Source organism: Pseudopipra pipra, chromosome 4 (assembly GCF_036250125.1).
Source record: "Pseudopipra pipra isolate bDixPip1 chromosome 4, bDixPip1.hap1, whole genome shotgun sequence".
Lineage (NCBI taxonomy): Eukaryota > Metazoa > Chordata > Aves > Passeriformes > Pipridae > Pseudopipra > Pseudopipra pipra.
Window position 1 is genome coordinate 39419383 of NC_087552.1, and position 72089 is coordinate 39491471.

Consider the following 72089-nt stretch of genomic DNA (forward strand, 5'->3'; position numbering starts at 1 on the left):
AGCCTTGACTGTTGCTGACTTTTGACTTATTGCTGTTTCATGCTACACATTCAATACCTCTCTCAGCGATTCCAGGATCAGTGTGATTCTGTGTGGAAATTCAGAGAGTATATAGAATGTGCATTACAAAGACAAAGGATAAGATCTTTCACTGTGAATTGTTAAATAAAGACAATTCTACTTAGTTATCAGGGTTGAAACTTTTCTGGCTGCTCTGCATGCTCCTGCTCAGACCTAATTTCACCTACCTCTCTATTCTCCCCCTCACTCTGCAGAGACCCCTCCAGTTTTCCTGAGCTGAGGCAGCTCTGCCACATAGCAATTCTCATCATCATTTATTTTTCTCCTGAAGACCTTTTATCTCCACCATTCTTCTCTCTTCAGTGCATCATTGTATACCTATATTACTTTTTTTGTGAAGTTTCTTTAAGAAAATAGTTAACTACCTTCTGAAATTGTTTTTTAAAAAATTAAATCCGTGAGAAACAGTGATAAAAAGGCCACAGCAGACACCCTATCAAGTTAGTTTTTAATCCTACATCAGCTTGACAACAGGTGAGATTTACAGCGTATTACTTTGATTCTTTTAGGCCACACTAGCATTACTTCATTGAAATCTCTTTTTAGATAACTCCTAGTCTCTCAGAGGTGGTGGGGGGTGAGTTGTATATATACTAGCTCAGCTAGTACACCATGGTGAGGGCTATTCAGAGTTGGAATAATGCTACAGTTCTAGCCACAGGTGTTAGAATTGAAATTCAGTATGCAAAAGTCAAAGAAAGGTGTGCTTGTACTTTATTCCTGACCAGGACAGAGAAGCCAGCCATTACACACCTTAATAACTCCTTAGTCAGTTAATAACAGTATTCATTCCCAAACCTTTTATCAAAATACAGCCATTTTCAAGGTAACCTGAATAACATTTTTGGAAACATAGACTGTTTAAAAAAGAAAATCACCTTCATGATAGTTGAGCTTCCAGTGCTGTATGATTCAGGTAACAGAATTGAAAAAGGCATCATCAGCTACTCTGGAATATTAAATCTTCTTTATTTAAAAGTGCAAAAAAATCTGTAAGACTTCATGAAGTGACTAAAAGGTTGCACATCTTACAGACAGACAGTACAAACCAGAAAAAGTAGATACAATTTTGGTAATGGTATACTTTTCAGTTTGCAGCAGTGTGGAAATGCATTTTAATTATAAGGATCTCTTGCTGCCTAAGAGGCTATTACAGAGCTAACATCTTGGATGAAATGTGAAATGCCCTTAAGCTTCAGGTTCTTATGAATATCAAGACCATAAAGACTTTTCCATTTCCACTAACAAACATAAGCCGCATTGAAAATATTTGAAACATGATACAAAACCAAACAAAAAGAACTGCCACTGAAATCCATTCCTTACCACCTCTATTAAATATTTAAAATTTTATAAAACATTCAGAAAAATCACTGCATTCACACAAAAATCCCTTTCTGAAATTCATCTTTTACTTGCATGCCTTGAGGGGTTTCTTTAAGAGGATACTTATACCTAAGGACCTTGTACTTTTCTAAATTCTGCAAAACACAACAGCATTCTTTCTACAAAGGTGTGGGTCACTCAGCAATCAGTTTACAGACTAGAGAAACAGGACATCCTTCCCTTATTCTTCTCTGTACTACTTAATGGAACAATGCTGATTCCAAGAAAGGTATATAAAATACCTACACATATGTTTTGTATTACATTTAGATTTCAAAGGTTTCAAATGTCAAGTGCTGTACAAGTTACTATATAAAATTCCTCCAAAGTGCTTTTGATTTAATCATTGCATGCACTCTTCCTGTCTTTAAAAGTCAGTTTCTGACCTAATAAAATCTTTTTAGCTAGGCACAGGACTGAGTGTTGAATTTGAATTTGTCAGTGTCATTCAGTTTATTTAAAAATTTCTTTTGGTTTCATTAAACTGAAGTATTTCTGTTGATTTTCCCAGCATACTGCCTGGGTGTAGGGACCAACATGTCCCAGAAGTGCTCTAGCACCACTACCCCAGTAGTTTCACCCACTACCAAACTACATTTTTGACTAAGGCTGGAGTAATTTAGTGGCTACAGTAGTGCATGCTTCTTCCACTCACCATCTTATTCTCCTTCAGAGGCTACTTCTTCATAACTAACTTTCTTATTTAGAAACTTCTTGGTCTGAGCAGGAGGTTAGCTGATGGGCATCTGTCTATTCCACATAATCCCTGCTCAACCCCATAAAGTGTCAGGGGGGCTTAATTTCTTCTCCTTAAGAAATCAGGACAGAAAACAGTTTTTTTCTGCTTGGTAGAAAGATTTCTTGCAAAAGTTCACTTAGAATTAGAAAATAGTAAATCTTGATTGTTCTTAACTTTTATGACCCCTCTTTTCCATTATTAGTCATCAAAATTACAGTCCAATATGGAGGTAGAGACACAATTTTGCATATAGATGGAGCACAAGAAACTTGCAATCCTTTTTTTTTTCTGAATCCCACCTATTTTTTCCTAATGCAAGTATTAATAATCCCAACAATATTCCAAATAAAAATTATGTACATTTAATTATTTAAATGACAAGACAACTCAAGAAATGCCTCCTTGAAATGTTAAATATTAATGATCATACATCAGGGTGGATATTATGGAGGAAACTGTTGCAAGCATGTGGGGTTAATTGTCTAAAAATAGTCATTAAATGTTTCCGGATGAATGTAAAAAGCAATGCTTTTCCAAGCCCCTAATTTTGACCTGAAACCGAAATGCTCCTTCTCTAAAGGTGTAATGTGAACCTACGTTGTGGAATTATTTGAACCACCTGAAGAGCAAAAAAGGCAAATATCCCCATCCGACCATTCCCTTGACATCTAGACCTCCTTTCAGCAGAGCCGATATGTGTGACAACAAGCCTATGAGAGAGAAAACACAGTCACACAGACTAGTTTAGATGTACAGAGGAAGCCCCATATATAGGGTAGCAGCAATCTGTTACTTTGTTACTCTGCCTTCTAGCATAACTTCAGGTCTCTTGTATACAGAATAATATCTATCCCATTTTTCTGGAACATTTGGGAATTTGAAAGAAACCTGGAAGAGTCTAATTATACATTGTACATTTTGTAATTTTTAGTAGGCCTTTTATGCTATAAGGTTTCATGCACTTTCATCCCAAAATGAAAATATATTTATTGACATTAATATTAATCAATGTCTAACCCCAAGGTCTTCTCAAACAACCATTTCAATCAACCACAAAAAGTCATACACAGTATAGCATGTATACAGGCATGAAATCTACCACCCAAGCAAGATTTCATTTCCTTGTAATCTTTCTGCCTTAAGAAGAAAGATGGAAAACATGTATCTTCCCACACAGAAAATAATTGTTTCCTACCTGCAAATACTACACCAATGGCACTGTACCATAAGCACTTTAAAATTATTGATCAAATTTTTCCATATTAAAGGGCATTGAATATAAAGATATGTCTCACAATTTCCCATTAGTAACTGAGGTTTTATTTCTACTCTCAGCAGCCAATTCCCACACAGCTGTTATTCCCCCATTTGTTCTTTACATTTTTACAACCCTTTCACTGCAGATTAGTTTCAGTGAAGGTCACACAGTGTCTGGCACCCAGAGGAGAAAATGTTATTCACAGAAAATTCTTCTGATATCAGATGTGGAACTTGTAGAAATGAAAATTTTGGTATAGGTATATTGAAAACTGCCACGGTCCGAGGGGGGATGGGGCCGTGACACAGCATGGATGGGTCCGGAGTCAGGGTAGAGGTACAAATGGAATACTTTATTGAGGTGTGCCCGGGGTTCTATGAGTTCAAGCGGAGAAAGGGCTAGAATATGGGGTGGAGCATGAGACAGACAAACGGGGTACAAATCGGCGTAGGGACACAGGCAAACCGGGAGGAACGTGGGAGGAACTGAGGAAGGAAAGGGGAAATGGCAAATGTCTCCTCTCTGTAGCTTCTTCAGCCTATCAGAGAGGGGAGCGGGGAGGCAGGGAGCAGGCAAAACTCGTGGCAAGCCCGGGCATGCCCAGGCTGTGCACTGTGTAGTGTGGATACAATGCAATACACATATCTGAAACCCCATAATAACGGTAAAGTCCATATAATAACTGTAAAGTCCATAAAATAAAGTCCTGTCAATTGCTGTATATCTTCCTCCATGCCTGGAACTGTTCCCACTCTGCTTCCTGCTCCTTCACAGAAAACAGCCTATATTCTTGGGAAAAAAAAAAAAAAGAAAATGCAGAAACTTTGCAGATGTATGTAGAGATATAGCTCTCTCAGAGGACCTTAAAGGCTCTTCCAAAGTATTGCTTCATTTACCTAAAACACTTCCTACTTAAAGTATTGCCTACAAGTCTGCAGAATTAAACAAATTTATCTCCAGAAATAACAGGAACCAAAAAAACAAGTTTCATCCTGATACAACAAGAGAAAAACAGCCCTAATATTTCAGCAAGATGATAAAGTAGGTAGAAGAAGAAAATGTTTCTCATGTATCAAAAGTTAGAAAAAAGATGCCTTCTCATAAAGAAGAAATTCCAAATGAGAAATTCTGGGCAGACACAATTGAAAGAGAGATGTAAGCTATTAAAGAAAAACAAATGTGATCTACGTTACTAAAGTAAAGTAACAAGCTTTGAGGTACTAAACAAAGAATGCTATCTACGTAGAAAATATCTCCTCTTTTCACGGTTATGCTCAGTGATTAATTTGACCCTTTAAAAGAAGCAATGAACAACAAAAACATAATTTGAAAAAATGCCATGTTAACAACTGGGTTTCCTGGCCAGAAGCACAAAGGCAAAGCCCTCTAAGCCTTTAAAATGCTGCATACTTTGGATACCTTGTGATTTAAATTTAAATGATTTAAAAAAAAAATAATTAAAAAGGTGAAACAAGTTAAAAGTTTTTGTTAAATAGCCAATATTATGGTCAAAATTGCCCACACCAGAGTGATTGCTATAGCCACACTTTTCTGATAGTACCCTACATTTAAATATACCAGCTTTCTTCAGAGTAACTCTTTAACAAATACGCTTCATGAGACAGAATACTCTAGAAAGAATTAAAGAGACATAGTCATTGAGAGATATGATAGTCATTTAGTTACTCTGTACAGGAGACTAAAAAAACATGGAACCAATTTCTGATTTAATTGGACAAAGCCAGAATCTAATGCCTAACACACCTTTCCACTAGCTATCTATTTATATCTTACGATGAGTCTAGATTCTAAAGGTGTAAGAAGACATATTGCTTACCACTGCTTTTATTATGTACACTATTTATTTAATAAAAAAATCAATTAATAAATAGTAGTTTGAACTGTCAACGGACCCATTTAGAAACTAATGCTCCTTTGATTTTTAAAGGTTTTCAAAATGTTGATTCTATGGCACAATTTGAGAGGCAGAATTATGTATTGATTTTGGTAATGGTTCAGTCCATTTCAATGAGTATAGTTGCTTTTTATTAGCTTCATCATACCAAAGAAACTGCACACCATTACACATTCCGGTATTGGACATTAGTATTCACTTGCTTTCCTCATCTAGTAAGATCTCCCATTGTCAGATTATAAAGAAACTTCACTGTCCCTGAAAAAAAATTTCAAGGAGGTAAAGAAATACTTCCTTTTGTATGGCTTTCTTGCTTGATTATCTACACCAAACAGTTTTGTTTAATTTCCATTAATTGTTTAGAATGTGTAAGACAGAGTCCAAAGGGAAAATTACTCATAACACTATAAATTGCAAAGGGCTTCTCCTAGACTTCTTATTTTTTAGAACTAGAAAAATAGTATATTTATTTATTGTATAACTTGGCATTTTCAATGGTTACCACATTTGTAGAAACAGATAAAATGTGCAAACCACAAAACAACTAAAAAGTAAGATCATAACATGGGTAGACACAAGGAGTTATCACTTCAAAATGTAAACAATACAGAGAAAAATTAAGGATGAAGCATAAAATCTTGGAAAAGAAATTCTCCCCTTTGTATTTTGCAAGCTTAAATAAGGACCTGGTTTAATAAATACAGCATGCTTGAAAACAGGAAGATGGCAACAAAAAGAGTCTTCAATGAGATATCCACAACATTTAAATCATATTTCTGCTAAGGTCAGAAGTCAAGCAACAAGTACTGTTACTTTCTGATGTCAAAGGCTTTTTTGCCATTTATTACAAACCCTATTATTAAGTGATAACTGGGTTTATTAATGTAACTCTAAGACAAGATCATGGAAAGTAAAAAAAACCAAAACAACAAAACACTTTATATTTTCCTCTTTTACAGCTATGGATGTTTCAGAAATGATTTTTCAGAAGTGTTTGAGTCATTGTACCCCAGTAAATATTGTTTGTACCTGGCCACAGGTCTCAGGCCATCTCTGACTTTAAACTTGTCTTGGCCTTCCTGGAGTTGTAATTTGGCCTACAGCAGTTAAAACAAACTGGTGACCTTAGCTTCTCTTTAGCTTCATAGAGGTGTGTGGCAAGACGCCTACAGTTATATCTGTGGTTTGCAGGAGATGGCTGGTAATAGCAATTAGCTGGCAATAGCAATGTGTAGAATGAACTGCCCCCATGGTATCACGGATCATAATGCAGGTGAGGATAGATACACAATTACAGGAGGAGCCTTAAAGGTACAGTCTTAGAAGGCTACTGGAAACACAGGGCTATAAATTCACCAAGGCCAATCCTCTGGTTATCCAAAAAATGTGGCTCTGGGAGATGAGCAAGAGCAATGTTTGGGACAACAAAGAGGACAAAGGATAGTATGTAACACATACGATGTATAGTAAGTATGGATAAACCATGGAGCTGTGAATCAGGGAAGAAAGACTAAGGCATGGAGTGTGTTAGCAATGAGGAGAAACAACTTCAAGTGTGTTCTCACATGTGGATGAGAAAAGCACCAACATCATACTTCCGGCAAAGCACTTGATTTGCTGCTGTCTTGTCCACTACCAGCCCAAAGTCATCAATTCCTGGACTTGGGGGAGCAGTGGAAGTAAGTACAAAAAAAAGAGGTGTATATTCAGGATTTTCTGTTTATTAATTTTAACTGTACTTCCTTAAAGCTCTAAGTCCTAGTAACACTGCAACTGGACTAATAATAATGTTTTGATTAAGCTGCTAGAGATTTCAACTAGACTAATAATGAATTCTTGACTTACATGATGTGCTACTCTCCTTGCGCAAAAGAGAAATTTGAGTGCAGCAAATGGTTGGGAGACTGTCATCAGGGAATGCTATCAGTGTGTACAAACATACAGTGGAGATGTTTGTAAACATGATGTAAAGAATATGTAAAGAGATATAAAGAATATGGAGATGACTCTTCTCAGCGGTTCTCAGGGATAAGACAAGAGGCAATGGGCATGAATTGCAATTCCAGGAAATTCCCTTCAAATACCAGAAAAAACTCAGGGTCTGTGTCAAGGAGATTGTACATCCACAGGTGGTTGTAATTTGGGGGTTTTTTACACATACACTCAAACATAACAGAAAAACAGATAAGAAGAACAATACTTTATACCCCCCCCAAAAAATCAATCTAAAGAGATATTAAATATAGAGAGTAATTGAAAAATTCTAATATGAAAGTATTATACATTTGCATTTTGCCAATCTAATTTCTCATTACCTGTGCTTTTGCTCTCTTCTTCCAGTTATAGGAAGACTAGTAAGTAGAAAAAAGTCTACCCTAGAAACAGTGAGAGTTCACTCAATGAAGGAACTGCATTGATATGACACGCTGCTCTCTGACAACATTACTGTATTGCAGAATGTATTTTTGAGTAATGTCTTAATTTAATATGCTTGCATAAACATTCCTGTTACAGCATAGAGAGGAATTGCTGGGAGTTTTGCCAACTTGTGTCTGAACACAGTGTAAAGACTCTCCTTCTCTGGATATAACCAGTGGCGGCAATTAAAGGAGATATGATAGCTCCTTTGCAGATTACTTAACTCAAATTTTTAAACAGAAGAAAAAACCCCAAACCAGAACATGTTGCTTTTTGCTTTGTTTTTAAACTAAGCAACTAGGGCAAGTTCTAGCCTCTTTAACTCGGACCTTTAACCAAGGCCTGTACAAATTTCAGTAAGTTTAGTGAGTAGAAATGCTGTCAGGCTGTTTTCTGGAAAACATAGCAACATGATGCGCTGCTGTATAAGTAAATTAATGTGCTTATAAAACTTGAACGATTAACTTGTGGACACACAAGAAAATGAAGCAGACATACACCTGTGTCAGCTAAGATCTAGTTGACGTTCTTTTTCAAACATGTCTATAGAGCAGACTTTTTTTTTTCCGTGTTTTTATCCCTGAAGGTTAGATTAGACCTTTAGAAGGAATCTGACACATTTCATTAAAAAGCAAAAGGAAACCACTGGAGTGATTTTAAGTGGACAAAGTAATCCAAAAGAAAGGAAGAACTGACTAAACTAGTTGACAAAGTTTCTGGACTGCAAGCTGCAACAACTAAACCTGGATCAATCACAAGAGGTTAATTCTAATCTTCAAAAAAGGAAGCCTTTGTTTTTACATGCCAATCTTTATTAAATGAGAATAGATTTTAGTTTAATTTTCACAACTCTTGCATGCAGAGTTGCAGAGAGGAACTCAGAACCAAGCCAAAAGCCAGGGAGTATATTTATTTTAAGACAGTATTTTTGCTGGAGTAGTTAACCTAAATGTAGAGCTGCCTTTAATCTGGATACTACTATAAGAAATATCTAGGATTTCCTAACTCACAGATTTCACTTCAAAAAACTGTTTCTGCTTTCACCTGCATTTCAGAGCCAAAGACATTATGGACAGTCAGTTTCAGTGGGATGAAAGTTTTAGCCAATTCAAGGAAAGTTTTACATATATATATATACATATATATATATATATTATGTATGTATGTATGTTATCTCTATAGCTATTATTAACATGATTATTTGAATTTCTCTGTCCATTCCATTAATTCGCCCCCACCACAGACAGCTATTTTGCATTCAGATGCATCCGTGAGTAGAAAATACATCATCATTTGTTATCTTACATTATTGCAGTTTATAAGAGGCAAAACACAGAAAAGGAAAAAAGTGGAAAATACAGGCTCAGTTAAAGGCTAGGAGATAGAAGTCTTTCTAATAGTGTAGGGTACTTTTACAAGTATGATATCTTTCTTAAAATTATAAACACGTCTGTGTTCTTCACTCTCTGTAGGTCTTTAATTTAAGTGAAATAAAAGAACCAGTCACTTACTTACACTGTAAAATGTCGTAGGCTTAGTGCACCACACTGTTCTTAATAATCCATCTACAAAGTGTCTGAGTCCTCACATTCACCCTTTCATATATGCTTACCCTCCCTACATTATATATAAATATATTTTTGACAGCAGAAAGTCACAGCTGTTAGGAGGAATGAAATAGCTTGCAAAAAAGTCTCAAACACAATGTTTTTAATCTCTTCAAGATTTAAACAGACTAAACTTCATTTGGCCAGTAAAGAGGTCAGACCTTTCTACAGGCCCTCTTCCATTACAAACTCTCTCTCCTCTTTTAGAATTATCCTTTAAAGACTTACACAAGTGTAAATAGTTAATTCCATATCTTATATCATAGATATAGCCAGTGTCTGGAAGTGTCACAGACATGGCTATAGTCCTGCACATGTACAACAGATCAAATGTCGTATACCCCAAATCTAGCTATGCAAGCAATTTAAAAAAGAGCCCATTGGAGCTGGGGTATTGTAGCAGCTGGCTGAAATTCTGTCCTCCTCAGGCTACAGAAAAGTCTCTTATAGGAATGGGCAAAAGTTGTGGTTATGACTCAGTTTCTCTTGCAAATACAGGATATTTATTTATATTTGGAAAAATAAATTATTTTTATAAAATAATTTATAATATACTGTTGCAAAGAAGTTTCTTTTAAAATGAGCTGAAAGAACTGGTAAGGTGACTTCTGTTTATTTCCTTATAAGATAAAAAAAGAACACTTACTGCCAAAGAAAAGTTGCAGATTGGCAGGTGCAGCATCTTCCTGGAGACACAAAGAAAACAACTTGTAAAAAAAGACCAAAATCCATTCTCCTTGTATATCAGGCACTCCTAGATAGCTAGTGATCTTATTACAGGAGCCTCCTATGAAAGATTGAGAACAGTCAGGGTTTTTTTAGTTTCCCAGAGCTTTGTAAACAACGGATCTTTGTTTCTGTGCTGAGCCACAGAAATCCTAATTATTTTGTCTCTAGCTTTTAGACTAAGCAAACAATGAAAGTTTGAGTTTAAAAAGGGAATTTCAGGGCACACAGGCTCACCCAGAAAAAAATAAATTAAAATAAAGATAAGGATCAAAATCACATTTTAATGACTAGCAGTTTAAACTTTTCCAAAGGCAGCTTCATCTGAGAACAACCAAGAAATTTATACTCCAACAGGTAATAAAACAATCCCTTACTTCTATAATAAGCAACTTTGAACATAGCTGAAGATTCATAGCAAAGTATTCACTGCTTGCTTTTCAAGCAAATCCATAGTTAGATTATCATTTCTCTTAGAGGTAAAACCAGTGAATATTAATGTAATTACAGCACTGTTACTGAAGTGTTTTTAGTATTACATACACATACGCAACCACACAAATAGGTTAAACCATTTGGGGTACAATCTTCTAACTTCATGCATGGCAACATTGTTCCCCTTTCTGAGACTGAAACAGAGATAACGGAACCATGAGACAAAATTATGTGGAGAACACAGAAAAAGAGACTGAGTTATTATATATTTTGCTCCTTAAATTTCTGTGTGTGGCAAATATTACAGAGATTCATGAAAAATAGTGAAAAGGGGTATCACAGTGAAATAGTGTCCCATTTCACAAGACATCTTAGTGAGACATTTTATTAAGCGTCATCATTAACTTGTTGTACCTCAGTAAGACAACTCTGTGATGACCCTCACCAACCTGTAATGCCGAGCATCTGATATTAGATCTTCAGTAAAAAACATTTTCATTCCCTTTTAGAATATTGCCTGTTATGTGTCAGCACCACCGCTGGATTTCTACCAGACAAAGTAAGAAGTCCGACTGTATTAAAAGAAACATAATGTATTATAGACAACTGTTTATTTTCAAAAATGAAGGATTTAATTACTCACAGGAAAGTGAGAAATGGAAATCCAAATATTAAAAAAGTATTTATAATAATTTCTATTAATTTGCATGTTTAGCAGTCTCAAAGCAACACAGGAACTTCATGGGAATGAGATATTGAGAAGTATGAGATCAGAAAGGAAAGCAGTCATTGATACTTGCATGGCAAAATCAGAGTACTTGTATTTTTAATATCCAGATGTGAGCATTCTCACTGATAGATCTAGTTCCCTCTACTTCAAAATAACCACAGAACAGCCTATTTCATTGTATGTGATGAGAAATTCTTACTGAAGAACAATGCTGCTTTAGAGTCATTATTGCCTAAAGATACCAAACTTAGTAATTTAATAAAAAAGCCATGATTCTGTGGCTAGACACAATATTTACATGTTAATTCCAAGCTACTGATTTGCAAAGAGGAGCAATAATTAATGTCTGTGTATATATTGGTGTATGCGTGTTTGCAAAAAAATTCTTATTTTCTGAGATATTTAATCAAAAACACAAAACATAGAATGTGTGCATACATATATATATATCATCATATATATATACAGTGTTATAGTTTAGGTAAGCCCTGCTTCCTGTAAAAATGTCTGAGGTTATTTAAAATAGGAATATTGTTTGAAGTCTATCCCGAAGACAGGAGAATGGATTCTCAAGTGCTTGGTAAAGAATGCATCTGATGCTAAGCTTCATTTAAAAGTCTAAAACTGGAAGTAAGGAGATTTATGATATCAGGAAACATAAATGAAAGTGTCTATATGTGATACAGCCTATTAAGAGATAAGAAAAAAATGTCAGTCAATAGACTGGGCACAAGATGGTTTCATGTATTTTTACAAGCCCCTTCATAGCAGTCACACTGTGAAAATTCACTCATATTCCAACCAGACACAAATGTTATTTGCTCCAGCTAAGCACAATTTTCAATGAAATATTACTGAACAGTCATTGCAAACAAGATGTCTTTGGAGATGTTTAGAGGCTGCTAAAGTGAATTTCCTGTTAGACCAGGTACTGTGGAGAACTACAGTGTTAATAGAATGACACTAGTATTAAAGCATGAATTTATTATCCTAATATAGAAATACAATGAGAGTGGGAAAATGCATCAGCCTTCATTTCACTTTGTAGCAACAAATGTGATATAATTTATTGTGCAGTATCAACAGTAATAAAATAGGTAATATCTTATGACTGTCTTTCAAGCTCTTCTCTTTTTTTCTTATTTTCTGCTTCAGGCTACTTTTCATCTCTGTTTTTCCAAATGTATTCTGACATTACATTGACAAACTATCATTCTGTGCATTCAATTTTCTCTATCTTATAAGTAGTTTATCCAGTCTTTTGAACTCATAGGGCTGACCACCTTCTAATTTCGTAAGTAATAATGTCAGAGCTATGAATGTATATTTATATAATCTAATCACAGACAATGCAAAAAAAAAAAAATCTAGATATTCAGTTTCCATCTTCTAGTCCTTTTAGTAAGCACATTTTTATTCCACTGCTTCATGGTCTATTTTAAAAGACAGAGTCATGTGTTAGACTTTTGGTGTATCTATCAGTAAGTAAATTCTGACTGAACACTGGAATGATGGTGTTTTGCACAGATTTTGTCTGGCTTATTTTGTATTTGTTGTAATTTAACAGGATGCAAGTAAACTATTTGACTGGGATCCAGCAGTTTCTGTTGGCATCCTCCTGCACTGCTTTTAGCTTGGACTTCTTGAATTGTGGAGAGAAATCAGAGTTCCATGGAGACCTTTTAAGCTTAATGGTGCTGGTTATTCCTTTAGTGCAAGTAGCAAAACGTTACAGTATACCTTAATTTTTTCTCTACCACCAGTAGAGTAAATTTTTACTCTACCGCCAGTCTCTACCACCCTTTCATTTAGTATTGTGCTTTCAAGACAGAAGGGACTGGGGCAGATCTAAACAACTCCCATCTAAGGCCTTGTACAGAAGATGTTCTCTTGTTCTCTGCAACATCACATTTTTATCCCATAAATTGGTCACTGGTGCATTCCAAAACTGAACTGTCATGATTTCTGTTGTGTGGGTTGGTTATCACGCATTATAGACTGTAGAACTTATACTTCATCAGTGGAAAATGTATAACCATTGCACTTCTTAGCAAGGTGCATGAGATATAATGCATCTTTCCTTTTATATTTGTGTTACTATGTACTGTACAAACAGAATCACAGTTCAAGGGTGACCTTTTATTTCATCTTCTTATTGGTAATTATATTTTTTCAGTACAATAAACTAATTATAATAGTAAGAAACAACACAATAAAACAATAAAAATAAAATATTGTTATGATACATCTGTTTTATTATGTAAACAAACAAAATAGCAAACCAAAGAAATATTTATCGAAAGTTATGAACGATTACTCCATTTCTCAATTCAGAAAAATCCTAAATTTTAACCTTCTCAAATACTTCCCCTTTCATCCCTTTGAGGACTGCAAAGAATCCATGTGTCTGACACAACTTGTTGTTATGGATAAAACATCAAATATTTTTGCACCCCGCAGATGTTGTTTTGCTGCTTTCATAGGCAAGTCACTGAACAAATTCTGTTTGTGTTTTCAAATGCTCAACACTTGCCAGATGTTGTATTGATCTCTACAGATTTTAAAATATTTTTTTGTGAAAACAGAAAAGAGACAGATCTAATAACACCAACTTTGGTATCACAGAAAACACAACACTGCCTTGAATTGGTTAAGAAATACAGGTATCACTAAATATGATAGTATTTAAAATCCTTATAGACAAAGAACTTGAAAAATATCAATTTTCAGTGTTGTAATATGACTATAATTCCTGGAAGAAACTTAAATTGGGAATTTTATTTCCGACTAACAAAACTGGCACCACAAAACTGAGATAGGTCACTCCAATGGTATATTATTGAAGGAAAATATTAGCAGACAATATTTCTTGCTCCTTCTTCTCTACAAGCTTGAGATGAGACATTAGTCCTTTTTTAAATTTTATTTTTTCCATCTTTTTCACATATACAACCCTAGTAAATAAACTTCCTCTGTAAAATACACTAATTCACTCCCTTGCAAAAAGATTCCTGTTGATCCATCATTCACTTGCAAAAACAGGTTCAATCTGTCAGCTGACAAAAAATGGAGAGTAAGAAAATAGGCAGGAGTATAGCTCAATATATTTAAACTTTTTTTTTACTTAGAAAAACCCATGCTCAGTTCCTGTTTATAGTCATTTAAAGGTATAATAACAACACAAACAAAATTTTGATGCCCACTGCCAAAAGAAAATATTGGAAAGAGGAAATCTATGGATTTGGTGTAATCCTGCACTGGCAAATTTTATGAAATAAACCATTAAACAGCATCACCAGCTGTCCCATTGGACTTCAGAAGTTTCACTTATGAAATGGAAATGAAGATTCATAAAAACAAACAAACAAACAAAACCAAAAAGAAACAAAAACAACTTATAATGGTCAGAAAAGGAAAGCTCCTATCAGTAATGCTCATAAGATTAATTTAGCACAATGGTATATTTTAAGAGAAATTATTGTCAGTATCTCAGTTGTCTTAATGCTTTATTTAATATTGTTGAACAAATCTTTCATACCTATCTCAAACTTTTAGAATATCCCAGGTTTACCACAATCCAGCACAGTTCAAGTGGATGACTGGAGACCCAAGTAGGCAGCTGCATAGAACATGCTGTGATAGTTGCTAATGTGCATACTTAAATTACCAGCTGTGGACGGCAATAACAAAATTATTATATTTAGAGAAGCAATTTCATTTGTGAAATCACTACTTATTCTCAATATACAGTTCAAACAAACTGCTTTGATGTAAAAAGACTATAAAATGAAACAAACAAAAATCCAAGCAAATCACAAACACAAGAAAGAAACTAAATGCAGGAGTGAACAAACAAGAGAACCAAATATTGAGAATAACAGCTTATAAGCAACTGAATATTTGCTTTTGTCAATGTAATTTTCTTCTCTTCTACCATCACGCACTTCTATTAGGTAAATACCTAAATTACTCGTGTAATTAATGATTTAGGCTGCCCTGTTCTGTTTGCATTAAACAAATATTTTTGAGATGCTCTACTGGGCAGTGCACTTTGCAAATGTGAAAAATAACAAGCTATACAATTTTCTAGTGATAATAAGGCAAAAAAAGATTTTAACTCCTAGGTAAAGGACCACAGATAAAAACTGCTAAAATGAACAATGGCAAAAAATAACAATTAGAGTTTACTAAAATACCTTCTGGAACAGCCCAGATTCCAATTACCATGCATTTTTTACATACAAGCTTTCAATGATATAAGTTAAAGCCCACTGGCACAACGAAACTGATACTATTTTTAAAAAAATGTATTTTCAACCAAAATGCTGTGAGGTACTGTTTCAACTCCTTTAATCATCACAACAGCATTCTAGGGTCATCCAAAAATAGTTGGCTCTTCTAAAAACTTTTTATTTTTGTTGATATTGTGAGTCATATATGGTTACTTAAAACAAGGCTTTAAAGTGTTTTAGTACTTCTCAAAGTACCAAAAAATCAATAAAGGGTTTAAAGGTCCCCAAATGCATTTCAGTCATATATTAGGTAGTGGGGCAGATTTTCAATTTCAAGTCTGCTTTAATATCTGTTAAATGACCTTCCAAACCCTTTTTTGTTTGTTTCTTATTTAGATAGTGATACTTAGCAAGTATTCTGTTGTTAACTAGTGAATATTTAGCAATAGATATTCAAAGTAAAACTCAGAAAAATTTTCTGACTTTAATAAACAATAAGTTCTATGCAGGTTGGAAGTTATTGCTGTATCTTACTCTATGATTGATGTAATGAAATAAGTCTGGTATCATTTAAGAGCTAAAAAATCTATTTCACAATGGAAAAAAAAATTTGGCATACAGATCATGGAAGTCTTCATGTGAAAATACATAGGAATTTAATGTAAAAAATAAAGTTTATATGACCATTTGTCAGAATGACATAACCTAAAGAAGAGGCGAATTGTAATCTTGCTAATGTATAACTAGGTCCTGTGTTAGCAGAGCATCTCTTACAATCCCATTCATCACCACAAACCAGACACCACCTTTAGGATAGAAACTCAAGGATCTTCGTGTCTCTTCTAAACTGAAATCTTACTCTCTGCCTCTAAGACCTCCTCACAGAGGTTTAGTCATCAGCTAAATGTGAATATGAGTAAGCAGTAATTCCTAATCTTTTTCCAGCCACTATTTGCAATGTCACTCTTCGACACCTTGGCTAATCTTTTGGCGATCAGCGCTGACTGAGGCCTTTTTTGTACAGTACCTCTAGCGCATGGCTCTCCTCGTCCACCTACCCAACCTGCACTCTCAGCCAGGCTTCGTGTCAGACCTCAAAAACTGCGGCACCCAATTTTCTGGTACTGACAAACACTGAATTAATACTCTCCTATCTTTTCAGATTGCTTTAGTATACCTAATTTTCTAGTTGGCTTGGCCCTGTTTGTTTACATCCCTTCAGTAACTTGCATAATTTTTTTTACACTGAACATAGGTTATGCGTCTTTACTCTGAAAGGACAGACCCTTCAGGACCTTTTGGAATGACTTCATAACACTCCCTCCAATCTAAATTATTAAATTATTCTAAATTTTCTAGCAAACACTTCTGTGCTTTCTCTCATACTGCTATAACTAACCAATTATTCTCCCTTTAATTTTACTTAAACATTCAGTTTTGTAACACCTGCAATAACTTAGTCTGCATTGTACTAACAATTACTTACTTAGCTAACCTCTGCTGATCGATCCCATGTCCTCTAGACTCTCTATAGTTTTGCACACCAACACTCTGCTTCCATAGAGTTTGGCATGAAAGGCCCCAGCCAATACCAAGAACTCCTAACGCTTTATGACCACATCCATCATGGCCAGTCTTCGGGAACGAAGATTTGGGGAAGGTCTTTACCCACATTTGTTACAAGCACGTTGGTGATACAGGGCTTTGCAAATGCGAGTAAGGCCTTCGAGCCTGCGCAGTGGATTTTTTAGGTGAGACACAGTGTGCGCTGAACTGAGCCCACCCTTTAATCCTAAGGTTCATCTGCCGGGGCCGAGCGAGCTTGGACGGTGGTAGCGAGGTCCTCAGGACATAGGTTTGTTTAGAGTGACCTTCTCTTAGATGGATGGCCTTACAGGGCTGATGAGCTCCATCTGCCTGGGTTATGACCACATAAATAAAAAACAAAAATCAACTTCCAGATTTAAGATGCCCACAGTTTTGAAACAATCATTATTTTCTCTTGAATAACTTTTCTGTTCTCCTAACTTTATTATTCCATTATACACTTCTTATATTTTGATAATAATGCTTAGTTTTAAAATATAAGCACATATTCAATAAGAACATCAACTGTTGTTGCTTTCACCACTCTATCAGTTCATGTGTTATTTTATTAATCTACCATTGATGATTTTTCATAGCTAACCTTTTGCACATAGAGTTTCTATCTCAGCAACAACATAAATTATTTTAATAATTTATTTCTTTTGGCCAAGTAGTAGTTTCCAAGATTTTCTTATTATAAACCACAATGCACAAATGGGATTCAATGTCATACCTGTCACGATGTGGGTTATGTCTGAAAAATAAGGTTTCATGACTGAGTGCAATTTGCAACGTTATATTAGACCTTAGGCAAGTCCACAACTTATTAGAACTCTGATGCATACATGACCATTTGAAACATCTCAGATATCTTCAGTCACTGTTCTACAATATGTTTTAAGACTGAATGTCCTTTTACTCTCTGTGGAATGAGTTATCTATATATTTGTAAAAATATTAAATCACAGTTTCCTTCAAAGTTAGGATAATCTTTTGACATATGTTTCTAAACAACTAGTGATATATGCCATTTTGTCCCAGAAGGAAGAGACAACAGTTGTTAACAACTGTGAAGTTAGTCTCGCAAGAGAAAACAAACATCTAGCCTTGGTTTGCTTTCAGGAATCAAAACTTTGAGAATTCATGACTAAATTAGAAAAAGTTTTAATTTCTCATTTTACAGGTAATAGGTCTTGAGATTTTTCACCACCATAAGTGATCTGAAATATAATATCTCTAAGTGATCAATAATAGATTTATTATAAAACCTTCTACATAAGTAAATTATTGTCATTGGTCCACTTCTGTCACAGTTTTGAATTTATTCTGAACGAATAGAATGTGCTTCCTCAAATGTAATCCCATCAGAAAAGATTTCCAGGATAAGTACTGGAAGTTAGAAACAAATAAAACTCCTTCACATTATTGGAGGACATTAGCCAACCATTTTCACTGAAAAGCTGAATTCTATTATGTTTCATCAGTGAAAGACTTGATGTGCTCTGTTTTATCTATAACACTACTTTAAGGGCTACTGCCTAAGTAGTTTTGTCACCAGTGGGAAGCCTTTTTTAAAACATCACTGTAATTTACTAACCAACCCAGTGCAATTTGCTCTTCTCAATTACTCATGCACTTTTTTACTTCAAGCATTTAGCAAAATTATATAAATTGGATTTTCACTTTAAAAAAATCTATTTTCTTTGTCTGAAACAAAGCTTCTTTATTCATACAGTGGTTTTCAGTCCTTTAACTAATTTTTTATAAAGGTAAAGCATTTTTCATTTTAAGTTATTGGAGTGGAAAATTGCACAGGTTTAAAAATTTATGAAAAAATATGTAAGGGCCTGCGGTCTCATAAAATATGTATAGTATAGCACCATATTTATTCTACCTACTCGCTAAATTTGCTTAAAGTGCCCACTGTGATTTGTTTGGCAGAACATACTTCTTTTTCTATAAAAGTCTTTTCTGTGTTGTCTATTGTTTGAACTGTGCCAAGGAAAAACAAAGCATAACACTTCTGATTATTTTTCTTCTGTCCTTATTAACACGTTAGCTGATAGTGGAAATATAAGACAACATTTTTATGAAACCTTTGAGGAAAATTTAAACCTGAAGAATACTTATCAAACAATATTGCAATAAATATAATTTTTGCATTCCAGTGAAATTTTGCATCAAGATGTGGGAATCTGAAGTGCAAATGTTAATTTTGTTTAGTAATGAAGTTCTTTGAGATCACCTTGGTTCAGCAACGAGCTTAAATATCTCCTTCCAACTTATTTGCTGATAATGTGTATACCTAGCAATGGAAAATTTGCAATATCAGCAGTATAGCTTCAGGAGATCTCTTAGTCACATTTTCTTCAAGAATAAGTATTATTTACTTCTGAACTAGCTTGTAACAGAAGCAGCAAATAAACCACAAGTAAAATAAAGATAAATTATTTGAAGATAAAGGAGTCCATGCAGTTCTTCAGAACACTTCTGAAGTCTTAAAAGAGGTGTACAGAGTTCTAGTTCATAGTTTCTATAATTCTTCCCACATTTAAAACTCCACTGAATTTGCAAATTGATTTTGAAATGTCACTGTGTCACATGATGTTGGAACTTTCTCTTTTTCACCATTTGAGAAATGAAAAATTTTATTTTTATAATCAAGTAAATCTTCAGCAGAGTTTCTTGGTATGTCAGTTTTCATTATTTTTATGTGTTTATATCAAGAAGTAGTCATTTGGCTACCCACTAAACCTTTGCTTCAGGATTCAGTACTGCTGTTAAACCATGCTTAACTTACTAAACAAAAGTAGTTACAGATTAGTTAGTTGTAATTTGTACAGTAGAAATACTAAATTATATGAATAAGAATGCATAACTTAAAAAAATGCATTTACATTGTACCCTTTGAATAAAGACCATAAGCAGTTCATTAATTGTTTAGATAATTTTTCTGCATTCATTAAAAAAAATATTTCACAGTTAATAAAATCTTTTTGAAGCTGTACCAGTAGAGACATGTTAGATTTAATCAGTCTTTTCTTGTCAAGTAAGGTACTGAAATCCAGTGCATTGTGCCCATATCTCCCAGAACAAATGGATCTACCTGTATATCTGACTCTATCTGTGCACTGCAATTTTCTCAATAGACTATACCTAGAATGCTTCAAGCTGCCCCACTCCTCCAGATCTTCTAAGTAGCATAAAAAGCCTTGCTCATTTCTGCCCATTAACTTTAACGCAGATGTTTAAGGTCGCCTTTCTGTAGTGTCCTCTTCCTGGTAATCTCCCAAAGCTTCCTCAAAACTTCCCTCAAGCTTCAAACCTTTTTAGGCCTAAAGGATAGTCTATGGGTCCCTGAGGCTACAGGGTCATTGTGAAGGCCTTTTTAAGTAAGCTTCCAAATTTTTTGGTTTCTTCCCTCAACACTAAGAACTGCAGGACACCATGCACGGTTGTTCTATACTGTGAAAGAAATATCTCCACCTCTGCATCCAGTGAGATAAGATTACCTCAGGCACCCAGAAAAAAAAAACAAAACCACTTTCACACAAATCCAAGGCAGTAGCAAATCCAGCTCTGATAAACAAACAGTGGTAGCTTTTTAAAAAAATACTAACAATATGATCTCATTACTTTTATTTATTAAATTGCTCCATCTGATGAGACAGATTACTTTGATTATATTGATTTTACCTACAGAGATACTAAAATGTTAGAAAATAAAAGTACATTTGTCTTTCAGAATTTGCTGATCTCACCTGTAGCTTCGTATTCACTTTTCATAGATGTTACTATGTTCTCTAATGTAATAGATAGATGTATGAATGATTAGGGGTTTTTATGCTTTTCTTATAAAAATAATGCCTAGCTTACTTTTTCTTCATATATTAGGTTTTATTTTGCCTAGATTATCAGTAATTTTCACACTGTGAGTAACAGGTTTGATAAACAAAAATAAAGCATTGTACTGGTATTAGATGCTGTACTGTGAACTAAAAAAAGCCTTGCATCGTTGCGAACCGTGACACTCGTGTCAGGTATACTCTAGGCCGTACGTTCTCATTAAGTGCTACTCCAATGCACTGTATTTCACCTATATCCTCCCACCTTAACATGTGAATACATTTAGATTGCTTTGGGGTTCAATGAAAAATATGTATCACTCTTCAAGACATTCTTAAGAAATTATCCTTTTCTTTTGCTAGCAAGCATCCTACTTGTACTTAAACACAGAGAAGAGTTCAACCTTCAGTTCTTGCTCCCAGAAAACTAGACTGAGGAATTTACTGATGCACACCACTATCCCATTCCCTTCTACTCGTGCAGCCAGGCAGGAGGGACAACAGCGTACAACGACCAGGATACAGATTGCATCCCAAGACACAGTCAGGACATAGTTACAGTGCATTTGAAGTTTCTCCAATTTAGTCAAATTCATAACTGACAATTTTGGTGGGGCTTTCCCCTGTTGACCAAATCTTGTTTTAGCATTTAGCTTAGATATACAACCTTTACTTTTCATAGGATAATCCTGCCTTTTTACCCCTGTGAGATTCATTTCAGCACTCTGTCAGGACTTGTACTATACTGCACAGAATGCAGATCCACTGACATTAATTATGAGGTAAACAATGTTTAGATCTTAGTGGTAATGTTCCTATTTCAATTAAATCAGATGTTCTCATTAGGATATAAGTTTAAAATAAAATAAAATGCAAAAATATATATCTTTAATAGGAAAGCTGAGAAAATTCTGATGATCAATATGAACACACAAAGAAGGCCATAATGTTTTCAATTACTTCTTTACTTGTACTTCAATCTTTGAAACAGAGAAAGGGGATATAGGAAGGAATGGCAATGAAGTAATAAATAAGATCTCTACATTCATCAGAGCTAAAGAATATTTGAACTTTCTGAGACTGATGCACACAAGAGGAACATAAGTACCATTAACTTATCTGTCAAAACAGAAAAAAAATCAAATTAAAGCTACTTTTAAATGTCAGTTACTCTTTAAGTCTATTTAGGCTTCAGTAGACTAGTAAGAACAAATCATAATTAATGGATCCTAATGAAGAGCATTCCAATTAGGTAGAGCGGAATTTTATACTGAAAATCCTGAATGTCAAAATTTTCTGAATTACCATCAAGCATCTTTAAGCAACAATTAAATTGAAACAGCAATGTAACTGAAACAGGGTAAACACAGTTCCAAAGAAAAGGCCCTCTTTTAAGATATTCTAGAAAAATAAAATACAGATTTCTCTCTGTTTTCTTTTATTTGGAAGTATACAGGTGGCATAAATTATCTCCTTTGGCTACTCTTCATTCTTGATCACGTTAGAAATGAATGAGAAAAAAATCATGGGAGAACACACATAAAACTGAGTTCCTCTGAAAAATGGTAGGCCAACTGATTACTGCTACCCAGGAGCAATATTCTTCTCTCCTCTTCTACATATATAAAAAAAAATTATTTAATTTTCAATCCTACAATCTTAAAAAGTTCTTCAGAACATCTAGCTTCCATTTCTATGTCCTAAACCATCATACTTGAGCTCAAAATAATGCACATCATTTGATCAATAGGAGAAAAAAAATGGATGACAAGCAGGGTTTGAAATGTTTTTCTATATGCACGTTTCCTCTGCTCCCTCTTAGTGATTTCTGTATCAATGCTTCTATTATCCCACTGCAGAAACCATTAGTTTACAGCTGAATGGCCTTTAAATCACTGACTTTCATAACTAACTCTCAAGGTACATTAGATTCAGTGTGGTTGATTGTTTCAACTAGAAGCAATTTTCCTCTGGTGGATACCCAAGAAGTTGCATATGTCAGAAGCAGCTACCTGCTGTACCTAAAATGTAACACTGTAAAAAATCAGAATATCAAACCTCCTAATCATATTCTGTTTCATTGCACAAGATATCACACTGTAATAAATGAGGAATAATAAAGCTGTAAAGATTTAAAGCAATATATCTTCAGAAAATGTTAGCAGCATCGTATGCTGCAAAAAGACTTTTTTTGTTGTGATTCTCTGCTTACTCCTGTTTATAGGTGATAATCTACTTTAAAAATGAAGTATGTAATAGAAATATTTTTTAATAAAGATATAGAGATATAATTATTCCTGTAGTCATTTCGTCCTTTTATATATGAAAGCGCTTATCACTGAACAATGTTCTTACAGAAAAAAATATACTTCCATACTATTATGTCTTTCCAAGGGCAGCCAAAAATTACTTAAATGACTGTAAAGCAGTGTTAGTTAAGGTCAATCTGCCAGCATGAGATTGGCAAAAATAGTAAACCAAGGAAACTCCACTGTGCAGCAGTGAACAGAGACACTCTGAAAATATTCAGTAGCTTCTATCTTCTCTAGTAAAAAATGTAAGTCTGCCCACCGTCAGGTAGTCCGACAAGGGTCCACTAGCAGAGACCAGTTTTGGGGGTGATGTGGGTAGGGATGCCTTAGGGAGGAAGAGGAGGAAGGGGGTTTGTGGTGACTGCTCCCCCAGAGTAGTATTGGGATACCCAGTACAGCCTGGTGGTGTTCAGCTGTGCCCCCACTAGCAGCATCTATGAATTCCTCATCTGGCTGGACAGCATCTGGGGAAGGCAATCTAGGGGGAGGGTGTGATGGATGTGGGTCTGGAGGCGGGGAAACTGAGGAGTTTGGGGTACACCCTTCCAGGGCAGTGGAGTGTGCGTCTGAGGGATTCAAGGATATTTTGAGGAGGGAGGGGCTGCAGGCACCCTCCAGGGGATTATTGGGGGGAGGGTTGTGGTATTTTTGGGGGAAGACACCCCAGGGTATGGATGTGCAGGGACCAGGCCTATATTGGGGTGGAGGCAGATGATATGGGATTGGGAGGATTTTGTGGAGCACCCTGGGTTGGGGTTCTGGGTGGCGGGTTCCCCCCAAGAGTTTCATTGTGGAGCTAGGTCAGTTGCTGCAGCCCTTCTGCCTTCATGATGGCATCTTTTCTCTCTTGAACTTTCTCAAAGTGCAAAGCATTATGCTCCTTTGTCTGCCTCTGGGCCTGACATAACTCTCTTTCTGCCATATATCTAAAGTCAATGCCTCTTCCCAGAAGGCTTTTTTCAGTTGCTGCATGTCCTTTTCCAGCCTGCTAGCTTTTACTTTGGCATTGCTCAGCTGCTGATACAAGCTTTTGTTGGTTTCTCAGGGATGTCCTCATTGACCTTTTTTTGCACTTGAAGCCACTGCTCACATGTGCTCTGCAACACTTGCACATCAACACTTTCTGATGTCTGATGACTTTCAGGGCTCAGGTGGGAAAAGGATGAATCAGACCTTGACGTTGGTATCTGGGCTCTGACATCTTCTGCCTGTTCAAAGTTACAGTACACAAACTAACAAAACTTAGGATATTAGCTCAAAACAGAAGATAATGGCAGTGGCAGCATCACATATAACCAGAAAAGGACTGTCACCAACTTGACATCAGATTATAAAAGAGTTTTCAACAGCTCTGAATTAGACAGTATTCATGGAAAAACCTTATTTGGCATTAGTGTGTAATATAATCCTGAAAGGAGGACTCTAATTTAAAATCTTTGTTTTTACATACCTTCTCCCCAAAGCTTTTGCTTGCCCTGATGGCTTCTAGACACACCTCATTCTGCCCATTGTCCCAGAGCTCCTTACCTTTGCTGCTCCTGGAGGACACAGGTCCCTCCTGCGGCCTCCTACTCCCCAATACTATCAAATCCACTTTATGGCCCAGTGGGAATGGCCACTACACTGCCTTGCCTCCCCTCACCTTGCCTCCCTGCAGGGGGCCATGCCAGGCAGGACTGGGAGGGTGTTGCTGGCTGCTGGCTGCAAAAAGAGGAGCCAAGACCCGAGGAACAGCAAGGCACAGGCAGCTGCCTACAGGATGAGTCACCGTCAGCACTTCCACCAGCACTACCAGCACCACTGGCACAGCACCACCAGCACAGCATCAGCAGCACCATCCTGAACCCCTGGGTGTGTCTGTTGGGTTTCCACACACCCCTCAATGTGCCTTTCAGGGTGCATGGCATCCGTCAATGCGATCTGCTGTGCATCATATGCTCCTGGATGTGCCTTTCGGTTTCTGCTATTTTCCACAATAAAGTGAATAATAACTTGATAAGATGTAAAGCTTTTTCTTATTTAACTAATGTTCCAACGTTGGATTTCTGAACAAAAACACAAACTATGGACTGAAGTACTTTCCTCTGCCTTCTCCTGATGATGCATGTAAGAAGAGCAATATCTCTAGATGTCTGTTGCTGATTTCCAGTTCTCTCCACATTTTTAGTGGAGATTACATTACATAGATTATTACATGGATTAAATTATGTGATACATAATGTATTAAAAAAGATTAAATCTTTTAATCCCAGTAAAATTTCAACTGAAAATAAAAGAAACAAGTAATATGTTTTATAATAATATTAAAAAGGTGTAGTTTAATTTTTCATGCCCATAAGCTTTATACTATATGTCTTGCTCCACAGTACCTTGCTTTAGTACCAATATTTCCAGAGAGGACGCCAGAATTCAGATCTATCAAACATGATATTAAGTGGATGGGGCTGGCAACAAAAACAACCTCTAGCATATTAAAGAAAATGAGATTTTAGAGCAGGTGTGAAAGTCCTCACTTGTAAGATGCTCATAGAATATATTAGTCGGCAGATGCTGCATAATATGTTTGGTCACACGAAGATATTACCTTTAAAACTGGCAGACAATCCACAGAGTAAGAGTTATGTGTATGAAAATGTGACAGTCAGAGCTATGGTCGGTATGGCAAGGAAAGTAGGATACTGCTTTTATTTCTCTTATTTTGGAAGGAATTGTTGCAAGAATTTTAAAAGTACAGATCATTCATCTCTGTACAAGGAATTCCCACAGGCCTCCATCAGTAACATAATTTTGGTTTTTTAGTTACATTAAATTAGTTAGATTAAAGCTGCTCTGAGTCTGAATGCCTCATGTTTGTAATGAAGAGATGGGTGTAAAATCAGTTTAGTGAGATTCCGTTCTCTTTCTTAGCATAGGAGGACAGAAAAATGTGTATGGGGTATAGGATATATAAGAAAGTAGAAAAGGAGAAAAATATTTCAGCAAGAAGGAGGAGACCTTCGGTTTAGCAGGTTTTTAGGCAAAAGTCATTCACTGATAATAAACACTGAATATTTAAGGAAGTGCTATAAGACAAATGGCATAAGAGCAGAGGCAGTGTTCCACAACCACCAGGACCTGAGAAAACAAAACAGTGTCTTCAAATTTGATATTTTTTGGGGGCTATATTAGGAGTGGCAAGTATTATGAAATGGCAAGGTTCACATATTCCCCAAGATCCTTTGAAATATCACAGACAGAGGCAAACTCTGCCCTTTAGGGGAGGGCTGTACTACTGCATTTCATTTATTTTTTATTTTGCAATGGAGAGTTCACTGGCTTTTCCAGTTGCAAGAGAAGTGACAACAGTGCATTTAAATGTTGTGCTTGTAGAGAGATTGAGTCAAGACTAGTAACCACAAGGAAGTGACATAGATAAAAGCTGAAAATATTTAGTTCTCATGTAAATTAAACAAGTTTAAAGGTACTTTTCATGTGTCTAATCATTCTAATTAATTAAATTTCCAAAATCTAAGAATTTAAATAACATTATATTCAGAAAGAAGGATGACTTTATTCAAAATGACTTAGCTTCTGAAAGTATACAGATGACCCTTCATATTAATTATTTTAATACTTCGTAATGTGTTTCTCGAAATAATAGGACAATAACACAGAAAGTAGCTAAATTAAAAAAAAAGTAAAAGTAAATCAAAATTTTCTCTGTTGAAAAATATTTTCTTCTACACTGGTTAAATATGAAAAAAACACACGTAATGAATGCCTTTAAGTATATTTTTAAATGAATACTTTTAGTATGGAAGATTCTCATCAACACTCATTCTGGAGATGCCTCTTTGTATCAGATGCAAATTTCTAACCAGACAATTTGAAAGAAATCCCCTTATACTTGTTGAAACTTAGTCAACTTAGTCAACTAACAATCTCAATTTTTAATCTTTATTCTGCAGATGATAACATTTTGACAGATTGCTTGACTTTTAAACATGGATTTCTGTCAGTCATTAAAAGAAAACTCTTTATTCTCAGGGTGAAATCCCTGTGCGATTTTGCTGATATCTTAAATTTACCTGCAGAAAATCTTAGTTTCATAATCTTTTAGTGGAGGGGAAAGAGAAACAAAGAAATGCAAAGAAAACATACATTTTGACAAAAGTTCTAATGAACATTTTTGAACTCTATTAAACATAAATTTCTAAAAAAGCACCTCTAAGCTACAGATGAAATTATTCAATAACAGACATTCACCTACTGGCTCAGCTGCACACCCTCAAGCTCAACAACTTCTTTTCTCCCATCTGCTAAAATGACTAGATAGAAATGGATGATTAAATGATCACGTATAAAATGAACTCAATAGGAAGAATTTGCAGCACACAAACATAGGGCTGCATATGCATTCCTAGAGTAGGAGTTCCTTCATTCTAAATTTGGTTGAGTCTGGACTGCATGTTGAAAGATCAAATAAAACCCTCTCAAAATTAATTCTAATCAAGAATGAGGTTGTAAAAACAACACAATAACTAAATACCAGCTGATGGCTCAGAATTTGACTTTTTCACACATAAGAATTTTTCCGCCTACAAACAAGCTACTAGCCTACATGCCAAAGATGCATATGTCTTCAGGACATTCACTGGACTCAATTCTTTTTCTATATTAAATTCAGATCAAACCTGTGAATCTGTCTCTATCTGTACCTTAACTTAACACTCCCATATCCTCCTATCTGTGGCTTTACAGTTTTGTTTTTCCTTGTATTTATAAACGTTTTACACATATGTGTGTACATATATTGTAGATATCTGTGTGTGTGTGTGCTTGTGTACGTTCATCTACTCATACTTGTGCTCTCAAATATGTCCTGCTCTGTTGCAAATGTTGAAAGTAGTTTAGGATCAATAAGAATAACAAGGCATGAATAAAAAGGCCCATATAAAATTCAGAACATATATTTGAAAGCATTAGGAATTTTCTGATTAAATACAGAGGTATGGGAGAATACATAAATGCTGAGATGTTTTCATAAATGTTACTTTTTGTAAATTTTTATTCAGCTACTCTCTCATTTTCAGTCAGCATACCTGCTGGATTCACTACATTTCTCATATTAATCCTTCTAAATGAGACCTATATGCAGATTGCCAAGCACTCCTGGAAATTCAGTCTCTAGTCAGGTCCTCACTTGGTCCTCACCTCTGCAGCAGGATGACTGAAAATCATAACTCTCAGACTTAACTGGATCTCTTGTGGCATGTATATTCTAAGGATTTATTCACACTATGAAGTAGAGAACATGCAATTAATTCTTCCCTCTTCAGCAGAGAGATTTGGAAATACTAAAATCACAGCTTGAATCAAAGGGAACACTCAGGTAGATATCTTTGACTCCCTGTCAAAGGGGTCAGAAGAAAAATCTAAGATTACAAAATGTTTCACGGAATGAAAATGCCCAAACTCCACCATCTCAGTTTGTACTTCAAAGTTTTTCTTTGGAGATAGATGGATAGGAAAAGTCCCTTAAGAAATGAAAGCTGCCATTCTAGATACTTCACTGCAAGATGTGATCAAATTACAATACCAAATTGTATTTAAGTAATAACAAACCTGTGCATTTCAAGAATGCAACAAGTAGGATAACAGGCAGCATTCCATTTTAGAGAAATAGGAATAGAATTAGAATTTCCTATTTTTTAAAATAGAAGGAAAAAAACAAATAAAAAGTAAACAGGTTTATTTCATAAAAAGTAATTCCAAAATCTTTACTTACTGAAGTTTTTGATTATTATTTTCACTTGAAAATATCAAAAAATATTGAAGCAGCATTTTTCCAATGAAAAATAATTTTGACTGAAAAATATGAAAAAACTTTGACTGAAAAGATAAGTTCTAGTACTTCTGATAAGAGAAATACTACTCAGTATAACAAAAGTAGATCTTCTATGGCACAATAAAAGATGATTTTGAAAGGGGAAATGTATGCAAGCCAGAAGCAAAAACTTCCTGATACTAACATACATTATTCATAGCACTGATATGAGCATTCAAACTAGCCTCGCTTTTTGTATGACTCAGGGTGGTGACTTTCCACCAGTTATCTCGTTATTGACCAAAAAACTTTTGTTTGGCTGAAATGCATCTTTGAAAAGAGAGTCATCTACTCTTGTTAACAGAAGACAGAAAATTAATTTCCTTTTGCTGTTTCTCCAGTTACTAATCTCTCTCCCCGTAAAAATTTATGCCCAATTTATACCTTAGATTTAGAAGACTGACTCTGTAGCATACAGCATTTTTCCCTAATAAAAGTATTCACTAGCAAGTTATGTCTCAAGTTTATTCTAATGAAACAATCAGATGTAGGTCTTTAAGAGCAAACTTTTCTCACTTGTTAAGAAATACTAACAAAGGCATTGGAAAGACAAAAAAACCTCAACAAGGACATGAGAAGATATTTTCAAAGGTCAAAAACAGTGATTAACCTCCTTTGAAATGCCCTAAGAGAAGTAAGGGTGATCAAAATGTTTTACAGGAAAACTGCATTTTTCCAGAGAAGATCTCTAATCCTCCACCAGTTCACAATGACTTTTAATAATTAAGTCTCTACAGAGTGCTACAGGGTTAAGTAGCTTGCAGATTTCCTGGATAGGAACATTTCCCCTTTCAGCCACACCATTTCTATACAGTCTGAAAAAGTGCTCCATACCACTTTCTGGTTAAGAAAATCCAAAATGAAGTTTCAAAAGAGAGCAGCTGCATGCATTGCATTGACTTCTTTTCCATGCATTACTGCATTGATTTTCATTTTACAAGAGCTATAAATGTCATCTCCCTGGACTTCTGTGAGACCTTTAACACGGTCCTCTATATCCTTCTCTCAAAACTGGAGAGTTATAGATTTGATGGATGGACTTTTCAGTGCATAAGGAATTGGTTGGATATTCTATGGTTACCTATGGCTTGGCGGTCAACAGTTCAATGTCCAGATGGACAAATGGTGTCACTCAGGGGTCCATATTTTAACTACTACTGTTGAATATCACTAATATCTTCACCAATTGCAGACTGGGATTGAGCGCTCCCTCATTGATTTGCAGATGACACCAAGCTAAGTGGTGCAGTTGACACACCTGAAGGATTTGATGCCATCCAGGGGAAATTGGACAAGCTCAAGAAGTGGGCTCATGGGAGTCTCATGAGGTTCAACAAAGCCAAGTACAAGGTGCTGCACCTGGGTTGGGGCAACCACCATATCAACACAGGCTGGGGGATGAACAGATCAGGAGCAGCCCTGCTGAGAAGGACTTGGGGATGCTGGTGGAGGAGAGGCTGGACATGAGCCGACAATGTACACTTGCAGCCCATTGGCCAACTATATCCTGGGCTGCATCAAAAGCAGTGTGGCCAACAGGTCAAGGGAGGGGACTGTGCCCCTCTACTCTGCTTGGTGAGACTTCATCTAGAGTGCTGCATCCAGTGCTGGTGCCCTTAATACAAGAAGGACCACCTCAAGCAGGACCATGAACATGATCAGAGGGCTGGAACACCTCTCCTTTGAGGAAAGACTGAGAGAGTTGGGATCATTCAGTGAGAAGAGAATAATCTGAAGACACCTTATTTTGGCCCTGCAGTACTTAGAGAGGGCTTATAAGAAAGATGGGGACAAATTTTTTAGCAGGGTTTGTCGTGATAGGACATACATTAGGGATAATGGCTTTAAATTGAAGGAGGGTTGATTTAAATTGGATATAAGCAAGACATTTTTTACAGATGAAACATTGGAACATATTGCCCATAGAGGTTTTAGATTCCCCCTCCCTGGAAACAGTCAAGTTCAGGTTGGAAAGAGCTCTGAGCAACCTGATCTTGTTGAAGATGTTCCTGCTCACTGCAAGGGGAGTTGGACTAGATGATCTTGAAAGGTCCCTTCCAACTATTTATTCTATGATTCTATGCTTTCAAAGTTGTAAAATGTATTCTTTTAAGTTATGCTTGTACTTTAACCTCCTCACATGTGCCTTGTTTACTTTACAAACTCTTGGTAATTCATATTGGTCTTGAAAAAATTAACCATTTTTATCACCATCCCATTTGCAGTTGGCTCACTTTTTTGTGTATGTCCCATTTTGATTTCCCAATCTCATTTCTCAAAATCTATATATTCTTGTACAAGACACTTTAAATTGCAAATTAGATTATTATGTATATTTAGGTATCTACATACTGTGGATCAAGAAGCTCTACAAAGAATTTTGGAGGAATTACCTGTGAGAGAGTTGACTCTTAAGAACACAATGTAATGTCACTGTTTTTTCAACAGCAAATCTAATTTAAGATATTAACAACCTCTCAGCTCCAAAATTCTTGTTTTTCCTTTTCAGTTATGGTACTGCTGTAAACAGATTGCCAAGATAATTTTTTTCCCTTAGCTTAATTATTTCAAGACTTTTCCTAATATTAATGTTTCATCACCAATTGCTGTAGTTATTAACTGCAAAGAAAATGCCAGGATAATAAATGGGAACCATACAGGAATATCCTTTTAAATAATGCCTTTGTTATTTTATGGCTACTTCTATGTTTTGTAAACCACCTGTAACACTGATAATAGGGCATATCTTCACAGGAGATATACAGCAGAGACATCACTTCTGTGAAAGATTCACTTCTGGCCTGACATTGATTCCTCAAATCTTTCACAATAAAGACAGTAAATAAATAAAGAAAAAAATTAGTATTTAAATAGGCAGTATAGGCCATGCTTCTGCATACTTTGTTGCTTTATCTTCTAGAACTTAAAAAATCTGACTAAAACTTGAATCTAGGGGAAAATACATATTTCAGCCATCTATTTTCCTAATCCAAATAATGCATAAGCTTCTGTAATCTTGTTGAAAAATATACTGCATGAAAGAACAGTTCTTAATACACATCTGTTAAAGTTGCTATATGATGCTGAGGGTTAATTTAGCCTAGCATTATCACTTTATTTGTAAATTACCTGTAAAGAATTATGAATATAAATGCCGATTTAAGAGAAATAGGGAGAAAAGATGATTTTAGAGAACACCTTCAAAATATTTCAAGTACTGAAAAAAAATAATTAAAAAACTCAAGAAACACAAAAAATAAGAAAGACAACTTTGAAGTCAAATTAAAAGCTTGAGTACCAAGATAACAAGGAGCACAGTAGCCAAGAATTCAAATAATCTAATGAATTTTTTTGTTAGATTAGCTTGGTTTATTTAAATTCATTCCTAAGCAAACTATGCGCATTTAGTTTTGTGCAACTAATGTTGTATTCGACTAAGGCCCGATGACATAACAATTTTAGAATTAAGGTTGTGTAAATGCATATTGCTCAAGATAATCATACACACACACATAAAAATAATCAAGAAAACAGTCATTTACACCACTCCCGTTCTTTTTTCTAGATTAAGATGAATTTTCTTCTAATTCACTATTTCTGCATAACACAGTATGAAGTCAAATTACTCATTTGAAGACAGTCCTTGGAGAACTTAATACACTACCAATAAATACCTTGCCAGTGGAGAATTTTTTAAGGAGCAGGGAAATCAGTGACTTAATTTGTCATGGTATTTGGTGTAATAAAACAAATCTAAATAAGATTGACATGATGTTAATATTTTCTTAAATGGAAACTTTCTAAATTGTAATTTACTATACTGGTAGATATTACATCTGAGCAATTTTCATAACAAGTCCATTAAGTGAGAATGGTACAGAAGAAGATTTGGTTTGGTTTGATTTAGTTTAGTTTGTTTTTTCTCCTCCAATAGGTTGTTCTCTGTTTGTGTTTTCTTTCCTGTTTTTCACTTACTTTCTGAGTATCCTTGAAATCTTATCCCTATTCTACTGCAGAAATTGGACTGCTTTTTTGAGTCTAATTATGAATTCAGTGATCTTCATTCTATCTTGGCTTACATTCCTCAGCTGCTATCTAATCGAAAGTGGAACCAAGGGGTTCTCAGTTTTATTATTATATTAATATGTATTATATTATTATAACATTTTTATTTAAGTCCTTCATTATGACTGTGGTTTATTGTGAAGTGGAATCAGCGATTTGGTTGGGTTTTAGTCCCATTAGTTGGTAACACATATTAAAGACCCTGTCCCCCAGGGTAGTGGGGCACATTTAATTAATTCCACTGTGCTTTAGAAAGCATGAATAGCACAATTATATGTGATTTCTCAACCACAGAGCATTTAATTATTGCTTAATTAAAGAGGGTACTTCCACATTCGGTATGAGAGTACAAAAGATTTGTTTTAGGCATCTAATCATACTTGAAGTCTATGCTGATTCAGCTGAAGGATTTACAGTCTAGAATCTTTAATGAAAATTTCAGGTCTTTGAGCTTCCTACCATCATAAAACACAGCACTCAATCCCACACCCTGTTGCAGCTCATATAGAGAGTTAAGAATGATGTCGCAAAAGTAAAGTGGCAGAATGAAGCTATTTTCTTCCCAATATGTATTTCTCAGCTCCCTGTTGCCAAGATCAGTGTCTGGGGGTGACATAAGCAGGCGCCCAAATGAAAATTTCCACTGTCAACAGCACAGTCACATTTTCTAAGGTGCAGCAAGATACACGGAGCTTGCTTACTGCCCCACATCCTCGTGATAACTGTTTCTCTGTCAGATAATACACAGGTCATGGTCAAAAACATGCAAGTGATTAGTGACAACTTAAGGAAAAAAAATCATGGAATCATGGAATGGTTTGAGTTGGAAGGAACCTTAAAGATCATCTAGTTTCAATTCCCTCCTTCCGAGGGCAGGGACACCTCTCTCTAGACCATGTTGCTCAATAATAATAATAATCTTTAATAAATATTCTTGAATTGTTCTATTCCGAGGTTAGGCAGAGATGAATATAGACTACTATGCCCAAGTACAGTTTGCATGCATATAAAAATTTATTTGAATTCTTTATATGCTTGGAAATAGAAAAGGCACAGAGTATTCAGCTAGTCAGGATGCTGCATCAGAGAGTGTTAGTCTTGATTTATAGATTCTTTAGAAATTTAGCAAACTATCAAGTTAAAACCTCTGTCTTCTACTTTCTATCATATCAGTTAACCATAGCATTGGTCATCAGTTTTATTGCTGAGGCTGAAACAATATTGAAATAAAAAATCTACAAGGAAGAAAACTGATCAGAGAATACAAGACTGCCTTGAGAAGAATGACTCTTAAATTCTGAACCAACAAATACACTTGTTCAGTGTTTTTTGTTCCAAAGATCTGGCTAGATCACAGAAAAAGCAGGTAAGTAATCTCATACTGTAATGATGGGCAAACTCACTAAACATCTTTATTAGGTTGCACCTGTACTTTCGAAGTATGGATCTGAACAACACAGCTAAAACCAGAATTTAAGTCATTAGAGATCTTATACTAATTCTAAGAATGTGTTCCAAATATGGCCTTCACAGTTCAGTATGACAGATAAAACACTACTAGCTTATATGACAACTATATATTGATTGGGTGCTTAGTCTTTTATGAATAACACCGACTTGAAGATATCCTTAGAAAATATGTGGCTTCTTGCATTCAGAGAAAAGGAGGTATTAATTTTTTCCAGTTCAATACAAGTAGAGATGCACACCTAGCTGCATCAAGTTTAATATCTATCGAAGAGAATTAGTTGATTTTGGAATACACATGAATCACCATGCTAGCATACAGCGATGAAGCAAGAAGACACATTACTTGTAAGGAAGACACAGGTATCAGAATGCATATAAAACTAAGAAATATGCAGGGAAAATTGTGGTTTTCAGGTATGAGCCAGTCTAGATTTGTATTTTAACATACTAAAGTCTCTCTTGAAGACTGCCTTTTTTATTTTCTTTTACTGACTATACTACCATTACTGTTTTCAAGAGCTATTGTACTGGAGATAGATCAAAATAAAACTTTATAAGCATTAACTGTATCCTTTGCTTGACAGAGAACTTCCATGAATCTTTTATTGAATAACTACAAAACTTTCAAGAGAACTCCAAGCAACTAATGGAGCCAGAGAAATGACAGCTTTCAGTAAAGTATCAGTAGACTTCATTTGTTTCTGGCCCACAGAGACATTCATCTTAAGGCACTACCTCAGGCTGTTTGATTTCTTAAGTCTGTCTACCTCCTTGAGATTGTTTACACTGCTTTTCACTTCTCACTAAATAAACCTACCAAAACAATATTTCAGCACTCTACTGCAGTCCTCTGGTCTAAATTCATTAAATATCTTTCTAGAGAGACAATTTATAGAAAAAACCACAAACTTTAGTATCCTACCTTTAAAACATATTGAGACAGAATAAAAATTCAGTTATGTTTCTACACATCTATTTACAAATAAAAATAAAGTATGATCTGGGTAGAACAAAGACATTGATCTGCTCAATAAAGCTCTGCTCACAGGGATAACTTAACACAGGCTTTTGCTGCTGTAACAATCATCAGCGATGTGCTCTCTACAAATCCTATAAGTAGATTTTGGTTTTGATTGACTTATTTTATGCAATTTAAGAGGTAAAATGTTATGCAAGTAGAAAGGAATCCTTTGGCAGATACAGTGGTTTCACACAGGAGCCCTGCCAGGACAGATAGAGCAGCAGATGTCTGCAGAGTCATACATGGTGATCTGCAGGTATGCCAACTGATAAAAGTTTTGGAATTTGTAACAATGGTCACATAACTTTGGTCTCCAAAGACCACAAAAGTAAGCAGTCCAGTCTGAATTTGCTCACTTGTACACTGTGTGAACAAAAGTGAAATACTTTTTCTCTTTTCTTATGTAGCACATACATGAGTAATAACACATCCGGGCTTTAGTGTAAGCTCTTTCTGCCTTCTCTCACTCTTCTTCACAGAACAGAGAAATCGGGTTGGCAGGTTTAAGCCACTCTGGAAGTTAAGAGAGCTGTGAGAAATGGACACATGAGTTTAACTATTGACAGCCTATACCTCATTGAGCTTAAAAGATGCAAAGAATACTCTGTCCTCCTCTAATCTCCTACCTCATATCCTTGCTTGCCTGAACAAGGCTACAGCAGATTCATTGCTCAATTCTGATGCATTCCATCTCTTTCTGGATATCATGTTCTAAGGCCACATAGTAGATTTTACTGTTATTTCCTCTTGTATCCTTGTTTCTGCTCCCAACGTAGGTCTCAAAGTTTGAAGTGTGTGATGAATATCGAAAGCTTGACTCAGATGAATTGTTGGAACATTTACAGTAACAGTTATTAACAATGTGCTATAGCCAAACAAATTATCAAATTCCCAAGTTATTAGCACTCTAGCCTCTAAAACCACAATGTCAGCCTTCTGTTTAAAAATCCATTCCTCTGTGTTTTGTTAATTTGAAAATCCTAGTTACTTGCCTACTAGTACTGTATAACCTAATTTGCATATTATCACAAGCTAATAGCTTCTGATTCATCTTAACGGGTTCCAAAATTTAGCTAAGTACTGTCCAAAGACTTATAAATCAAATTGTAATTTATGTAGAAAGTTTTCATCATCAATTACTCATAAAAATCTGGTTTAATATGGTGCTGCAGTATTACCTCAACCAAGCTTCCAGTAGAAGTAAAGAGAAAAAAAAAAAAAGAATTCCCCCTCCCATTGTTTTCTTAAAATAATCTTTTAAGGAAGAAGAGAAAAAGAAATTACAGAAGGTAATTAGAATGACATAATTTGACCTTGCAAAAAACAGCATTTACTGTATTAAAAAGGAAAGACAATTATGAGCTACTACTGACATTGTAAGAAGTAGAAACAATAGTTCTCTAAACTTCTGATAAGCTCAATTTTTTACTCGCATGTCAGGGTAAATGATTGTTTAAAGAACCAAATCTGGCATCAAAGTAATAAGTTGTCCAACTGATGAACTAGAATCTTTCTTTACCATCTCTTTTAAAATTTGCAAAATATCCTTAAGCTACAGGCAGACCCATAGCCCTTTAGAACTATTCAAAGGTCATTTCAGCTATATACTCTATCATGCAGATTTCTGCACTATCCAAGGGATAAAACTCATTTTAATCCAAAAGTGAAGTACATGTAATGAGACATGGCCATGGGGCCTGCACACTGAACAAAGAGTTTACATGCATTAAGTCAGAAATGGATGTATTTGCCTACTCAAGAAAAAATGAGAAAAAAAGTGCCACAACTGATTCTAAAGTAAAAGAGATAGAGATTAATAATTTTATATTGCTTTTTTAAATATGCTTACTGCTATATTTTAAACTGTTTTAACCAGTGTATTTATTTTTTGCTGAACACCTAAATCTTTATTAAGCAAGCCAATCTGAGGAGCAAGACTAACAAAAAGGCATATAGGAAAATCTGTGGTATATACATGAAAAAAAGATGTGCAAAATATTTCACTCTATAGAAAGTGAAAGATATCAAAATTTAAACCATTAAAGGGAGATTTTATATGCTAAATTTAAAGGAGTTAGGTATTAGAAGTATGAAATAAAGCTCTTTTTTTGTTGTTTTTGATACATGAAGCTAATAATAATTTTTTTAGTAAAAAATTAGAAAGAAATTGTTTAGCTGACGCCTTCCTTTTGACATGACACTTGACACTTCAAACAGTGACTACAATAATAGTCACAACAAGGTATTCAAAGCAACCTTTTCAAACACAAAGGCTCATAGTTTTTTAATACTGTAGTTGGTAAAATAGATACTTTAGTGAAAAGAATTATTTTAGTCTTGAAAGGAAGCATCATCTTTAAAATAGGAGTAAAATTCTGTACAAAATTAAATGCTCTAGCTTCCTAAAAATATTTTTTCTTTCCTCATATTTTGAAAATTGAGTCTCAGGTTGTGTTTCAGGGAATAAAACAGTGCCTTGCAATGATACTCAAGTAAGTTCTGCCCTCATAAGCAGAAGCATTTTAGAATCACACTTCCCACTTAGAAGCCCTGTTGTAACAATTATTTAGCATTTCAGTTAGGTTAGTTAGCTTGCTTCTGGGCATTAAGGAGTATTACATTAATGGAACTATATTTATGCTGTATATACACCAGCTATTCTATCCAGACATTGTAATGCTCAGAGCTGCAAGTTTGAGAGCAACAAGTTTAAAACAGATTCAATTTGACGTGAGAAAAGCATTCACTGGGACCAAAAGGGTTTGTCTCTGTTTTGTTACATGAAGGAGGATATGTTCAGCAACAATGACCAAGAGACTTAAACCTCCATGAACCCAATAAGACAGCACAACAGCTTTTATTTTTAAATAATCCCAAAACACAGGCAAGAAACAAACAAGAATTTTGCACTCCGATATACTATCTGCTGAATAATTAGATTTATATGGGCATCCTTTCTTCCTGGTCTCTTCAACTCATCTCTCTGTGGTTCAGGACTGAGAAACATGGTGAGATACTCAGATCAACAAAATGAGTGGCCCTTAAAACCTCTGTCAATTTAAAAGTTCCTACAAAATTCTGCAGGTGTTGTACGGACAACAAAAATGCTTGACTAAGAATTGCAGTGACCATAAGGTAAGCAAGTATTTAGCACTGCCATTAGACCAGTTCAATGTCCTTTCATTTCAGGAGAATGCCCCTGCTGAAAAAATCATCTTGCTAAAGGAATGATATTTGCTACTGACTCGAAGAACCATGTTCTCCTTGGGTCTCCTAAGCCCTTCATAATTCTCAGAAAAAAATAACCTTTGCCAAATATTTGTCACAACTTAGTTAATGCAAGACATTTTTTTTTTTTTTTTTTCCTCAACATAAAGTGTTCCCTGCAGGTAAAGTCAAGAAACCATAGTCATCATCAAGCATGCAATGTTTTAAGGCAGAAGATGCTATCAGCATTACAAAATCATCTACCTTTTCATAACAAAGATTTTTTGTGAAAGCCAAATCTATAATTTACAAATAAGATGACAAAATTTTAAAATAGCTATTCAAATAAGAAATTATTGACCTTTGCATTTTCAGCAGAGTTCTACCTTAATTAAATACATGTTGACGCAGTTGTTGCTATTATTGATATGACTGGTAAACAATCTGAGCTATTCATATAGTTAAAACAACCACTGTGCAGGGCAGACCTATTAAAGATACAGTTTTCTTCTATACTTTGCATATTCTTGATGTCATAAGCTGAAATATGTACTGGGAGTACGCAAAAAGTAAGGGTTTATTTTAGAAGCTTATATAGTATTGTCAGCATTTACTTACAACCAACATTAATATCTTTTCCTGATATTTGATGTGGTTCAAGTTTGCATGGAAAGCAAACACTTGAGGCTATGTCAAACTAAATGCAGCTGATCATTCATGTCAGGATAAGCACTACAGATGCATCTTCTAATTCCAAAAAAATCTGATGTTCTTCTCCCTTCAATTGATATTCTGCATATATAAAGTCCTGTTCATATTGCTTTAAACTCAAGACACACAAAGATTATAACAAAAACTAACATTGATACAATTTCTTTCCAAAGCAGCTGCAATCCACTGTATCTTGAGTGGGGAGGTTTGTTATGGTTTGTTATTTTGCTGAACCTGTATAGAATGCATAGAGCATTTAGGGATTTACTGATGACAGGATCACTTATTGGATACACATACATCATTTATCTCCAAGTTTACTGAAGTAAAAATACCTCATGAGTAAAACGTACAGAATCAGACTACAAAACTCTACAGGGCAGAAAGTGGAGCTTATGTCATATCCAGCTCATCAGAAAAACAACAACAAAAAAACCCCCACCCCCCCCAAACTCACACATTCCATTAAATTTAAGTTGAATGTGGATCAATTAATAAATAGCTTAATTCTAAAATGATTACTGGTAAACTTTATTAAATTTGAATATTGACTTGAATTTTTGTGCCTAAGCATAAAACTACTTTAAATATTTTTACTTAAAATACTTGTGCTACAAGTTGAACAAATAGCGATTATTAAAAACTCAGACAAGTCTGGTCTAATACATATAACTATTTCCCCAGCCACCGTTGAATGATTTGGAACTCAGAATTGCAGGCAAGCTATAGTTTATAAAGGTTCACCGTTTAAATGACATTCTCCAAAGAAACTTAAAAAAATCATAGAGAATTTGCTCTTAGCATATATACAAGGAAAATGGTTTGCATTTTTAAACTGATTTTCCCCACATAAATATTATGCAAGATATATTCAACCTTGTTTCCGTTACAATGAAACAGGGAACTGATACGAGTCCTGTTGAAATTCTAAATAGATACACAGAGACCTTAAGGAAGGTGAACAAGATGAATACCCCAAACAGCAATGGGATGGTTAGATTTAACTCTAGGACATTAATGTGATTTATATTGTTTTCACTGGGCTTGCATCAGCTACATTAAGATTAATCACCTTGAGAGTTTGTTTACCTTCTCTGTTTTATGAAAAAAGGTCAATTTATTGGTGCTTGTTAGTGAAACAGTATATTTATCTATGTATTATACTTTTTTTTTCCTCAGTGGATAAATCAATATACTGCAGTTTTAGAGGGATACTGCTTTTCAGATTGCAGTCCTAGAAGGCAGTTAAAAAGCAGCTCACTGTGAAGGTCTTGGCCATCATGAATATCAGTAGCTTGACATCCAAATATTCTTTGAAGTCTTCTCTGCACTAGAGACATATTTTGCATTAATGAACACCTGTTTATTTCTCTCATTTTACTATAAGTGACATGGACAAAACAGGTTAAACAAAAAGGAGAAGCAAAGCAATTACACTTTAAAAAGGAGTATTTAAACAGTTATGTTATGCACAAGAAAGTTATTAATTGCCTTGGAACCGTGGAAAGAGAAAAGACAATTTATCAATTAAAGCATGTAAAAAGAAATTTCATTCTCCATGACATTTAAGGAAATAGAATAAACATTTTTATTTGTTCCCAACGACATCATCTGCATAGCCAAATACGGAGGGGAGTAAATGTAAACAGTATACTTCACCATTTTCTTCAGTAATATGGTAACTTCCCAGGGAGACTTTTAGTTAGGCTATAACTCCATATTAAACAAAAATAATTACCTCACACAGGCACAAGCAAAAATTCTCACAAGAACATTCAAACTTTATTCATGTCTAATAATGGCACAAAAATGAGGGTTAAGAGGTAGGTCATTGGCAGCAGGATCAGCCTTTAAAAATAGTAAATCTGGACTCGTCCAGCTTCTTTCTCTCTACGTTTACTCCAGGACCGATAATAAAGAGAAAATAGGCCACAAAAGCAAGATCCTTTAAAGCATTCCACTTATTCTGAAAGTGGCAGGGTTAAAGACTTGAATGAGCCTGGTTCTACAAATCTAGCAAGTTTTGGAAGGTCTAAATCTATACTCTTGCAGCCACCAGGCAGAAAATGTGCGGAGTTTGACCCTCTCTGTAGAGATTCCTATTTTAGACAAGAACAGAAACATCAAGTGATTTGCTTAATTAGCCAGTGAAGTCACACTCACAAAGAGTAATCCTAATAAGTTTACACAATTAATCTACAGTGTGAGAGTTATTTGTTGGAGAAATCAACAAATTTTTATTAGTGAATAAATTAAGGTTGTTGAATTTCAGAAAACTTTCAGGTGGTGAAGGGGTAATACATTTTTTGAACACATCATTAATCACTGCCTGGCTAGAGAGCATGATGTTAGTTCTTGGATATGATACTTAGCACCCTAACATTAAGATAAGCTGCTGAAATGTTCTGATGGGATTTCAGCGTAGTTCTTTGTCCCCTGGAAAAAAACAAACAACAAAACAAAAACAAAAAAACCACAATCTTGTTATTATTCAATCTGCAGACATTTTTTTTTTTTTTTCTGGAGGAGCATTAAGAACTTGAGAGACACTGTTTTTCATACTGCCTGGTTTCCAGGCAAAAGGTAATTTTTGATTTCCTTGTTCAAAGGCTAAATCGCTTCTCACACTTCTACCCGAGAACTAAATCATTCAATTCATGTTTTTTTCCATTTTTTCCACATTAGCCTCTTAATGCTATTCCAAATATCTCTATCATACATAAACAATTTGTCCACAGGTGTTCTGATGTAGCTATTTTCATTAATAGGATTTACCATTTGGGAAAGAGTTTTGATGGAAATTAGAGAAATTCTGCTTAGACTTTGTATTCAATGTTTGTTGGTTTTCTTTAGTGGGCTCTCCCTCCTCCCTCTCCCTCCACTTTTTGAAGCTACACGGATGTCTTATCAAAAAGCAACAGCAGTTAAGTAAGTGCTCAATGCACACACCAATAAATATTAAATAAATATTAAATTTTTCACATTTTACAGAACTTTGTCTTATCAACTGCTTCTAAATTTTCAGTAAATGATTTTAGAATTGTGGCAGGTTATAAATAAGATAGTAAATTGAACATTTTGCCTCTCCAGCACACAAAGTGAACAGAAATGTCCCTCAGTTCTGCTACTTCTCAATGCACTATTTAATTTTGGCACAGACAAAAGAGAACCTGCTAAATCAGTCTAAACAAAGTTCATTTTAAAACAATTAAGAGATATTCTACTTCAGTTAACTCCTGTATATAAACAAGCATAAAGATCTTTAATGCTTTGGAAACCAAGAAGACCATTCCTCATAATTTGAAAAAGATCAGATTACGAACAAAATTATAGGTGCATCGTGAAGTTGTAAGGCATCCAGTTCCCAATCAAATGGGATACCAGGGTTCTCTTACGACCGAGATAAGGGAAATGTAAAGTTCATAAAAATTAAAACCTTTCTGGGCCATTTGGCCAATTTTGAAAGCGAGTTTTTTCTCTTTGGGCTAAGAACAAAGGAAGATCCATCATTTTTGACAGAGGACACCTCGCAGCCAATCGAAAGGAGGGGAAAGCCCCTTTTCAGAGAAAAAAAAACCTTTTTAGGCAAAAATGAATATATTAAACTGATTTGAAAAGGGATGGGATTTTGTGAAACTATAAAATGCATGAAATTTAAACCCAAGGGGTCTTTTTTCCCTGGAAACTCGGTGTGAGAGAAGACTCAGCGCATGGAATAAATTCTTCCTTGTTGATACAGTTTTTTTGTTTCATGTGTTTTTGCTGTCTTTCTAAATTCAAAGAAGGAATTTTTTCCCACAGTTTATCCCTGAGAATGATTCATTTACAGCACTGCTTTTTTTCAAAATCTACCTGGGTTACAGAGTTAATAGCCTCTCCTCCCATCTGATACAGAATTATACAGGATCATACACAGAGTCTATTGAAAACAGGGAGCCAAAACTCCACAACCCTGAGTTAACTACCAGTCCTCAGCACTACCCAAAATTAAATAAGCACCCTTTCCCCACTCTCTTAAGATGACAATTTATATGAGCTGGTCTGGGACGATGCTTTTCTTTTGTACATCCCACAACATGGGAACTGATTTCAGCTGCATTGAAGTCCTAAAACCAGGCATCTCCGTTAATAGGACATTTGGGATCCATATGTCTTTGAGGGTCAAATGCTACCCAAAGAAATGAGAGAATATAATCTGAAGAAACCACAGGTCACTCTCAAGGTCTCTGAAGACTCAAGTATTTTCGGGAGTTTGAAAGAAACGTTTTAAATTGCCAGGCAACCAGAATGCTGTAGAAGCAAAATATTGGCTATCATTTATTATCATGTTGTTATATATAACCTTTATTACTGTAAATAAATCATTATTTGATCTCCCACAAAAACTGTGAATCTGCTTAAATCCAGTTCAAGGTTGAAATACCAGTAATTCTTTACCAGTTAAGATCAGTGCATAGGAATGAAAATGTAATTACATATTTCCTCCCCTCCAGGTCTCTCTAATACAACTGCAGACTTGCTTGAAGTTACAGGCTCAATATGCATAAAGATTGGAGAAAATACTTTTTAAAATGAAGCTAATATATTTAGACAGATATTGTAAAAGTACCTGTCTAAATATAATGCTGCCTAAGCTTAGGAGGTATTAATACTTGAATCGAGATAATTAATGTTTTCTTCATCATCTGAATGAAAACTAGTAAAAAGATCTAGATTAATTCTGAAGAATGCATAAATATCTAGACATATGTGTACGTATTTAGGTAGGTAGATGATGTGTTTCTATATGTAATACATACATGTAATACATACATTATACATGGAAACATCATCAAGATACTGATTCTACTGACAATAGTAGTAACTAACATAGCTACACAATGCAGATATGTATATGTCAGATAAAAGGAAAAATGGGAAAAACAGCTTTTCTTTTCAAGATATAATTTGCTCTCAACAGATAGCAACTTCAACAGATTTAGCTTTTGTGCATTTCTTTAACACCCACCTTGTAGCCTGAGGTGTCAGGTGTGCCCTCGGCAGCTGCTGCAAATGATCCATTTATTAACAGTCCGTCAGAAATTACATAGAGGGTGTAGAATACACAGGTTTGATTATATCCACATAGTTATAAATCCCGGCCCTTTAACTTGGACAAGCTTTTTTGATTTTGCTTAAATCTTTGCTCTTAGAAACACAACTCTTTCCTTTCTGTAGATTTTTAAAGGCTTATCCTTTTCCTTTGTTCTTCAATGAAATGTACTGTGAAGAAATTACACAGGCATAACATAATCCAAAGCATGTTGTATACAACATGTACACATTTCTCTTTTAACAGTGCAAAACACCAACAAAAAAATCCCACATACGCTTGTTCCTTGCTTCAAAAATAAAATGGGAAGAGGCTTAAAAGAATACTGAATACTATTCAATTCTCAGGTGTCTATTTAGGTTGGATCAAAATAGATTAAATATTAGTTCTAGAATTACTACATACAAGCTCAGAGGAAAAGTTATTATTTCAATAACTACATTAGAATCTAATATTCATTTTAAATTAAGCCAAATTAACTAGGTTTGTGCATTTCTGGCTGACAACTGCTATGGAAGATGCCTTCCATGCTAAGTAGAATGACATCCTCCAAAAAAAGAGTATAGTCACAATCTTTCTATTGCTCAGTTCTAGCAAGGTAAGATTGGTTTAATCAGAATTTAGGAGAAAACAAACAAAGAAAAAAAAAGAGAGAAAGAAGTCTTATTCTCAAACTTAAAATCCTTTATACCCAGTCATACAGAAACTGCAGAGGAAAAATGATTGCCAAGAAAATATCAGAACCTAGTATATGTATTTGAATATTACAAATAAGTTATTGACTCAATAGCCTATGAGCATGACCTCCACCCCCTTGTCAAGTCCAAACTTAAGATCCAGAGAACAATACAAAACATTAGCCCTAATACCACCTGCACTAAGGCCCCACTCACCTCTGAAATGACTGTTTGCTGAAGCTGATGGCCCAGAAGGTGAGAGAGGTAGTCTACAACAGCAAGGTCTGCACAGTCACTCACACACCATTAGTGTCGAGCTCCTCTGTGCTGATACCCAAATTCGCCATGTAATGCCTTTCTGGCCTGTTCATGACAGGGTCAGGTGTGCTCGTTAGCAGCTACCATCAGGGACCGTTTAAGTTCAAGGGATTGTCTGGACCAAAACAAATTAAAAGAGTCCCTTTCCTGGATGGGTGGGAAGGAGAAAGTTGAAGGCCTTTGCTTACATGAAGCTTCACCATCCACCCAAAGCCCTTTGATTCTGCCAGGAGAGAACATGGAGAGCAGCAATTTCTGTATGAAGTACTTGGGGGAAGTAGGGGAGGTTGGTGTGCCAAACCCTTTACTCCCCCACAGGCTCATACTGCAGCTTTTCCTCATTGGACAAGAACAGCTACTGGAGTCAAATCACACTCACTAACTTTAAGAGTTAATAAGCAACTTTAGTTCTCATTTTTTTTTCCAATTCAGGTGCCAAATGGGACCCAGATCTCCATCCACTCCAGAAAAGCCCCTTCACTACCTGTGGTTCACGCTCCAACCCAGGCTGAGGCACACCAGAAGAGACACGGGATGTGGCAAGACAGGGAGTGAAATGGAGGAGAGGAGAAAGCTAGAAGCATGGAAAGGAAATTCCTGACCTGAAGAAGGACCAAACCTATGGGAGCTCACTGGGAAGAAGGTAGATGAATGAGGGAGTGAGCCAGGGCCTTTCCCTACCTCTTGCTCCCCCATGGCTACCCCATGGGGACTCACCTTTGCCTGCCCTCCCTCTGGCCTAAACCATGAACTTGAGTAACCCACACTCCCCTTCACTGGGCCATTGAGGCTTGCCTGAAAGGCTGGCCCAAACCTCAGCCCTGTCAAACCCACCTCCTGCCTGTCCCACTCATCAGGCAAAAGTCATACAGCCATTACCACTGCCACCCATCTGATCCCTCTGGAGGAATCCAGGCTGAGGAGACGGAGAAGGATGAAAGGGATAAGAAAGATCCAGAGAGCCCCAAAAAGCAGATGAAAAGGAGTCACTAGAAATACCTGGGACACCCTAGGGAAAGGAGCAGACAGGAGGTAGTACAAGAGAGTCTGAGAGAGGAAACTGGGAGGGAGGCAGGAAGGTCCCAAGGCTCTGCTGTATGCTCACCCAGATATCCACCCTGCTTCATACAATGCATCCTCACACAGACAGTGCTCTTAGGTCAGTTATTCATATATTCCCCTGAATCCTACCATATTGTGTTGACTCATTGGTTTCCTCATATTGGAAAGAAATGGGTAGAAGAGGTGAGACGTCTAAAATGTGTTTCCTTCTACTTCTTCCTAGCTGCCTTTGAAGCCAGGTATAAAATGATTTAATCATTTTGAAGGAAAACAAATAAAAATGGTTTCCTAGCAACAGGAGTCACAGTATTGGTCTCTGAGGAATCTATCCTCAATGTTTTCAAGGCTTTGCCTATTTACTAATATTGGAATAAAAGTACTCAAATCATATTAGTGTGATTTTTTAAACAAGGATAAGCCTATACTGCTCTTCAGCAATGTAAGCATGGCAAAGCATGGTGTTAAAAGAACTCATGTTCCTGCAAAAAAAAAAAAGCAAGGAATTTCAGTTCTTAAAAGCATAAACCTAGCATACCCCCAGCACATGCAAATAGTTTTCATTTCATTGAGTCATACAATATATCACACCCCACCTGCAAACCTATCAATCTCTATTTCAAAATATAAACCCAGCAGTACCCAGAATTGCAGAAGAGTTAATTTTTCTATTACAGACACTGAATTTTGGAGGTATCAATCCAGACATACCATTAGAGTTATTTGGCAAAAAAAAAAAAATCAAGGGCCGTTAGACTTGGGTTGTCTGATGGCTGACAATGCATTAAGTGGGAGACAGACAATGAATTAAATACCAATATATAACCTATCTGAGGTGCTTTAGGGCCTTCTGAATACAGCAGCTGTAAACACATCAGTGTGATACACAATTCTTACTTTTGCAAAATAGTACTGTCTTGAGGAATTAACTGTAAGGAGATGACACCCAAAATTAAGTGTTCAGTAATATTAAAATAAGATGAAGAGAACATGTACATTTATATTAATCAACATTATGGAAAGAGACATGCTCCTAGGCCTCTGTCTATTAAAACCTGCAAAGAACATTTCAGAAACAGCTATGGTTGTACTTCGTGCACACCCTACTGAAAAGCCTGTCAGCTGAAGGAGCAGATTAACAAACTATAGCATCCACTAATTTGCTTCAGTGTGCAAATACCTGTAATTTTTTTCATTTGAACGAACTCACATGTTGAGAAAAACTGTATTATTTTGGAAAATTGGTTTCTTTCGTTCTTATTTAACTCTTAGAATTATAATTAGTGTCTGCAAAAGGGTCAAGAATAGTAATGAAAAATAACACACACAAAGAAATAACTACTTATACATCTGCCAAAGACCAACTTTGTTTCCTCCAAGTTTCATTATTTAACATCACAGAATTGGAATCACAGAATATGCCAAGTTGGAAGGGACCCAGAAGGATCGTTGAGTCCAACTCCTGGCCCTGCCCAGGACCCTCCCCAAGAGTCACGCCAGGTGCCTGAGAGTATCATCCAGATGCTGCTTCATCTCTGTCAGGCTTGGTGTTGTGATCACTTCCCTGGGGAGTCTGTTCAGCACCCAACCACCCTCTGAGAGAAGAATCTTTTTCTAATACCTAACCTAAACCTCCCCTGACACAACTTCAGGCCATTTCCTCAGGTCCTGTCAATGATCACCACAGAGAAGAGATCAGTGCCTGCCCCTCCTCTTCCCGTCATAAGGAAGTTGTAAACTGCGATGAGGTCTCTCCTCAGTCTCCTCCAGGCTGAACAGACCAAGTGACCTCAGCTGCTCCTCATACGGCTTCCCCTCAAGGCCCTTCACCATCTTCATTGCCCTCCTTTGGACACTCCCTAACAGCTTAATGTCTTTCTTATACTCTGGTGCCCAAAACTGCCACAATATTCAAGGTGAGGCTGCCCCACTGCAGAGCAGAGCGGGACAATCCCCTCCCTCGACCGGCTGGTGATGTTTTGCCTGATGCCTCCCAGGACACGGTTGTGCTGCCAGGGCACTGCTGACTCATATTCAACTGGCTTTTGACCAGAAACACCAGGTCCCTTTCCTTGACACTGCTTTCCAGCATCTCATTCCCTAATTTGTTCGTACATCTGGGGTTGCTTGTCCCAGGTGCAGAATCCAGCACTTCCCCGTGTTGAACTTCCGTGGTTGGTGATTGCCCAGTCCTCTGATTTGCTGAGGTCTCTCTGCAGGGCCTCCCTGCCTTCAAAGGAGTCAATAGCTCCTCCCAGTTCTGCATCCAAATAATTTATGAAGATGTTGAAGAGCACAGGGCCCAAGACCCTGTGGAACCCCACTAGTGACAGATCACCAGTCTGTTACCCCATTCACTATCACCCTCTGTGCTTAACTCATGAGCCAATTGCTCACCCACCACATGATGTGTTTATCCAGCTGTTTGCAGGACATTTTGTCCAGAAGGATCCTATGAGAGATAGTATTGAAAACTTTACTGATATCCAAAAAATTAAATCAGCTCCCTTCCCTTGATCAACTAGGTGGATTACCTTGTGTGTGTATCTGACTTTAGCATAACATAATGGTTTCAGTTCTCTGCACATGTATAAGTTTTTTGTAACACAGAATTGTGTCACATTACCCATATCACTGTTTGCTTTTACTAAAAAAATCCAAGTCATAAAAGTTATTACAGTATTTTTAATCCTTAAAAAAGTCGCAATATTTCCTTTGAAAATTTCCTGTAGCAACAGACTCTGCAGAAACACTGTACATTGAATTTAAAATATTGGTTTGTTAATAAGTGCAGTAGTCCAAATTATTTGTATTCTACAGCAGCAGAAAATCTGATGGAAATAGAATAATGTGACATAATATATTCTTCTTGTATAAACAAATACACCAAAATGGCATGTTTCTGGTCTATGTGCATCCATTGAAAATATCCAGTGTTATTTGAATTTTATAAATCACATGAAACAGCTAACAAACAGTATATACTACTATTATTTATATTACTTATTAATAGTAGCAATGTCTGCAGCAGCATCAGCATCATGCAATTTAATAAAACAAAGATATCATAGCACTGTCATTCAAGAAATAAAATGTTCCTTTATCATCCAGAACTACTTGACTGTAGTATATGTTGAAATACTACAGTAGTCAATTCTTTATATAGGTCTTGAAAATGTGGTGCTGCTAAAACATTCTGTCATTGTGGTCAAAACTCCAATCGGCTATAAATTAGATATATCTTTCTATATTACAGCAGAAAAGGCTACACAAAAAATGTTCCACTTCAGCATCAAAACAGCAAGAAAAAATCTTAGCAATCACAGAGAAAGAAACAGAGAACAGAAAATAAACAAAGCACACAAAGGTATAAGTCCATGGTGAAATTGGATGTTGAGTGAAGGTTTTGTTCCCCATTACAAGATAAGATGTTACTAGGCTCACATAGAATCACATAACAGAATGGTTAGGCTTGGAAGGGACCTCTGGAGATCATCTAGTCCAACCATAAACCTAACACTGTCAAGTCCACCAATAAACCATATACCTAAGCACTACATCTACAGATCTTTTACCTCAAGGGATGGTGACTCCAACACCTCCCTAGACACCCTATTCCAGTGTTTGAGTACCCTTTCAGGGAAGGAAGTTTTCTTAAGATCCATTCGAAAAATAGGCAAGAAGATAATGAAAAGTATAAAATGATTTTCATACAAAGAGCAAGTAAGATTCATCTTCCAAAATTTATCACTTTAAGAAGTCTGTAATGAAATGAAAGGCTGTGTACTTAACATGTTGTAAAGGCAAACTCATCCCTCATGTTAAAACTGGCTGTTGTAGAAATATCTTTCACAGTTCCTACCATTCATACCAGCTTGAAGACTGGAAGGCTCCCCATGGTACTCAGGTGAAATCCATCTAGCAGGAGGATACTCTGCTCCCTTATGAGATAAAAGCATCTGAGACCCTTCTTCCCTGCAGCAATTTCTGAGCCATCTGTTAAACTTCCTTAACTTCCTCTACAACTGCCCTGTTTATCAGACAGTAAGATGTTACAGACGCTACTGTTAGAGTAGTTAAGTGTGTGTTGGGGATCTCAAGCTGTTTTCAATTAGCTGTTGTCAGTTTTGACGTCATTTAACCCAAATAAACACTGCCAGAAGTAAATATTTGCCACCTGGTTGTAGCTAAATGTAATACCAAACCTGAAGCTCAGAGAGGAAGAAATGTTAGAGAGTATGATGGTTAGCCATTCCAACCATTAACTCATCTAAAGGAATTGCTCACATGCTTATATTTTTCTAAATTACTGCTGTAGTTTTGTATATAACTTGATAGAGTTTTAATTCCCCTGATTCAGCACACAAAATGCTTTGCAGCTAGTTCATGGATCACTTCTGGTGGCTTGCCCACTATCTAATTAGGAAACTGTAAATAGGAAGGAGGTCCAAGAGTTTTTGCCTTTATTTTATGAATAAGAGATGTCTCTGGCAAAGTCCGATGTTTTGTAAGACTGGGCTTGATCCAACAACTAAAAGCTTATTAAATGAAATAAAATGAGTTTGCCACTGGCAGCTTTACTAATCTGGCTTCTTTTCTATAAAATTGCAGTACTCTAAGCTGCCTTTAATTATGTATTCACACATCTTACCATTTATTATACAGGAAAGAACATTTAAACTGGTCATATATTTTTTATTTATGATTAATAGAAATAATGAATTTTTATCAGAAATGCCGTACGCTGAAAATGCCTGATGCAAATATGGCCCATTTATGTAGTTAGCCAAGTCCCTGTTCAGAGTCACTGTTGCATTTTCCAGGGAATAGCCAATTCCATCATTACAACTCACTGGCTCAGCTGCCGGCAATGAAACAAAACCAGCTTTGTTTAAATAGCATTAGTACCACACACTGGCAGATTGACAACTGGCATAGAAGGATGCTATGCAAAAAATTGATTGTTCATTTCACTGGTCATGTAGAAAACTGACTCAAAATGAAGACAGTGTCTTCTATGATCTTCTCGAAAAAAACCCCAACCAAATAAAACAAAATAAATAAACAAGCAAATAAAAAATCCACAAAAACTATTTGGGGTAACCCAGAAGTTGTCACTTCTCCAAAACAATGTTTCAATTCTGTTTTGATTTTTTTTAACTGTCTTTATATTGAATGTAGTTTTTTTTCTCTTAAAAAAATTAATAATTTAAAACTGATATTTTATATTTTCTATATGTATAAATAGAATACTATTTCAATAAATTCTTACCAGAAAGCAGGCAGGAAGGAAGGAAGGAAGAAAGGCATACCCAAAAAAGTTCAACAACTTTTACTCAAATTTACAAACGTTCCTAGATATGAAAACACAAGTATTGGCTAATACTTTGAACTAAAACATTTCACATGGCATTAGGTAACATCACAGTAGCAAATTCCTAGACTATGTTGATTATGTAACTGACATTTTCTCAGTATGTGAGCATCATCATTCATAGTTACTCAACAGTGTTATGTCATCTTCATTAAATAAGAAAATAGAGTAATTTCTTAGGAATTTGAGACAGTTTTCTTTTGTTTTTGCTGTAGCACACAGATACCTATGAGAAAACGGATCCTGGTTAAGTCAGGTGCCACACACATGAACAAGTAAATGTAAAAAACAAATAAAGAGAATGCTTAAATAAAGAAAGCCATACCTTATCCTCATTTTACAAATAGTAAACTGTTTCCCATAGGTTGAGAGACTTCAGACTCAGACTGTGTCTGAGCTATTACCTGAATAAAATTAAGTGCAATAAAGGCACAGACAGGTAAGATATATTATGCATTCTGAAAGTGAGACTAACAATCTAGAATTATATCCCCAGTGTTTTGCTGTTATGCATATTTTATACTTGCAATTTGATTGTTGAAAGCACCATAGTGTACTGTTTTTCATTATCTTTTTGAAGAGCAGCAATCTGTAATATTTTTACATAATAGTATACTTCAACAATATTGCTGTCTCTGAAGACCTGTGCTTTAGTTATGCTTGCTAAATGGAATTTTAAACTCAAAAGGACATGACATGAATTCCGATAGCAGCTCAGCTAATCAGAAGAAAAGAGTTGCTTCCACTCACATAAACTCCTGCAAACCTTTGCTATATTAGAGTTGAAAAAATATTTGCTAGAGTTCTGAAGGCGTGCATCTGCAACTACCTGTCTAACTACTGCTGTGAGAAGAGTAATCTGACACTACAGTTAGACCTACAGAAGAAGCCCTACTCTATTCGGGACCAGGGTAAAACTGTTGCACATTTACAGATTTCTTGTTGTGCATTAATTATTCATCACAAATTTTGAAGTTAGCATTTTGAATGGTTTAGAAAGTAGGCAAAATGCATTCTTTCCAATATACAAATTTCTGTAATATATGTTTATTTATATTATATTCTGTGTATATTTGTAGGAATAGATGCAACCTGAGAGAAGCAAATATTAAAAAATTATGGTTTAATCACAAAAGGTCATAATATGGAACGTACTTCCCACTTATTCTTTAGCATTAAAAGATAAAATTACATTTTCAATGGCACAGGAAGGACATCAACCTGTTGGACCAAGTTCAGAGGAGGGCCATCAAAATGATTAGAGGAATGGAGCACCTCTCCTACCAGGAAAGGCTGAGAGAATTGGAATTGTTCAGCCTGGAAAAGAAAAGGCTTCAGTGACTAAATTGTGGCCTTCCAGTACCTGAACGGAGCCTACAAGAAAGATAGAGACTTTTTACAAGGTCACATAGTGATAGGACAGGGGGAATGATTTCAAACCGTTGTAGAGTAGGTTTAGATAAGATATTACGAAGAAATTCTTTACTGTGAGGGTGGTGAGGCACTAGAACAGGGTGCCCAAAGAATTTGTGGCTGCCCCATTTCTGGAGGTGTTCCAGCCAGATTGGATGGAGCTCTGAGCAACCTGGTCTAGTGGAAGGTGTCTCTGCCCATGGCAGGGAGATTGGAACTAGATGATCTTTGAGGTCTCTTCCAACCCAAACCATTTTAGGATTCTGTGACTACAGGATGAAACAGTCTGAAAAAAAATCTAGACAAGCATTTATATTGCTGAAAAAGGTAGTAATTGTTAAAGATGTGGGGAGTTATTATAAATTTTGTATAAATTTTTAATAATTGTCCTTATAAATTAATAATTCTTTGTACACAGCTCCAGTAATATACAGACATATTTAATACCATTTATGTACATCAGTTTCAGCTTATTATCACTGACCATGTAAAGTGATTCAGTGTTTATAAACAGACTGCCTTGCAGGTAGTCCAAATAGTAATATTCCCACGCAAGATATTTAGAACAAATTAACCACATAATAGCCTACACATCATATGAGCATATGTGTAGACCAATAATGCAGGCAAACAGCCCTTTAGTGTCTTTATATATATTAAAGATGTCTGTAAATCAATTTCTGTCTCATTGATTTATTTTGTTTCTGTACCTCATGACTTTCTAGGATGATGATGATGGATAGTCCCCTCTAAAAAGGGTGGGAGAAGTAAAGGATCTCTCTATGACACTGATCACTATAGGAACCGTGATTCATAAATGAATTATCTACAGGGGATAACATAGTCAGAAGGATGGTACAGGATGTGCAGTTGTGCAGACATAAGAAAGAAAAGTTAATTGACTCTAAGGTGGCCCAGCTCCCTGTGACAGGAATGAAATGTGAATATCAAATGATGATACAAATGTAATTTGCTATATCTTTTGGTGTGGGTCCCTATTTAAAAGCTGAGACAGAAAACATAAAAGTTTTATATTGTCCCATGGGACACGATTTTGTGGCAGTCCTTCATTAGAGGCAGACACTTTAACACCTTATGAAAGGAAACCTGTTAAAGACATAACTTGAAGACCATAAACCTCAAGACTACATTGAAACAACACTGTGATTATGTTTCATAAGCTGCAGTTATTGCCATTGTCTGACAAGCACCAAGTTGTCTGACATTGCAGCACTGAAAACAGTGATGTTTTTACTTCCCTCATTTTAGAAGGAATTCCTTTGGAGTTCATGAAATCTGCCATCAGTTTCAGTGGCTATTGAGATTAAAAATCTGAGCACTTCTGGAAAGCCCACCACTCTTGCCTGGCAAATGAACACTTTCAAAACAACCCCTTTCCTGCCCTTTTGTTTAGCATGGCTTGACAGTGAATACAACACTAAATTCCTAGTTATCAGCCTGTATTACATACTGCAATACCATGTTCAGTGATTCAACTTGAAACTGCATCTCTGCAGTGTTCAACTTATATACCCACTTTAGAGATGACTAAGCTATACTTACATGAAAAGGGCTATATGCACTAATTAACACAAAGAGACAAGAATATAAAAACAGGCCTGCTAAAATATCCCTACATAAAAGCATGTTACCATGACAGCAAACAATTTTGACATCTCTACAGTGCCTGTCTTTTAAGAAAACATATAAAATCAAGTGGAAAAGCATGAGCTGAGGGTAAATATTAACACAGGTATCTGGTAAAAATGAGTAACCCTTCACCAGCTACATTTTTCTAAATCATTCCTATCACAGCTTTAATCTTGTGAATAATTCACTGTCCGATATCCCATAAAATCAAGGAAAAAGGAGGAAGATCATAGACTTCAGGGGTAATTATATTATCAGTTAATTTCAGATTTGCTATATATAATATTTAATTATGTTTTTTTTAACTACATAAAGCTTTAGAATTTGTATCAATTTACATAGGGATTTTAAGTGCATTCCTTTAGTGGCCATTTGCAGTCTTTCAGAAAATAATACTTTAAAGAAAGAATAAGAATTTATGTTGTAAATTGTAAACATTTTCCTAATAAATTGATTTGAGTTATAGTGTGCTGGTTCTTTTTATTATGAAAATAACTACTTAAGGAAAAGTTAATACTAGTGCACATACATCTGCACATGTGTATATATACGTATATGTCATTATTTCAAACACAGTCCATATAAACCACTTATGTAATCATATTATTTCAAATATAAAATAATTATAATTCTATAAAATTTAGTATAGTAATGTAATAATTTACATTAGCATGTATGAGCAATCATCTAAAACCAACTCTAAGCTGCTGATAAAATTTTCTCATATATTCTGCTGAAAATTAGTCACTTACTAGACAACCACTTAGGTTTTGATGGGGAACACTAGCTCATGACATACTTCTAGGAACTGTAGCTTAAATGCTATTTATGAAAAGCATGCTTAATAAATTTCATTATGCATGGAGGAAGTATATAGAGTTAACATATTACATAGTACCCTGCTTTGGCCTCAGACACATTGCTTTTCATTTTTAATGCTCATAGAGCAGAACTTCTCCTGTATAGAATTCTAAGTGCCAAATAGATTAATCCGCTATAAAGAAGAATATATATGTCTTCCCAATGCTAGTTGAAATATTCTTATTCTGGCTATTTTCTATATCTGTTATTCTTCTGACTATTGTGAAAAAACACATTTAATTTTAATCCTCTATTTTTCCGTATATACATAGAAGTAGTAAATATGATGGCTGTGTTGCAATTGCATATATGTAAATAACAATTTATTAGTTTAACATTTTCTAAATGATAGCTGCAGCCTGAAAAGCTGCTATTGAGGAGCTATACATTTACTTCGTCTTGCTAAAAGATAGGTTAAACCGAGTTAAATTAGCTGTTGTTTGAATGTCATGTACAAAGCCCTGAATGGTTCTGCAACAACCTGGACTACTTCTAGACAATATAGGAACTGATGCTCAAGTACTTCATTTCAGTGTATCTTCTGTCCCTTTTTCTGTAGGAGCCGTATTTCTCCCCATCATACAAGGGTAGAGCTGAAGAAAAATTGCTATAATTTTTAAGTCCTACTTTTTCGTCGATCATAATTTTCTGTATTCTTTATATTTTGTGCTAGCCAGGGTGCAGGAAAATATACTGTATATACTACATGAAGAAAATCAGTCACGGAGTCATTAATTTTTAATAGAGAGCAAAAGGGTAATTTTCAAATTTAAAAAAAAATTGAACAGCTCTGCAATTGGAAGAACTATTTCTACCTGAAGCTGTTAGTGAAAACTGTAGATAAATGCTCTAACAGTCCTTTAATGTCATTGTCTCAGAATCTTTCTTACAAGCAATTATAACAACTCTGTATTCTTCTGTTAACCGTATGCATAATGTTTTTTTTTAATCTTGAAATGAGTATCTGCGTTGCATTAAAAATAGTGGGTTTTTCTTAAATTTGTAACATGGATTCTGACTATTTACTATTATTTTTCTATACTTCAGTAAATGCAGTTAAGGAGGGATGGTAAGGCTGATTTTTGCACAGCTAGTTTAACAAAATTTCACATAGAAATCATGGTCCAGGATATACTTCCTTGCAAAGAAAGAAACTTAACAGCTGTTAGGACACAAGGTTCTACAATAATGCTTAACCTAACTCCAGATTTTATATTATTATAGATCTGAAAAAGCGGTGGAAATTGTGCAAGAACTGCGCTCCTTCCTAGGTACTTTAGCAAAGACATTGCTGTGGGCAAAATATTCTATGTGTTGACAAACCAAGCAATCACCAAATAACTTCAAATCAAGTGGAGTACAAAGTCAGCTTTTTAAAGTGTTCAGAGATAGAGCATAGAGATTAAATCATAAAGCATTTTTTACTTTTGAGCCCTTTTGACATCAAAAGAGTACTTCTAAATAAAATAATCTGGATTTTTTTTATTATCTTCATTCAAATATTTTAAGTCTGACTTTAAGCCCATCCCCAGGAATTTCAGTGGATTTATTTCTGCTATACATTGATCTAACTGAGAGCAGAATCAGATTGTGCAATGCTTACAACCATGCTTACACTTACAACAGTTCTGTTTCATCACTCATTTAGCATAGATTTCTGATGTCATTTAAAGGCACTACAAAACCAAAACAAGCCATAAATGTTACATTAAACATCCAGTTCTTCTAATTCTTTCAGAATCAGTGTTTGTACCTATACCACACAAGCATAGACTTCCAGCCTTCTAGACTATGCAGTAATTATGTTAATCCTTTCAGGAATCTTTGCAGAATGATTGATATTGTAGATTGCATTCCCTTCTCGACTGCTATATGACACACATATGCCATGAAATCACTTCAGAGCCTTCAGCTCTTTAGAGATGAATAAAAGTCTTCACATGAACTCAACAGACATATTAATTCTTCTTAATTTTACTTTCCTGACACTGTTATTTTGCCATCCATGCATTCTTGACAAAATAACAAGTGTCAAATGTAATACAGAACAACAAATACATTCAAGTAAATTCGGTCCTCATTTGGAAGTTAATGAAGAAAAGACAAAGAAAAAAAATGTACAAAGGAAATATGCCATGTCCTTGTATTGTTGGTGGGTAGCATATTGCAATTAGCTTTTAGTGGCATATTATGACATCTTGTCACTCATCTTTTCACCTCTATATAGACACAAAAAATATATTGATCTAGTGATGTGCAAAGTGCTTTGGGTTTAACATGCCATATTTTTAATACAACATCTTCAGATAGAAAACAAGTTAGATGATAGCTGGAAACAGAGAATAAGCTGTTTTTTCTAGGATTGATACTGTTTTGTTGATAATAAGCTACCTTTTTAGTTCACTTCAGGCCGGTAAATTGTAACCCTCTTTAAAGTTTTCATCAGATAGCCTATTTTTCCTTTGAAAGAAATCACACTTCGTGTATTATTCATTAGAGACAGCAAATCTTCAGGGCAGTCATACAGGCTGCAATATCACATAACTACTTAAAATTCTATGTCTTCTTTCTCCATTTCTGCTGAATTCAGTTCTGGTCTAATCTCTGTGTATAATGCAATATCTCCAGTTAATTCAGATATCATAATGCTGAAGAAAATACATATTCTTTATTAGTGTTGAATAAAATAGCCTCACTTTTATTTATCAAATACGTATAGTTAGATCTGTATATGATAGTTTCCTCTTCTCTTTTTTTTTTTTTTGATGTTGGTGTATACATGTATAGATCCATATGTAGTGATGTTTAAATAGGGTATTTTACTGATGCTGTCCTCTGCTTGACTTCTAGAGTTCATTTTTTCTGCTTTATGTGTACTTTAATAGCTTTCTGTACTTGTTAAGACTACTACTGTATGCTTCTCTCACAGTTTTCTACCAGCTGCTGTCTCATACTTTATGGGCAAAACCAATCAATTTTTCTTTCATATGCATTAGATGATGCCAACTTTTCTAGGTGTATTCAGAATGGTGCAGGCGGTAAACTTTTAAAATAATTCAACTGGTTTTCTTGCGTGTTTTATTTTCTCTCTGTATCCTCCATATATTTCTTCTAAATATTGTAATATAAGACTAGGCAAACCATGTAGTTCAAGAGAAAGGCCACTGCACAGAGAGATACAGACCTTCATCTCATTCACAACTAGGCCACTGACCTTCCACAAGTCCCTTCTATTTTCTTTCTCCCTTCACCCAGAGCTTTTGCATGTCATTACTACTTAATACACAGCTAAGAAAACCAGAGCCATCATTCATTATGCACACATTCATACACCAGCAAAATCTCATCAGGAGAACTTCGGAGTCTATTAAAAAAAGCCAAATTTTAAAAATCACAAGAGTTGTTTTAGTTGCTGAATCTTACTTCACGTTAGTCATCTTGTTTTATTAGTCACAAGAAAGCATGTTCTTCACTTTTACTCTCACTTTTCCTGTCACTGTGTATTTTCTGACAACTCTAAGTTTAGCCTCTTTTAAGCACAAAAATTTTTGGAAAGAATTAGAGGGAATTCATGCTGTTACAGCCCATAATGCTGATTTGCTCCCTTCCCACCTTTCAAATGACTGTGTTTGTGTTACCTTAACTGCTGCTGGAGTCCTGTGTATTCTTCCTGCCACTTTTGAAACTAAATATGCTACCACAGTTGTTCCAAATTCCAAAGTACCTCTTTAGTTAAGACTGGATTTTGTAGCTATGAGATGTAGATTTTCACAATGGTTTTTTGTTTAAAACTATTCTTTTTATTTTTATCTCTGTATTACTCTTTGCTTCTTTTTGGTCTCTGAATAACTAAAAACTTTGAAAAAGAAGAGAATATCGAAGAGGCCATCTGAACTGTTTAAAGTCAAAGCAAGTGATATCCTGCAAAGGATATTAAAACCAATTGCAGTGTTCCATAACCATATAAATACAAAGAAAATCAGAGAGGAAAAAAAAGTGCAAGAAGACAGTTATGTAATAAGAACTAGAAGATAGTACAGGATTATCCCTCCCCTCAACAGAAGTGGTGGCAGATGTTTATGGGTTTTTTTCCCCAGTTTTGAACCCAAGCATGGGGTGATGGCAAAATATAATACACAAAGAAAATAAAACACTGAAAATGCAAATTACTGTTTCTAGCATGGAAGCAAAGCTGAAAAAGCAGACAAGGGAGTTTGGGTCTAAATTACATCCATGCATAATGTCCCACAATAAAGCAAATAAATTCCAATTCTTTTAGACCACACAGTTGTTCTGAAGTTTTTCAAGCCAATTGACACAAAAATAATTTTATATTTTATTCCTTACCTAAGTAGGCCATACCCAAGCTTTTTATAATACTTATATAAAAGCATCCCATCAATATCAATGCATGCCTAAATAAAATTATTATAGCACACACTTAAATTCATCAAATTCAGAAGAGGTTTAAGTTTCTTTGAATACTGCCATACTTCTTACATATTACTATCATTTGGTTTTCCATTTTTATTGAATGATTAATCTGCTAAAGCCATGAAGTAGACAACTCTTATTATATGAATTCTATACATTTAATTTCATTTTCTTCAGTTATATTTTAAAATACCAACATTATATTTTTCTTCAATCACATTCATTTTGGTGAAATACTGACCAATGACATTTCATCATTTGGCACAATAAAAAGTGTCTTAAATGTATAGATTATAAGGATCATGGGGGGGAAATTTCAAAATGTCAATGCAGTAATTTTTTTTTTCTTTTTAAAGTTAAAGAATTCAGATTCTAACTAGTATGAGGATCTAAAACCAGAATATAAGACCTTCATTTTACCCATATTTTCTTCAGAGAGATGGAGGATTATCTACAGCTTTGACTACAGGACTGGAAGATAAGGTCTTGAACTGAGACAAATTATTAGTATTCATATTTTGCAGAAGATAGATTTTCACATTAAATATACAGACACTCATGTATACTAAATGTCACTAGGGATTAGCATAATATTTCTATTAGTAATGCTAGCTTATCTAACTGAGCAACACACTGTAGTCAAGAGCAAGGTACTGGAACTGAGAAAATGAGCTGAAGTGTTTGTAGTATGGGTTAAGGAAGGAGAGTGACCTTTTCCACAGGCAATTATTTAACCTTAACTACTGGATTTCCCACAAAAAATCTCTTACATAACTGATTGACCTCTCTTCCTTCTATATTCCTCCTGTATGCAATTTCTCCCTTTCTCCATCATGCTGCTCGCTCCAAACTCTTTACCAAATGAAAAGTAAGAAGCTGTTATTCTACTACAGAATCAAGGAAAACTGAAATTGTTGCCTTGATACTTGATTGTAAAAATAGCTCTTGCATATGCCAGCTATACCTCTTTCAGTGCTGTGTAAATTCTAAATACTAAATACAGCATTTTATATTATTACTATAACTATTGGCTATTGCTACTAAAACTGAAAAATTTGGGAAAAAATCCCTGATCAAATGCTACATTATTAATTCCATATTCATCTTTCCCACAGTTGATATAAATAGGGTGTTTCCACACAGAGGGATATAACACAGGGTATCCCTGCTCTTTACCTAAAGATATGAATGATATATGAATAACGTAGATTAATTATCCACAGTAGATCACAGATGGGACACAGAACATCCCCAATGTTCTTTTCCAAAAGAGAGCATTCGGGAAGATGTTGTGACCTTGATAGAACATACAAAGAATGGTGATAAAGTTTCATTTGTAAGCAAGGGGCTTTGTTTTGAAAAGATCTTTCCATGGGGAAGACCTGTTATTACTTGTGTATTTTTAAATTATGCTACCAGGCTGAAAATTTTGATTTGAGTCAATCATGCCTATTACAAAAGCACATTAACCTGAGTGAGAAAGGTTCAGACTAATCAGTTCAATACAGGAGAGAAACCAAAAAAACAAAGCAAGGTAAGCAGCCAGGATCAAATTGATCAATCTTTAGAAAGCGGCTGTGAAGTGCAAAATCCTGTTTGCTCTCTGACTCAATTTTTTTGAGTCAAATTTTCTCTAATGGGATTTTATTTTTTCTAAGTCATATAGAGAAAAACATAGGGCCTTCGTACTCCAGCCAAAAACAGTTGAAGCAGAATGGAGAATAGTGCTGCATAGTTAAAATACTGACAATAATTATTTTATTGTTTGGATACAATGAAATTATATATACATATGCATATAGCTAGAACTATATAGAGATACATTTCAAATGAAGTTATTAGCTCATACTTGGAGGACAGGAAGTAAAAAGAACAATTTCTGCACATAAGGAAAGAAGAAAAAACATACTGTGTTGAAATTTGTTTCAGATAAATGTAATATTAATTATCATAGTTAATTGGACAGAGAAAGCCAAAATGTGATAATCAGATGTCAGCAGTACCCATGAAAAAACACTTTGTGACAAAATAAAATGCATTGGTTCAACACATAGGTCCCATCATGCTCCCTGACCTATACATGCTTATGTGTCAAATCAAATCAAATCAAATCAGAAAGAGGGTACACTAAAACAATTTTTTAAATCATTCCCTCAAATTCTATGAACAATTCAGGGATACAGATTTAAATTCTTTTGCAAGTCCACTGCAGCTAATACAACCAAACTGGTCTTTCTTGACCAAGTAGCAATTTGTGACTAATGCTGACAGAATATTTTACAGGAACTTGATGGGAAGGGCGGGGAAGGGGGGGGGGCATCCAAATAAAAAAAAAATTTGAAATTTCCTAGCAAGCGAGAATCTCATTTTAAATAACTGAGCTTCATTTGCAAAGTTTTCAAATAAAATTGAGCTTAAGTTTTCAAATAAAATTGGGCTCCTTATTCTTTACATACTCTTAGCAGATTGATGAGGACCCAGAAGTCCAGCAGACAGATCTTGCAGCCCCCAGCTCCACAACAGGGAGTATAACAAGGATGACTGACCCAGGTAGTGGATGCAAGTGTACATCATGGAAATCCCCACTAAGGAGCAGAACCATCTTATTTTTATCAGAAAGTAAACAATTGTACTGAATCAATGTTTTATGTATTATCATGAGCTTCATAATGCAATGTCAAGCCAATGTTTTTTACCCTCCAGTTTTCCTTTCCCTATTTTCAGTTTTTATTTCATGAAGACTTGTCCAACTAATGTATTTCATGTCTCACAATAATCCAAGTATCTCAGTCATTTTTTTCCACAATAGGAATAACCTAAAATATGATTTATTGCATGACCTATTGTCGGGGTTGACAGAGAACCTGTCAGCAGCCTGGCAATTACTGACGAGGAATTTAAACAACTTTTAGGAAATATTTACTGTAGTGCCGGACGGAACAAACGTAATGCAGCCCAGACCAAAGGTCACCAATCAAAATGTGTATAGTGTCACCAGTAGCATGTCACAGCATGCACAGAGTCTTCAGTGTCACCAATAAGTGTGTGCAGTGTCTTCTGTATTACCAATTAAAGTATATACAGTGTTTTATGCTTGAGACTTTTGACCAATTGTGTTGTGGCACAATAGTGTACAAAGAGTATAAAAGAAACACTTGGAAGCTGTTTTTTGCTCTCAAATGTTTCTTTTATACTCTTTGTACACTATGTCAACCCTGACAACCTACCAAATCTTACCTTATTCAGCATTCAAAAGAATATTCTTATGTTGTTAACAGTATATCATTATCAAACTTTCACAATAATTAATATTCCTATGTGATGGATGATCAGTCATAATCACTTGACATATTTTTCTTCCAATATTGATCTTCAAATTACATGATGCACATATTTTCATTGGCACCACCTCATCAAAAACCATAGATAAACCCCATTTCCATTACCTGCTTTCCTTACTTTACCAGTGGTTCAGATTTTAAGAAAGCCTTTCTCTGGTAATTCTCATCCCCAATTCCTTCATATGAATTATTAATAAGCAGTCACTGGTTTTATACATATTGTCCTCACACTGAAAGATTGTTCAAAGACACTGTCTTTTGCATTCCTTGCATATTTTTCAAATGGAGAGGATAATATTGAGACAGACTATCATCTCTCAACACCACTGCTTTAAACATCTCAGCTGGCACAACTTCAGTGTCTCCCACCATCTCATCAACTTACCAAAAGGAAGTCCTACCACAACAATAGACTCTTTGAGGCTGTTATTTGAATATTCCTACCCCTACGGTTTTCTCAGATATTTTTTACGCATAGTTCTCCATAAAATCACTTCTGTCTACTGATGACTTCATTATGCTTCTGCCTGTTACATTCTGAACCTTGTAAACATAGGTTTACAAATCCTTATCAACTAGAACAAAACACAAAAATAATTTGGCTACAAGACCCCAGCTGTGCTCCCACTGAGGTAGAAACTTTGTGCTGATAAATTTAGACATAGGCATAGCAAAAAAGAAGAAAAAAAATAAAATAAGAATGGATTTTCCCTCTAGAGTCTAAAAGATATCTAGGCAAAATTTAATAAAAATATCCAATGGCTACTTTCTGTTTCACATATCATGGCAAAAATATTCATGCATTTTCAATTCTAACTGCAAATTTTTTTAAGTGCCTTATGGCTATAGCTTTGATCCACATTCTTTGTATTTTTTTTGTTTTATTATAAGATAATAATGGTATTATACAACAAAAGTGAGATCTCTTACACTTAAGAATCGTTAGCTGTTGCAAAATATTTGTCCAAAAAGCATAAAAGAACTCCTTATAGTGAAAGGAGAGATATTCTTTGTTATAACACTAAAACCATTTGTCACTCTCTGGGTAACATCCTATGTTCAGGAAGGAGCAATAATAACCATATCTTAATCCTATCAGTGTCAAGGGAATTGTGTTTTTCCTTTCACAATAATACTTCTTTTTCACATAACCAAACTAATTATGTTTGAAGTTCATAAAATGTCTAAGAGGTGATGAACGAATGTGTAATTTCAGTGAAAAAAGGAGTTATATTTAGAAATAAGGGTCTTTTTGAAAGTTTTCCTAATTATACTACTGAGAATCAGACCACAGACTCTGAGGATCATTCAATGGCTGCAAATTTCTATAAGATTTAATTGAAGATTTAATTGCAGTTCATTAATTAAGAGAACATGGGTTAACTTGGAAAAAACAATGAATCCGCTCAGGTCGTGTACAGAAATTAGATCAGAAATGTCTGTGATACCAGAACAAAAAGACAATCTCACACTGTATTCATTTTTAATAAGGAAGTTTGTATATTTTATTTTTTAGTAGAAAATTCTGAAATGTCATAATTTTTACAGAATCAAAATTCTCAGAAGAGCAATATTGCAACCTCTGCAAAGAATTATCTGTTCACCTCTGCATTCTGGCTATGGACTTTGAGCATAGATACACCAGTGTGTTTGTACAGGTTTCTTTTCCAAATAAATATACTAAATATACACCAGGTAAGGTAATTTTGGTTTTGTTTCTTTTTCTTCCAGCATTAATTACATTGCATTTCTCAATAGTGAACTTCTTTATAGTACTTTGGAGAATATTAACGTTCATTAATACCTAACTGAGCTTCAGAAGAGTGAAAGTACCTTTCTGAGTCATGGAAGTGGGCACTTTGCAAGATTCAGGAACAAATCAGCCTTTTTCTTAGTATTTTCTATGTTTTTCAGTGATTGGTCATTTAGTATTAATCCCTGAATTCATACATACCTCCCATTTCCAATCACAGTGTGCGATACTTGGAAATTTTATAACTGGTGAGACATCTAAATGTTAGATATCATAAGATCTAAGTTATATTGTGACCTATTCAATATCCATCAAAGAGTCTGAGCTTCCCTGTAAATCTTTTGGCTCATAATTAAACTGATCTTGGGAGCTCAACTAAAAGCAACCAGGTCTAAAATTTTACCTAATTGTAACAAAAGTAATCTTCATTACATTTCTTAATGTTCCTATTTTGGGAGAATATCATAGTCCAGTGATAAAAATTTGTCTTTATTACGTCCTCATATTCATGAGGACCTCACAAAGAATGTAAATTTCTGCTTTCAAGAGCTCTGTATAGTATAAAGTCTTAATTTTCTATGTGTGGGAATCTTTGCAAAGGAATAATTTAAATTCAAGACTGCATGAAAATAATGTTTTAAAACTCCTAAGTATTCATAGTGTTTCTGTGATTTTCTTATTTTATTTTCTAGTATTTTATTTATTTGTTGGTTTTACCTCACATAAGCATATGTTTCATCTCAAGCAAATGCCTTCCATAATGCTGATATGAAGAACCCGTGAACTCAAATTTTCTGTATTCCCAAGTGACCAGATAAAAACTATGGAAAATTACTTTTTTAATATATAATGAAATAATTATTTGTATTTTTATTCTAGACTAATTTATGAAGTAGAAAATTAGATGTATTTTCTAACATGCTATTTGTTTATATTTTTTCCAACCCCAACACTAGTTATCTTAGTAGGCTGCAATGACATCTTGTGGCTACTCTGGGATGATTTCTCAGTGATTAATACATTGAAAACGTATACTGACTTTCTAGAAATCTTATATACATGAGCAGAAAACTTGACCTTGGTAAAGAGCCTGCATAAGACGGCTGCCTGTGACAGTGGTGTCTGGTCTTTCTAACTGCTGAGCAACCATTTCAGTTGCTCCATTTTGTTGTCAGTGGAAAATTAACTAATTCATTTTTCATTTAAAACATCTTCTGTGAAAATGGTGGCTCTGCACTGCACAAGTGACAGCTGAAAGTCTTCAGGGTGTTAAAATCTGATACATGAGTTAAATCTGCAACATTAGGAAGAAGGAAACCAAACCTAAGATAGTGATTTACTAAGTCAGGCCCAAAATAAATCCTTTTGTAAAAACCTCAGAAAGTTCTAATTTACTTCTGTTCTTTCTGCAGCTGGATGGCTGTTATGTTGTTTGGCTAGCTGCACTTTTTTTTTAGCATCAGTTCTCAAATATTTTGGACAGATATCCATTCTCATTCACTTCCCTTTCTTTAAAGATGAATTGCAATAAACTTCTTGGGACATGTATGTTTACCTAGAGCTATATAGCAAATATTAATGTAACCATGACTTTTATCTGTATACAGATTTCTCTGACTTATGCACTTTTGAAACGTTGAATATTTCTTCAGTGGCTTTTTAATTTCATGTGAACTCCTTCAGTGACAGCCTTGGGTTTCTCTCCTTAGATATTCTCTTTCTAATAATTGGGGCAAGGCAAATGTCACCACGTTGCCTCCCCTCCTTTGCTAGTTCACAGCTTCTGAACAGAAAATTCCTGATAAAAGTTGAAGATTCGTTGCAAATGTTTATCTTAATATTTCCTCAGATCATGCTTACACATTTGCAAGGCAGTTTTCTGGTTTGGGATAGAACAGAGACTTTCTGATTTCACATTTTGAGGATCTAGACTTCTTTATAAAAATAATAATAATATAGTTTTGTTTGTGGTGTATTACTAGATTTCAAAGACTTTTTGTAATTTTGTAATTTTTATTTTTTTTTTTTTACTTTTGAAAGACAATTTCATAAAGGTAATTCAGAACTCAAACCCTTTCCCTTTGAACTAGGTCATAGTGTACTATAAATACACACACACGTACATATAGATATGCACATACATATATGTAGCCAAGTCTGTTCTGTGGGGATTGTCAGGGAATTTATGGAAGACAAGCACTGACCATCCTTTTTTAAATCTACAATTTTTAAAACAATGCTTGATTTTCCTGAACATTAAATGTGGCAAATCTGATGAAATGCTTTCTTACTGCTTTTCACTGCACACAGACAGTGCTATACAGGATCTTGGCTGAACTATGGGTATGTAAAACCCATTTGGGCTTGGGGGGAATCACTGGGGGAGCCATCAGTTGACTAAGGGGGAGGGGAAACACCATTTTACTGCTTCCAGCAGTACAACGGGAAGTTCAAGGAAGGGAAGGAGTTGGCAGGGTGGATAAGAGCTGGTAAGCTCAGCTTTGCCAGTGGTTGAACATTCTCACTGAAAGAATCAACATCAAACTGAAAGCACAATCATCTGTTGCATTAAGAATCAACAGAAGCACGATGTGAAAGCTGAGGCAGCAAAAGAGTTTTGCCAAAAGAAGGCTTCTAGAAGGCTGCAGTACAACAGTGAACAGCAAAAAGAAGAGGAGGTATGATGAGAACACAGTTCCTTCAACTACTGTTGGTGAGGGTAGCTAAATATACCTACTACTTACAAGAGTGGGAATGAGTGGGAAGAATGGTGAACTTTCAGCTGAGCTTTCCCAAAAAGTTATTGTGAGATCCAGGCTTTAGCTCTAACATGGAGTTGAACACTTAGTAGGGAGCTGCAGTTTTTCAAACATTACTGGTGTGCAGATGACGGACTAGAAATTGCCAGCATAAAGAATTATTTGCTACTGCCAATAATTTTAAACTGCCTATTGGTGTTGTTTAAACTACAAAGTATAGGCTTGAAAACCTTTGGCAAAAAATAACTGCCCATATTTGCTATGAATAATCCCATTTCTATTTGTTGTTAACTTGAGCTGATCAGTAGCATATGCAGCAATGCTATCAAATAGCTGCAAACCATAGGAACAGGATCCAATGTGTTGAAAGAGACCTCTGGAGGTCCTCCAGTCCAAGTTTCTGGTCAAAGAAAGTCAAGGTGAAGCTGGTTCTACAGCCTTTCTATGCAACAGGTTCCAGTGCTTGACAGTGTTTCCTCAGAGCAGAAAAAAAATCTTCCTGCCTTTGCAGTTAACTTAAATTTCTCCATTCACTGTATTTCCGTGAAAATTTGGTAGCTCACAAGGTGATAAATGAAAAGTCTTATGTGTTTTTCACCAAATTATGGTTGCAGAACTTTTTGTTTTTACTTAAACTGGCATTCCAATCAGAATAAAAATCCAGCAAAATTTGTCTAACTTTACATTTGGAGATGCCTTAGACATCTACTGGCAATCCTCACTAAGCCATATGCCAGAAAGTGCCACTCTTCTGGCAGAGGTATGAATCCAGTTTCCTCAGGCACTTTGACAGTTTCACACCTTGATTCTCTAAGGACACTGACCCAGAAAGCAGCAACAGACAAAAAGGAATTTATTTGAAATTACCCGATAAGGCAGAAAAAGGCCACCTTGTGCTGAACAGCCTTATTCAGGTATTTCAAACCACCTACACACAGCCAGCTTTTTGACATCTGTGAACAAGCACAAGCACCAGGAGGTTTTGTGTGACAGTAATTGTGCATGTGTTGTTTTGTTTTGCTGGACAATAGATTGTTACTGTCAGTTGACTGTCAGTTAACATCAATCAGCTCATTAGAAGTTCTTGGCTTTCTCATCCAAGCTACTCACAAGGTCCAGTAAAAGAATGCAGGCAGTCCTGGGCTGGCATTCCACCTCAGGATACTGGAAGATGATCAAGAAAATATTGTGTTGGTGAGGTGATAAAGATTAGAAGCAAGACTGAGATGAAGACATGATTTCTGGTGCTTCTGCAATCATGAATAACAATACTGAGGAGGTAGGAAAGAGCATGAAATTGGTTTACTGCTACTGTGAAAGCAGGGGACTAGCAGCATGTATGCAAACCCCAAGGTAAACTGCATTTGGGTACACCTCATCCAAACTCTTCCTCACTAATAACTAGGTGAAAAGTTCAGATTCACTTCCCGCACTTAAAAAGAAAAACAATAAAAAAAGAGGAAAAGAAAAAAATAATAAAAAAGAAAAAATGTGAGAAAAGGGAAGTTTTCCTAGTCATCAGGTCATTTATACAGCTTACTACAGTGTAAGGCATTCTTGTTCTTCCTTTGACTGTAGTCAAGAGTGTAGCTAAGAATGCGAGTATTGCAATCCTAGGCATGATGCTATATACAGCTACAGCACATACTTAAGAAGGTACAGCCTATTTCTGATTTGTTTATTGTAGATGGATTTTTGTTTCACGGGTTTTTTTGTTTGTTCATTTATTTTAGTTTAATAAAAAAAATGTAATCTCAAGATTACAAACAGAGAACAACTTCAAGTCAACTTGGTTTCTTCCCCCACCCCTGAGGAGGCTTCTTGCAAATCACACAAATTTCTAAGAGATTTTCAAAATTATTGCACCCTTCACAGGAGGCTTCCCTATATTCTAGAGTTCAAAGCCTCTCTTCAACCTTAAAACTGACAAGTCCTTAGAAAGAAGTCATGATTCTATTAATTGTAATTGAGGTATTAATCAGGTCCCACCACTTCGTATTACTCTAATCATTTTCTGAAATTTTATCGAGGACACAAAGTTCCAAAATAACTCTTATAAGACAGGAGTGGGTGAAAATTCAATAGGAACAGTAGGATTCCAAAACTCACAAAACTTTCTTGTGGCAATGGAACTTCTGCCAAGCCTAATGACAATGCATAAGAGCTGTCTGCCCAACTTACATAAATCCACCAGTTACTTTTTGGACTCCTCTTCCTCAGCAGTGGGATTTTTTGCTGTAAAAACAGTCAAAGTAAAATCAAGCTTAGGTTAATCTTGCGGACTCACAATTACGTTAAAGAATAGGTTTCATTTGAGACACAAAATACTATTATCACAGAAACACATGTGGGAATCTGCTTATTGTCTATTCCTTCATTCAAATTTCTTGAGTGCAAACTATAAATATCAGATTAGAACAAAATGGCCCCTCTCTTACGTGTTTATTCCCCTGATATTTGATATCATAATTTAAACTCAATCTTTAAAAGAAAAGAGTGAAAAACTCATTAGACTTTATTGCTATTGTAAATTGTCCTGCAGTGCACAAACTATCCTTTTATTACTATCTTGATTACAACAAAATTGTGCTTGTCTTTGTATCAAAGTTAATGACCCAAGAGAATGAATGGAGTTGCTAGCAGCAAATAAAAGTGTTATTAAGGGAGGTATGCAATTAAATAGCTTCAATTAAAGTGTTTATTTCTTACTGATAGCCGAACTATTCTTCCATCTACAATGAACTTCCATCATGAGAAGAATTGCAGAAGTTGTATACTGATGAATCCTTATAGTAATAGAATTGGCCAGTACATACCATGATTCAGATGATCAAGAGCAATACCTTTAAAACTGAACATAGAAGACAGAGCAGTGACAAACAGGTCTGAAAAAATATGAATACTAGTTACCAGAACAACATTATGGATCTAATTTTGAACATGTAATTTATAAGCAACTTCAAAATAAAATACTGGAAAAGATGTTTATGGGCTTAAAAACAATGAAAAGTATGTAGTGGATATTTGCAGTGTTATAGGGAAAAGAATATAAAAACAAATCAATATGTAAATCTATATGGTGTAAACTAAACACATGGTGCTGCTTATGAGTGGAATCTGAGTTTGTCCCTAGCAACCAGATAAAAGAACAAAACCGATAAAAATGTCATGATAAAGACATAATGCATAATTAATAGATGCCAGAAGAATAGATCAAAAGTCACTGATTTAGGATCCACAGCCTAGATCCAGGCTATTGTATGGATGTAACTTGTTGTCACTTAGTGGGTCACCAGCACATGTACCAGTCACTACACTTCCTGCCTAGTTTATCATTCTAATGCAAAATAATAGCTCTGGTGTCGAGTGGAGTTTTGCTGATGAACCAGTTTGATCACATCAAAAGAGTTGTGAATGTCTTCCTGACCTATCCAGACCCTCAGGGAAGTGTTTAGTGGCTCAGCTCAACATAGAGTAATAGAGGGTAATATCTGAGTACCAACAAAATGACCTTTGAAGAAAGTAGAGGACTTGAGCAAAACAGAAACTGGAGGGGCCGATGTTGTGCCTTGGAGCATACAGACATTGGTCATGGGGATCACACATGTATTGTGATCCAACTGCATGTTCCAATTGTTCTGCCTAAATTGTGATTTCAACAGATTACTATATCATGCTGCTTAATCAAAGTCCTGTGTAGAGTCAAGTGTTTTCAAAAAAGTAAATTTGGTACTAAAACATTAAACC